Source organism: Ascidiella aspersa, chromosome 2 (assembly GCF_963924565.1).
Source record: "Ascidiella aspersa chromosome 2, kaAscAspe10.2, whole genome shotgun sequence".
Classification (NCBI taxonomy): domain Eukaryota; kingdom Metazoa; phylum Chordata; class Ascidiacea; order Phlebobranchia; family Ascidiidae; genus Ascidiella; species Ascidiella aspersa.
The window spans coordinates 31,138,093-31,210,181 of record NC_139448.1 but is presented as its reverse complement, the minus strand read 5'-3'; the positions used below and the strand labels follow the sequence as shown (position 1 = coordinate 31,210,181).

General features: G+C 36.5%; 4 protein-coding genes across 11 annotated transcripts in view; all 4 read right to left on the bottom strand.

The window, feature by feature from the left end:
* Positions 1-10,217, bottom strand: part of LOC146164890 (caspase-2-like) — a 16,551-nt gene extending 6,334 nt beyond the window's left edge. Inside the window, exons 1-7 of one of the 8 annotated variants that reach the window (XM_083382243.1) lie at positions 8,761-10,217; positions 3,396-3,556; positions 2,258-2,428; positions 2,072-2,168; positions 1,836-1,973; positions 1,439-1,772; positions 743-777 (exon numbers count right to left, since the gene is read on the bottom strand). In XM_083382243.1, coding sequence (XP_083238369.1) covers positions 2,160-2,168; positions 2,258-2,428; positions 3,396-3,556; positions 8,761-8,812 — 393 coding nt within the window. In that variant the 5' untranslated portion in view covers positions 8,813-10,217 and the 3' untranslated portion in view covers positions 743-777; positions 1,439-1,772; positions 1,836-1,973; positions 2,072-2,159. Of the gene's footprint in view, positions 1-690; positions 801-1,438; positions 1,974-2,071; positions 2,169-2,257; positions 2,429-3,395; positions 3,557-8,760 lie in introns of those variants that run through there. The other 7 variants (XM_083382242.1, XM_083382244.1, XM_083382245.1 and 4 more) reach the window with 7 other exon arrangements.
* A 6,665-nt stretch (positions 10,218-16,882) lies between these two features.
* LOC146164889 (caspase-2-like) lies at positions 16,883-23,497 on the bottom strand. Its single transcript, XM_083380871.1, has 7 exons — positions 23,443-23,497; positions 22,098-22,258; positions 20,885-21,013; positions 20,656-20,752; positions 19,646-19,783; positions 19,253-19,363; positions 16,883-16,941 (listed from the first exon to the last, which is right to left on the bottom strand). Exons 1-7 carry the CDS (start codon positions 23,495-23,497, stop codon positions 16,883-16,885), a joined length of 750 nt encoding a protein of 249 aa, XP_083236997.1.
* Positions 23,498-43,398: 19,901 nt separating this feature from the next.
* On the bottom strand, positions 43,399-55,914 carry LOC146164888 (caspase-3-like). The gene is made up of 8 exons (XM_083380869.1): positions 55,618-55,914; positions 49,772-49,948; positions 49,604-49,700; positions 49,233-49,376; positions 49,003-49,047; positions 46,991-47,080; positions 46,698-46,804; positions 43,399-43,798 (listed from the first exon to the last, which is right to left on the bottom strand). Exons 1-8 carry the CDS (start codon positions 55,912-55,914, stop codon positions 43,658-43,660), a joined length of 1,098 nt encoding a protein of 365 aa, XP_083236995.1. The 3' UTR covers positions 43,399-43,657.
* A 3,982-nt stretch (positions 55,915-59,896) lies between these two features.
* On the bottom strand, positions 59,897-69,208 carry LOC146164887 (atlastin-2-like). Its single transcript, XM_083380868.1, has 9 exons — positions 69,122-69,208; positions 64,008-64,416; positions 63,282-63,292; positions 62,947-63,143; positions 62,608-62,739; positions 62,090-62,245; positions 61,941-61,982; positions 60,216-60,441; positions 59,897-60,126 (listed from the first exon to the last, which is right to left on the bottom strand). The coding sequence occupies exons 1-9, from the start codon at positions 69,132-69,134 to the stop codon at positions 59,897-59,899; spliced, it is 1,416 nt and encodes a 471-aa protein (XP_083236994.1). The 5' UTR covers positions 69,135-69,208.
* Between the last annotated feature and the right edge of the window lie 2,881 nt (positions 69,209-72,089).

The following is a 72,089-nucleotide window of genomic DNA, read 5'->3' as shown; positions in this document are numbered from 1 at the left end:
TTCCTTATGTTGTTTTTTCTTTTGTATTTTTATTTGTCAAGTTCCATTTGTTACAACAGTGTTCTTTCTAACACACTTTATTATTTGCTTCTTAGAAATTGTGGTGAACGCAAAATTATTTGGGTGAATTCTTTTTCTACCCAACAATGTTGAATTTCTCGACAAATGTATCATGAATATTATATATGGCACGAACTAAAATTACCCAATATAGCATTTGGGTAAAATAATGTGATACCCAAAATATTTATTGGGAATCCCCACGAGCGTATCCAGAAAAGTAAAGTGGTTACAACCTAATATTACCTAAGAATACCATTTGGGTGGAACAATTCGATACCCAAAAATATTTATTAGGAATCCCCACGAGCGTACCCAGGAAATTAAATTAGGTACAGGCTTATGTTACCCAATATATAATTAGGTAAAATAATGTGATACCCAATAATTTAGAATAGGTAGATATCAGTGGTACCCAAGGTATTTTGGGTATTAATTACCCAAAAATATTTATTGGGAATCCCCACGAGCGTACCCTGTTTGACAAAAAAGTACCCAATGGTTTTGGGTATTGAATACCCAATTTTGCTAAACAGTGTAGTATAATAGTTGGCAAGCCAGCGTGTTTGATTTGAGTTGGATAACTCCATTGAGTATAACGTTAATCCTCGGAATTATTAAACAAATTACCTCAATCATCATGTCTCCAACGTGAGTGTTGTAAGCGTTTTCGGAAAAAACCTCGACAAGTGCCTCAATTAGCCATGAACCACATTTCTTATCAACAAAGGAGGCATTACCTTTAACAGTAATATTCAGAATCACATTGCAACAGAAAAATATTTGTTAGAGTTGTTAGTTTAATGCTCAAGTCAGATCATATGATTTATTTTAATGTTGTATACCCATATAAAAATAGGCAAATGATTGGTAGAAGGGCTGGGCGTGGCGAGCCCACCCCTGGCTTAAATCATTTTGATATATGACCATATATTAGGCAATGTGTTAAGATTTTTTATTTGTCCAATGCGTCACATCTTGTTTTAAATTTAAAGTTTTGCCGAATTAAACCAAACAAAGACATTTTTGCGCTTTGCTGCCATCTTCTCAAATGTTTAGGGCGAATATAATCAGTTAAACATTTTCGAAACAGTTCGAGCTGGACAGAAGGTTTCTTAAGTTTACCTGTTTTATGACATCAGGTTTTTACGTAACTATAAAATCGACCTAGATACAGCCTTTGTGTATGTAATAAAGTAATGAAGTGGTATTCATTTCTGCCCAAGTGCCGTATGAAATGTGGCTCTATACGGTTTAACAATGTAAAAAAATCGGCTGTCGGTATCTGTCTTCGTTTCGTTTTCATTATCAATTGTTTCAGTTATGCAATGCATTTCCAATTGGAAACACAACCAAGTCCGACTAATAGAGAGTTTACCTGAATGACACGAATATAGGACCATGGTGTCGCACTTTGCTGGCACTTTTGTTTCGTCCCGCCAAACAGCAACATCTTCATCGCCAGTTTTTGCGAGTGTCGATGCTGATTCTGATTGTCGATTCAATATGAACAACAACAAAAAGCACACGTGATTTTTATTTATTTCGTAAAATAATTCTAAACATATAATCAGCAAATATTTCATAACGGTTCATGCAGGAATTTGGGGATCTTATAACGGCCAACTACTACTTTACTGATGATTGATTTAAGTTGTCTATCGTATAGAGTTGCTTACCACTATAAGGTCCAACTGCCTCAAGCCTTTCGTCTGAAATGCACCATTTTCCAAATAAACATCAAATGACCTCAGCATAACAACTTTTATACTAACCTCCTCTGCAGCATTGGAAAATTATTAGCTTTGGTTTTCCCAAAAGATGTGGATTGTTGTCGCCGTCAAACTGTCGAATGATCCGATTCAAGAAAATTTCGGTTCCATCAACACCGCAGACTTTTTCTTGTCCCTCATCTATAATTATAAAAAATAAATGTTCCACCATGGTTCTCCATCGCTGCTTCTTATATTTAAAATATCAACTAAGAACTTTTGTCGGCTCACTGCCTTACCTGATATTCTACCGTGACTAAGAACGATCAAAACACAATAGCTTGATGATTCGTGTTTCACATCCTCAGAAAAATCGTGAACAGCTTTTCACATATCCTATCACGAAGCACATGTGATTAGACTTAATACCTAATAATAATGATTGTGGTTTTAAATACAATGCAATATTTTAAATATAGGCTTACCATTGCTGTTAGGTTAGCAGAACTTGGCTCAATTTCGCAACCCATTTCTTTCCACAGTATTTCAAGATTTTTCCTATCAATTTTGTAGCCCGAAAGAGCGACCTTTGTGTTGTCGAAGTTGTTTTCGATGATAAGAACGCGACCTATTTTTTCTTTGCTTGCTGTGTAAACCTAAAAAGAAAAATGAAAAATTATTTATATTTGGACACATCCGCTTTAACCACATTCCGTTTAAAAACTAATAATTTTTTATATAGCGGTCATAGCAGCAGCATCAGGGTCGGATTCACAATGTTATTTAATGACGCCATAAAATTGTGTGACGTTATAAAGCAATCTAACTTATAAAACTTTCTGTTTTCGGTGGACCTCATGAATCGAGTCTAACACATTCAAAGAGGCGAGGTGTTCGGGCAAAAAAAGTTTGCGTTTTAAGGTTTTAAATTGTTAAACATTTTGATGGAAATCCTCGCAAAAACATGCCGCTAGATTAAAAATCGGGTCGTTTATCAACAAAAGCTTTTCACCTAATAGGTCCTTTAAATTTTCATACATGGCTTTTACAGTGTACAAAACTACCTCAAATAGACAGTTTACCACATTCAAACATTAACAAAATTTTAAGTTGTAAAGTTGTTTGCCTAAAGTTAACAGACAGCAAAAAACTTAATATATTTAAATTCTTCCCAGGGACGGATCCACGGGTTTTCTTTTAGGGGCACAACAAATTTAGATATGACGCCACAAGTAACGTCATAACTTGTCGTTATTGTTGAACGGACTGCATTCGCGTGAAGCGTGAACAAAATGTATCTATCTGGTTTCAATTGGCAAAACATTTAGGTTTTGAGACTTGGCGCATTATAGGCACAGTAAAAGAGGATTACTGTTGACTCTACAGCTGACTGGCTGAGACGAGCTAACGTAAAAGTTCGCGCAAAACGCAAAAAGGCATATACCTAGATACGTCGAAAATATTAAAATGTTACACGGCGCTTTTAGGCTGGCAAAAATCCGGCAAAAATCCTTTCAAATCTAAGAAAATTCGGCATGTGCCTCAACATCGAAACAAAAACAATAAGTAAGAGTTTACAGCAAAAACACAGTGGAACAAACAAGATTTAGGTGGTCTACCAACCTTTTTGTCATGCACATGATTGTTGTAAAACTCGGTTGTGCTTTTTTTAATGGAATTTTTTGGGGATGAAGTATCGTCATGCATCAGATCATCAGGATCGTCCTCGACAACATCGATAGGGGAAGAAACGTTAATAACACGTTGCTTTGGACATTTTAAACCTTTTAAACAAAAATGTTTGTTTTGCAGCAGAAATACAGTGACTTTTATTGAGGGTGAAATTGGAATAATTTTCTTTCAGAAACCTATAAAAGAGATGTCGTTACAAAGTTACGCAATAACTCGACGTAGTAAAACAGGTAACTTTGTGTATTTGGTTGTCGTTCAATTCCTTCGCAAATGTTCAACTGAAATCTTATCTAAATACAGTCATGGAAATCGACATAAAGCGTTTGCGCGACAAGAAAGGGCGTTTGTTGGGTTTAAATTTGCAAAACAAATTTAGAAGGGGCGTAACGCATTGGGCCCAACCAAGATTCAACACTGGAAGCTAAACAATAAGGCCAGTGAAGTAACAAAGTGTTTTTCATATATATTTTTTTATTTACACTCTCCCTAAGGGTGGGAAATTATCTGTCTTATAAACTCCAAATCTTTTTGATGCCTTATAACGACACCTGCGGTCAGTAGTGTAGGCCTACGTGGTGTTTACCGAGTTTTCGAGTTTCAAAATACTTAGCAATGCGTAAGAGAATGTGTTATTTGGTCTGAAGATACGAAAAACAGTGCAAAATTATTATTACACTGTAGCGGCCCTGTAATTTCCCGTATACGTGTACACGAAGTGAACCTTTTTCTTATTTTCTCTTCTCTCGTTTTTCATGCGCGCTGTCACCGCTCGTTTGCTCTTTTCGTTTTGATCGCTGAATAAACTGGTTGTCGCCTTATTGGTGACCCCGCAAGTTGCTTTGCTAACTGAAGCATGAGCATAGAATCGCAACACGCAGTCGCTCTTAAGTTGCCGACATTCTGGACTGCTCAGCCGAAAGTATGGTTCCAGCAAACCGAGGCGCCGTTCGCCTTACGAAAGATTACAACGGACATCACGAAGTACTATCACGTGGTCTCCGCTTTGGACCAAGATACTGCTGGCCGATTATTAGACATTTTCGACAATCCGCCGGACGACAATAAATACACAAGTCTGAAGGAGCGTTTACTCCAAATGTTCACTCAAACAAAGTCGCAGAGAGCGCAGCGTCTCCTTCAGATGCCCCCTTTAGGCGACAAAATGCCATCAGCACTAATGGACGAAATGCTGATTTTGTTGGGCGAGGAAGAAGCAGGTTTCTTATTCGAAGAACTTTTTCTACAACTCATGCCAACGTATGTACGCACAGGGCTTGCTGCACAGACTTTTACCGATTACGTTCAAAAAGTCAAGTGATAGTGGCTTGTGTTTTTATCACGAACGATTTGGAAATAAAGCTAAGTGTTGTCGACCTCCCTGTTCTTGGGAAGCGGGAAACGAGGAAGCCGATCGGCGCTAGCTGCTGCGACGGTCGGTACAACAGGTAGCCTTTTCCACGTGTTTGACCGTACTTCAGGTTACAGTTTTCTGGTCGATACTGGCGCCGAGGTCAGCGTTTTTCCTTCCACTGGACGCGAACGCCGATTAAACCCTCCAGGCAAAACCCTGATTGCTGCAAACGGAAGCGAAATACGTACATGTGGAACGCGCCAGATTGCCTTGGATTTACGTTTGGGCAAGTTTCAATGGTTGTTGATTCTTGCCGATGTCTCGAAACCTCTGTTGGGCGCTGATTTCCTGCGGGCACACGCGCTTTTGGTTGACATCAAACGCCGACGCCTAATCAACGCCCATACGTTCTCTAGTAATTCTATTGGCAAGATTGGGCAATCAGCACCACAGTTAAATGCCCTCGCGAGCAGTGCGCCAAAGTATACGCGTCTACTCGGCAAATTTCCGAGGATTGCCACTCCCCATTTTTCAGAATCATTTCCTACACACGGTGTAGAGCATTACATTCCCACAAGCGGCCCACCGGTGCACTCCAAGTTTCGGAGACTGCTCCCTGAGAAACTGATGATTGCTAAGGAGTTCAACCAAATGTTGAAACTTGGTATTATCCGAAGATCATCTAGCCCATGGGTATCTCCATTGCACATGGTCCCAAAAACGTCCGGAGATTGGAGACCTTGTGGGGATTATCGACGATTGAACGCTGCGACACAGCCCGATAGATACGCAATACTCCACATCCAGGACTTTTCTGCTCGTTTAGCGGGAAGCAACGTTTTCTCCAAAATTGACCTTGTGCGTGGGTATCATCAAGTACCTATGGCACCGGTCGACATTCCAAAGACGGCCGTCGTAACGCCTTTTGGATTGTTCGAGTTTATCCGGATGCCCTGGTCTTAAAAAACGCCGCCCAAAGCTTTCCAGCGACTGATGGACACTGTCTGTCAACCTTTGGATTTCGTGTTCGTCTACTTGGACGACATCCTGGTGGCCAGCAACTCGGTTGAAGAGCACCTAATGCATTTAAGGAAACTTTTCATACAGCTTACCAGCCATGGTTTGGTCCTCAACGTGGGCAAATGTCAATTCGGCGTTTTCGAAATTGATTTTCTGGGGCACAAAATAACGAAAGATGGCGCACGGCCGCTCCCCGACAAAGTTGAGGCTGTACAGAAGTTTCCACGACCAACGACCATCAAGGGCCTCCAGCAGTTCGCAGGTATGATAAACTTTTATCATCGGTTTATTCCCAACTCTGCCAAAATTATGTCCCCGATATATTCCGCTTTTTCGGGAAAACCTAAAAACCTTGTTTGGAACAAATCTCTAGATTTAGCTTTTCGACATGCAAAACAGGCTCTAGCCAATGCAACTCGTCTGCACCACCCGTTACCTCAGACCCCGACTGCATCGGAATATGCCGCTGGCGCCGTTTTACAGCAATTTATAGACGGCGGGTGGCGCCCACTGGCTTTTTTCAGTAAAAGGTTTCGGCTACCGGAAACCAAATATAGCGCATTTGACCGAGAATTACTTGCATTGCATCTTTCTGTGCGGCATTTCAGGTATTTTCTTGAAGGTCGTCCTTTTGTTGCTTATACCGACCACAAGCCATTGACTTTTGCGTTTACTAAAGTTTCATCACCATGGTCTGCCCGTCACCAACGACACCTAAGCGCCGTTTCGGAATTCACCACTGATGTACGTCACGTAGCCGGTAAGAAAAATTGTGTGGCTGATACCTTATCTCGTGGAGCGCTTAACGTTGTTCATTTTCCGCTCGACATGGATTACGTCGCGTTCGCTAAAGCCCAGCTAGACCCGGAGGTGCAAGCTTATCGTACAGCAGTAACCAACCTTCAGCTTGAAGACATTGAGGTGAGACGCTCAGGTACAAAACTTCTCTGCGATACGTCTCAAGGCCCGCCACGCCCGATAGTACCAAAATCGTGGCAGCGTAAAGTGTTTGACATGATACATGGTCTTTCCCACCCATCCATACGAACAACGAGGAAGCTAATGTCTACGAAGTTCGTATGGCACGGGCTTCTGAAGCAAGTTGGTTCATGGGCTAAAAAGAATGTGTTCATTGTCAACGTTCGAAGATCCAGAGACATGTTCGCGCACCCTTGTCAAATTATCCGATGTGTAGCGGTCGGACCACTTCCGCCCTCACAAGGTAATATGTATCTTCTTACAATGGTTGACCGTTTTACACGTTGGCCAGAGGCAATACCAATGCCTGAAGCAACGACAATCACGTGTACGCGCGCTTTTGTTTCTAATTGGATTTCACGTTTTGGAGTTCCGCAGGATATTTCGTCCGACAGAGGCGTTCAATTCACCTCAGCCATGTGGACATCGTTTAATGATCTACTGGGCATTAAGGTGCATCGGACAACAAGTTTCCATCCACAAGCGAATGGCCTCGTGGAGCGTTTTCACCGGCATCTCAAAACGTCGCTGATGGCTCGTTTACAAGGTTCTAACTGGATGGACGAGTTACCGTGGGTAATGCTAGGAATTCGCACTAGTCCTAAGGAAGATTTACTAACATCTTCAGCGGAACTAGTTTATGGTTCCACCTTTTCTGTTCCAGGTGATTTTTTCTCATCCTGGCCTGACAGCCCACAGCAGCGTTTACCAGCTTTGCGAGATTCCTTTCGACACCTGGCGCCAACCCCGATGTCGCGTCACGGTAGAGCAAAGACGGACGTTCCTAGATCACTTGGCACGAGTAATTACGTTTTCGTACGAGTTGACAAGCATCGCCCGCCCCTTACGCCGCCGTACAACGGGCCATTTCGAGTAATTCGGCGCAGTGACAAGACGTTCACAGTGGATATAGGTGGGCGAAATCAAACGATTTCCATTGATCGCTTGAAGCCAGCATACATCGACGAGACACAACCGATCGAGGTACCTCAAGCACCCCGCCGAGGAAGACCTCCTTCGCGCAACATCTCGACACCAGCTTTGCCCAACGAATTGGAGCAAACATTCGTACAAACGCGCGCTGGTCGTGTGATTAACCCCCCTGATCGTTTTTGATAGGTTCACTTCTGGGAGGGGGTCATGTAGCGGCCCTGTAATTTCCCGTATACGTGTACACGAAGTGAACCTTTTTCTTATTTTCTCTTCTCTCGTTTTTTATGCGCGCTGTCACCGCTCGTTTGCTCTTTTCGTTTTGATCGCTGAATAAACTGGTTGTCGCCTTAACACAGAATTATTTTCTGTTTTCATAGCGCGATCCACGGCCATAACGACCGTTTCCCTGTAATCGGACCTACACAAAACCTCTTAATAAATTCATGTAAGCTTCACGATACTAAATTCATATAAGCTGTAAATTATAAAAAAGTGTGATTACTTTTAACATGAGTTTACATTTGGCGCTTAAAGATATTGAAATAAACTGGTTTTGTTAATACAGATTTGATTTTTTAGTGTTTTGTTATTCATAAAGAATGGCGCCGCCTCTGTCTATATATAGGCAAAGTATTTCCTAAATGAAACCAGTTGCTAACACCTAAGAAAAAAGTAATGCCTGAAAGGAAATTCAGATAAGAAACGTTATTGCGAGCGAATGGATAACGTTGCAACTGCAAAAACACTGATTTATTCTACGAAAAATACACGGATAAGCAGGGCCGCACCCTATCCATAAGACTACAGAATAAAAGTTTTAAGGTACCGTAATGTTTGGAAGTTCTCGCATGTGCATCTAGCCACCTATACTGCTAGATTCCTGGCAAAATTAAAGAAATATTTTGTAAAATTATTTCTCTAATCTGATTTTTTTTTAACATTTTCAACAAAACTCTGAAGTATTATTGATATAAACAAAATTCGCTAATACCTTCACGTTATTATTATACGTACCGCTGTCTGGATGTGTGTATTGGTAGTTGATGGTAATGTTAACTCCACTCATCGTGTGTCGTTCAGCTCGTTTTAAACAAATTAAATTAGTAAGATTAAATCGTAGGTAAGTACTAAGAAAATAGAAATATAAAGCCTTGGGTATATCAAGTTGACTTGCGACCTAAACTTTGTTTTTTAACTATTGGAAATTTACTTGAAATAAAGTTATCGTATTTATTCTTACAGCAATAATAGTGAAACATCACAGCACTGGAAGATAATTACAATCATGAAGAGATTAAAATAATGTGTCAAACCGCACTTATTTAAGATGTATCAATATCATCATAGAATCAACGAAACTAAAGTTTCGCCCTTGTTCTACCTTTGCTAGAAAACACATCACCAGTTTTAATTGTAAGACTGTTCTTCCGACAATCTTTTTTTTTTATTAAATATATTGATAAGCTGTATGCAGGGAATCTTCATCAGGGCAATGATTGATTCTTCGTATTTAATAACTAATATATATATTTAACGCTATATTTAATTAAAAAAGTTGTCCGAAGAACAGTTTTACAATTGATACAATGCCTACTATGATGATATTGATAAGAGTGGCATCTTCAGTTTTTCTGTACAAAGAAATAGTAAAATGTAAACTAAACCAATAAATTACATACCGAACTAGCACTGACCTAATCATTCTGCATGTAGCACCAGCCACCGAAGTAAGAACAATGTCGCAAAGACAGTTTAGGAAGCATAACGCCCATAAGGGAATGGATAACAGACCAGCAAAAACAACGAGACATGAAAAGTTTTTTCGCAAAGAAAACTGCCAAGGTTAATCTCACTTTCAGTTAAGCATTCTTTTCTAGGTTTCTTTTTCATTATTCACCGCACCTTTCCAGCATTTCAAGCAAAGCGTCCTAACAACAAACTTGAACTAATCATCTCGAATAACGTAGCCTACAACTAAAATTATTTTAGTTTTTTCAATTGTATTAGAGTTAGAACTTTTTAGTTTTTCCAGATAGAATTAAGATGGACTAAAATGATTAAAGTATAAGCATCATTGTGTCAGAAAAAACGTCTAGCACGTACACAGCTGAGATATAAGACCCATTTTTTTACAGAATTGTACTGTAGGCCCAAGTCTAAAAAAATACTTTTTCCCAGTATCGAATACCAATGAAGTTGATTTGCTTTATTCATATAATGGTGTCACCTGCTGAAAAAGGTAAGGTTTTTCTTCTTAGAAACGAATCCCAGGGTCAAATCAATAATGATTGGAATGCAAAAGAAGTGACAAAATTCATGAAACTTTAGTTTAAATGTTCACTCGACTAAAATTCCCTTAATAATAAACTATTAATAACCGTATTTTAGCCTCATTGTGGCAATAGCTTGATATTTGAAATAACCAATTGAGGCAACCCATTGTCATACTAAACATAGCCTTTTAACTAAACCTGTATCCCTGCGCAACCCGTAAAGAGGATATACATATATTATTTCTAGCAAAGGTTAAAGCCACGGATGATAACCCAGGGGCGCAAGTTTAGTTTTGGGATTTGTTGTCTTCACGGCATTCGGCGGACCCTTAACAATTCAATCCAAGCGTCGCGATAACAAACAAGAACGAGCAAGTTCCATAACTTCTAAAGACCATTCAAATTTATCTGCTTTCACGAAATACATTTACATTTGAACAACAATTAGATTATAAGGTTAAAAATATTGTTTTCAAATGTTCATTATTTTTAATACAAACGGCTAAACAGCTATTATTTGAAACATAACCTACGCGCCTGTTATATATTTATTTTTCACTGTAACAATAGAAAATGCCTGAAATCGCCGGACGTGCTCCAGCTTATATAATATAATATTTTAAATGGGTGGGTAGCACTGGGCTAACAGACTTTCCGAAACCAAGAAACAGGGCAAAAACTCTAGCGGCAAGACAAAATGTACCAACAATGCAGCGCGCAGTGACAAATAATTAAGAAATTTGTTCAGAGGACATGGGATCAACAGATTATAAACAACACAACACGGCGGTTGTTAGCAAAGGCGGAAGCTACTTCATTACTTCTTGCCAGGGGCGGGACGAAGGGTTACCCAAGGCTATAAAAAGTATATTTTTAACCGACTTTCTATTATTAGTTTGTTTTTCTCCATTTTCGCGTAAAATTTATTATAGCCCAAAGAAAAATAACTGGGGGTTACAATCATGGATGAAACACAAGGGCGAAACGTTAGTTCCGGGTTTAATTGTCTTCACGCCATTCACCGCGTAATCGACAATTCAAGCCAAGCGTCACGATTATTAAAAAGAAGGAATCATTTAAGTTACAGACTACAACTAAAATTTGACGAGCTTTACCATAACATGTAGCTTTTTAGCTTTCAAGAATTATATTTGATTAAAAAAAGTTATAATTGAGGAAAAATGACATTGATCTTAAATTACAGGCCGGTCATCAAAGAATGTCGCCGGAAATCCAACGCAAGCCGCAAATACTGAGAGAACAAATCAGTTAATGTCGTACAAATACGATAACACCTACCCCGGCACATTGTTATATATCGTTTTACTGCTGCACGACTGATCAGCAACAATTTAGGTAGCCTATAGTTGAAAATATACTACAAGCAAACGGGCACGTGTATTACGTCACTCCCGATGCCTGCAACTACAATAAGCAGTGGCATTTTACATGCAGTGTAGTTATAGAACTTCAAATGACTCTAACCCAGTGGTTCTCAAAGGGAGCCACTTGGCTCACTTTTGGGGGAATTTAAAATTTTAGGCAGGAAATTTGTTCAAGGGAGGAATTGGGGAGGAAAAGTGGATGAAAATAGATCACTATTTATTATTTGGTATTTAACACATTTAACTAAGTGCACAAAGTTTAAATGGGAACGTCTACTTACTATATAACTTGAAGTAGCCTAATGTGAAGACAATATGCTGCTTTAATTATGTTAACCAACGTCATAATAGACTCTGTTTGGTTTACAATATTGAATGTTTCGTCACAGTCAGTAAGTCTAGCACCAGGTGTCTGTTTTATACTGTTTCTTTGTTTTAGCATGGTTATAAGTACGTAAAAGTAATAAAGAAAGGGTAAAACATAAGATTTTAAATTCTGCAAAATGCCGAAGCCAATGCTCGAGAACAACTTTAACCAATTCATTCATTTAAAAAACAGCTAATGTGGTTGGATCCACAAGTTTGTGCTAAGTATGCCAAATTAACGGTTGCAGAGCAAACACTTCTTCCATTTCCGACTTCATATTTAGTTGAATGTGGTTTTAGTGACATTACAGATATTTTGACCAAAAAGAGGAACACTTAAGAATTGCAAACGCGGAGATCGGGCAAAACTGACATGCTTTTTTTTAAACACGAAGCTCATGGTCACATTAACAATGAAAACACTTTGTAAATACGACTTTGTTCGGTAAAATTGCTCTTAGCATTTTTCTATTGCTTTATAATCGTACCCTATACTTTTGTAATGTTCACTGTTATCTCTGAGATCATAAAAAGGCATCTTATACATCATATGCCTATCTATATATTGTGAAATTTTGGCAATATTCCTTTTTGGGATTTTTTAAGGAGGAATTAACAGTCTTTGAGTCTTTAAGGGAGGAATATGAAAAAAACGAATTTTAAAAATTACATTTTTTCTTGCCAAAAAACACACCTTGATGTTTAAAAACGAGATTTTTTTTAAATTAAGAGGCTATAATAAGTGAAAATAGCACCGCTACGAAAAAAATTAGTCAGCTGTTGTTAAAAACGTCCTAACGACAAACTTGAATGAATCCCTTCCATTCCATCACCCCGACTAACGTAAAACTAACCTTGTTGAAGCTTTTATAAATTGTATTAGAAGTGGACCTTTCTAGGCTTTCCAAATAGAATTAAGATACAATACATATTTTTATGAGCAGCATTTTTTAATATAAACGTCTAATACACACACAAATAAATAACATATAAGGACCCGGTTTAATCAAATACCAGTGTTGTTAGTGCACCTAACTCACTGTTTTTAAAAGACCTGACTTGACTTAAGGCTTTTAAAAATGACTTGGGTTGAAACTAAAGGTTTTGATTAAACATCTGTTTTATAAGTATTGAGCTATTGATTTTATTTTTTGCACAAAAACATTCCCAACAAACAGACCACAATCAACACAATACGACGGTTGCTGGCAAAGGCAACTGCCACGATCCATGAACAAAAGGAGAAACTTTAGTTTCGTCGTTCCTCTGTCCTTGCGGCTTTGACAGCGCCCCTTACAACCTTTCAAGCCAAGCGTCCTGATAACAAACGAGAAGGAACCAGTTCCGTTACAGACAGTGGCGGGATTCAGCCGGTTCGCACCGGTTCTATAGAACCGTCTCACGAAATCAGCGAACCGGTTAGCATTACTGGTTACTGTCAATATGGATTTTTGCGATTTTTGTAATCCAAGTAGCTCACGTGTTTTTTCTTCAAAATATGCAATTGTCAAGTTCCCCAAGAGGTCCGTGAGAAAGCATTTGGGGGTCCGTGATTACCTTGATGAATTTTGTGGAACAAAAACGAAAAGCCATATTTTTACTTGCATTTCTCTATTTAAATAGACATGTGTCATGTTCAGGTCCGCGAGAATAAACTGTTTCGGTATACATTAAAATAAATCCATGCTGCTGCGCACAGTGTACATTGACCTTACACTACTTCGTAAAAGCCTGCTAAAACTAGTCAAATTGTATACATAGGTCTCATTTTTTGTTCTAAAACATTCGTTTTAAGATCTACCTTGGCTGAGATTTAAAATCATAAATCGTTACGGAAGGTCTCCACTCTCCGGGCCGCAGTGTTTCTAAACCAATGGCCAACGCCAACCTGTTGGATTTGGTTGGTTCGCGTTAGATTTTTTAAGGAAATTGCAAGCAATACAAAGGGAATAATTGTTCATACCTAAATTTGATTTGTTAGGTAAAGTATTGGTCGCTTAAACAGTTCAGTCAAGTGGATAAAGTTAGCAAATAACTGGTTTATTAATTTTGGCAGGCAGCCCAAAAGGCTAAGAAACACCGCGCATTAAAGTAAGCGTATCAACCAACTATTTTTCAATAGAAAGCTTGACAATAAATATCACGTTTTCAGTCTAAAGATCGTAGGATAACTGAGCTTTCCAAAAATAAAAAAATCATTTTGGTTGGTATGTTGTGACACCCCATCCGTCAGAAATCAGTGCAGTTCTAAGCAAAAAGGTCTACGACAATCAGTGCATTCAAAGGATCAAAAAGTCCGACTTTTAGACTTTGAGGTCTTGGACAATGCACTAATTTGCATTAACAAATGTGCATAAGAAGATTAAGTTTAACAATACTTGACCCAACCAAACCCGAACGCTAACCAGCGCCCTAACCCAAATAATGTGCGATAATTTAATAATTATAACGCTTGAGGCCCCAATACCTCAATTTGTGACGTAATAATCTTAAATACAATGGACGAGAAACCATCTTATGCCCATCCGAGTTTGAGCTTTTTTTCCCCAGCATTTAAAGAATTATTAAAATAACGCACATTATTTGGGTTATATTCGGGTTAGCGTTAGGGTTTAGGTGGGTCAAGTGTTATTAATCCTATCTCATATTTTTTGTTATCTTTTCTGAACTTTTAATGAATATTTTTAATTTATCTACGCCGGGAGTTTACCTAAAGGTCCAAATCAGTGCATTGCCAGGACCTCAAGGTCTAAAAGTCTAGACTTTTCTGCCATTGGATGCCCTGATTGTCGTAGACCTTTTTGCTTAGAAATGCACTGATTTCTAACGGATCGGGTGGTTGTGAACATGTTATGGTTGTCATGTTGCAATACCACACAAGTTTGAACCTAAACGGTTATTTGTTATCATACAAATCAACTTATAGTATTATTATAGTCTTTTATGTGTTTTGAATTTATATAATTAATGTTTGGCTTTTTTGGCTTTTTTTCATTTACGGTTTGGCTTTTTTTGTAATTTTAATCTGGCAACCCTGCCACTGCTTGTAGTTGGAGACTATACGCTGTTCTGGTAGGCCAGTAGATATGTACTGGTAAGCATATAGGTGAGTGGTATGCATAGTCATAGTCAATATTAGAATGAAAGCACCAGAATGTAGTTAAATAGATATGAGGAATAATAAGGCAGAGGAATAATGTTTAGTAATGATTAGGTGTGACCTTTTATCACCATTTTTTTTAATTTATATCCTCGAGGAAAACCGCTTGGCGAAGGGCGACTAAGTCCTAACAGTGCGAGGCGCAATTCCCGCTAAAAACCTCTGGCCCTTTTCCCCCGCGGTGCAGATGTAGCATGTTGGTCGTCAGCCTATCTTGTCTTTATTTATATATTTTTCCCCACTTTTTTCTAGTTTCTTTAGTTTAGTATTATCTCAATTGTTTATTCCAGTTTTATGCCAATGGTGTATTGTATTTGACTTTAGTTCTTTCTTTTGTTCGTTCTTTCTTCAACAACAACAACACGTTACAACGCAACGAAAACAACACGCGATTACGAATGATTGGGCCTCTAATTGTAACGTGCTTGCGTTCCATTCTTTTTTCCTTTTTTTCCTTTGTTTATCGTGCACTGTACTAGTCGCATTCAGTGTTATTTACCCTGATGAAGACGACCTGTATAGGACGTCGAAACGTCGGAATAAAAATTACATTTGCCAGAAGAGCTCTACAAACCTGATATTATGCCTGGCAGCAATAGCTTACATAAAATTAATAACAAATCTCGATTCTCATTTTTTCTTAGGTCAATGGCGATAACGTTCAGGGTGTTCAGGCTCTAGCCAACAAAATGGTTTCCCAAATTTATTCTTGTTTTCCCTTTTTTATTTTTTAGCGAATAGTGTTAATTTAGCAATATTTTTTAGAAAAAGCAACTTTTATGCACAATTCATTAATGAAATGCGTGACCCCGAACAACAGCAATCGTCTGCACGTCAGCGGTGGACCGGCAATTCTTGGACAGTTATTTATGTTTGGGAGCGAAGTCGAACAAAAAATGGATGGTTGTCTTTGACTAAAAGGTTTCGTTTCACCCTAACGAAGAACATATATTCCCATTTTCATAAAAACAATGATTTAGTTAAAGCTCACTGCGAAGACAACTTGATAGGCTACATCAATTTAGCATTTGTGTAAGGTCACAGAAGATTTTCCTAATGCTTGGGTATTATATATGTTGTGCAAACTAAGCAATGCAAAATAAATATTAATCGTTTCGTCCATACTACAATTAAAGTTCCATATTTTACATTACATCATACGTTAATGGAATCACACATGACTTACTAAAGTTAATTGTGTATTAATTTTGACTAAAAAATATGTCCTTGACCGGTTGAAATTAACCTATTGCCAAAAACGTTGTTGTACCTTATATTAGCTTTAAACTTTTGCTTCTTAAGCGCTACTTCGTAAAACGCCTAAAGTCCTACTCTTGTCTTCCGATTTGAATTGACAACCCACTAGACCAGAGGTGGGCAAACTACGGCCCGCGACAATTTTCTGTGCGACCCGCGAAAGCCTGAAGCAATAATATAAAAAATAATTGAAAAATTGCTTAAATAGTATAATTAAACACATTACAGCCCGCCCTGCTTCGCGGTCAAGTACTACAATTGTCAATTTCTGGCCCGCAATGTCGTAGCTGCCGCACGATACATGTGCGCACTAGGCTTTAGGTTGCTAAACAGTCTATTATATCACAACGGAAATTTCTGACTTCGGCCTGTCACATCACAAGGGTTATCTTAAAGCAATTTGTTAATTTATGAGTGATGTACAGTTCTTAGTTTAAAATTATTTTGTGCGTGTGCTCAGTGGCGTAGCCAGCCGAAAGTATATTAGCGGCCAAAAAGTTTAAACTGTTTTGTTTAGCTTTTACCATTGTATCAACTGCCGTAACGAATACAAATAACAATGTTACTGAGTGTTAACGCAATACTCAAAAAAACATTCAAAGACCAAAAAACTACTAAAAGTAGTAAAATCACATTACTAAGTACAGCAAACGTAATATTAACTAGATTGTTTGTGACGTAACACTGCATAACAATTAAAGAAGTGGCATGCCTGTGATCGACTGTTGTGGACTTGTGGTATTGCTCATAAACGCTGCAAAACAAAATATTAGATAAAATATTTATAAATTTTGGGGTGGCCATGGCCCCTGTGCCCTGTGTCCCCCCTGGCTACGCCCATACGTGTGCTGTGTGGATTCGTTCACTTTACGTTTGGTTAAGTAAAACTCACCCATATAATAAACTGTTCAAAACAATATAAAAAGCTAAAATGTTGCTTGTATTCAAATAAATAAATGAGACAAACTTTGTATATCTTTTATGTAATATATAAAATCTCCGTTTTTTTTCGTCACTTTAAAATAATAAAAAGCTCGTGTTTTTCCTATGTTAGATTTCATGTTTTGGCTTATGATCTCAAGTATACCGGTACCATGGTGAGGCCCTCAAACAATTTCTGATTCTGAATGCGGCTCTCGAGCCAAAAAGTTTGCCCACCACTGCACTAGACTATATAAATGTTACACTAATACAACTGTAGCATACACAGAAACAAAGGAATACATGGGCAGCGCATATAAAGCATGCATATAATAACAGTTGCCATTATTGAACAGCAAAAATGCGACTTTTATTATTGCATATGTTGTTAGACATAACTAGTTATACATATTATATAAGTTTAACTTTATTTTTTTTCGCTTTCTGGTGGGCAAATGTAAATGCATACATTTACATGGGTTCTAATACAAGCTGTCACTGGATTGTGTAGAATTTATTATTAATACATCACTTCGCACCCACTAGTTGATGGAAGGTTTAGCTCAGTGCAACCTAAATATAAATATGATTTTAGCTGTAAACAATAGTTTTCAAATATACTTCGCTAAACCATCCTGAAGTAAGCACATTTGACAATAGAAAGAACAATCGTTATTCACATGTAAAACCATTGTTTAAACTGTAAAACAAATGTTTCCACGTGCAACTTTTAAGCTTTGCTACATATTTATATTACTTCAACGCTTATAATTTTTAACAGCAGACACTTGATCCCAAAAGTTTTAGAATATGTGTTTGTATAGGAGGGTCGATTAAGTGTGGTGAATTCACGACAAAATCCAAACAAACACAGTATGAAAGTTTGTACCCCTGTTTTGAACACATTGTAAAAGTTTGTACCCTGTTCTGGGTAAAGTGTTTTTCATCCATTTTACGCGGTGATCCGAATACCAAGCGTATAACAAGCTTTGGTGACCCAATTCTATTCACTTAACTTTTAGGATGGAACAAAATATAAGACAAATAGCAAAAATACGTTAATAAATATGAGCCCTGTCTTCATTTGTCTCCCACAGTTTTTTTTAATTTTATAGAAATCATGCTAGTCCAATCCCCATGTATCTAACCAGGTATGAACTACTGCAGTCGGCGACCCAACAAAATTACACAGCAATCCAATTTATGGTCGCGACACATAAGTTTAGAAAGATTGACATAAGTGAATAAGTCGTTTCATCGGACTTGTTTTGAACGGATTTAAGTGCAATTGATAAGTATATACTCTCAATAGAAACTTGTACCGATCCGGCCCGCCGCCTCTTTGATAAATTAGAAACGAGTCTATTTCACATACTTTTTGACTATTTTAACTACGTAAGAGGGAAAAATTTTCGAGCTTTGCGCGAATGACCATTCTACGTCCGGTTTGTTTACGTTTTGATACTGTATTTTGAACTAGATTAGCTCTTTATTACCGTTGCGCCGTGGAAGGTTGCCAAGTGCGTCGCGGAAAAACGGAAAACATACTTATTCTAAAATATTGGACATATATTTTTTTAAATTTTATTTATTTTTCATTTTCGGCAATGTATGAAAACTTGCAAGAAATTTAAAAGAAATGCCCGTATACAACCAAAAAATCGCGCTCGCTAAGCTCGCCAGATCTACTTTGACCCAAAAGGTTAACAAACACTGAGCTATAGATGAAGTGTTATCGCGTTCCATCAAAGTAGTTTTATTACACTTTTCATTCGTTACACGGATGACGACGTGTGAACTCTAATTTTAAACCAAACAAACGCTTTTTTCGCGCTTTGCGTCATCACTTTACTGCCTCCTTAAATGTAATAAAACACGTTTTTAAGTGCAAAAACGATCCGAGGCCTGCCTGATCCCCATTTCTAACATGTTAATAACACAATTCTTAGTTAACATTTTGTGCGGCCCGCAGAGACCTTTCTGAGTTTGGTTTTGGCCCGCGACTAGAAAAAGGTTGCCGACCCCTGATGTAAACTATCGGCTGTCGGTATCTGTCTTCGTTTTGTTTTTATTATCAATTGTTTCAGTTATACAATGCATTTCCAATTGGAAACACAACCAAGTCCGACTAATAGAGAGTTTACCTGAATGACACGAATATAGGACCATGGTGTCGCACTTTGCTGGCACTTTTGTTTCGTCGTACCAAGACACAACATCTTCATCGCCAGTTTTTGCGAGTGTCGATGCTGATTCTGATTGTCGATTCAATATGAACAACAACAAAAATCACACGTGCATTTTATTTCGTAAAATAATTCTAAACATATAATCAGCAAATATTTCATAACGGTTCATGCAGGAATTTGAGGATCTTATAACGGCCAACTACTACTTTACTGATGATTGATTTAAGTTGTCTATCGTATATGGTTGCTTACCACTAGAAGGTTTAACTGCCTCAAGCCTTTCGTCTGAAATGCAAGATTTTCCAAATAAACATCAAATGACCTCAGCATAACAACTTTTATACTAACCTCCTCTGCAGCATTGGAAAATTATTAGCTTTGGTTTTCCCAAAAGGTGTTGATTGTTGTCGCCGTCAAACAGCCGAATAATATCACTCAGGATAACTCCGGTTCCATCAACACCGTAGACTTTTTCTTGTCCCTTATCTATAATTGTAAAAAATAAATGTTCCACTCTGGTTCTCCATCGCTGCTTCTTATATTGAAAATATCAACTAAGAACTTTTGTCGGTGTTACGCCGCGCCGCGACCTGCGCACTGGGGCCTGGCCCCTGACCCCATACAGTTGCCCGGCGGGTCGCAACCGCGCGAATTCTTGTTGTTTGGCGAAGGTTTCTGGTCAGATTTGCTACCTGTCATAACCACAACTAAAAATTCCAATCAAAAGTATATTGTTACAACGAATTAAAACGTTATCAAATAGCATTAGTGAACGTTATTTTTAAGTTAATGTGAGACAGACAGTCACCGCCTATTGCAGCGACTGTCGGCTAAGACTTCGCAAAAGACTTCTCGAGAGAAAAGTTCAAAGCAGCTAAGAAACGACATGTATATAGCCAATACGCAGGAAGAAAAAGAACACGAAAGTTACGTCATATTTGGCCAATAAGACTGGCCGGCACTCCGAAATCATGGCTAGGCATTACAGCGGCCATTCTAAGGCCAATTTGCAGCGGGAGTCAGACGCCAGCAAAACAAGTGGCTTGTTTTGCAGAACGTGAGAACACCGCCTGCAAGACTGACAGTTATAGATTACGAGAATAAAGGTTACATGTCAAGTTTGAAACAAGGCGAACTAAAGCAGAAAAACTTATGAATTTTACACACAACAATACGGAAAACTTTAACTGAAGAACATATTTGGCAAGCGAAAGCTGAAACGCGTAATCTAAAACCCTATTTAAAAATTCGTAAGATAACTTAATATTAATATGAACTCTAAGATTTGGCTTATGGCAATTAACTAATTTGGGTGTTTAAGTGTTAATAAACACGTAATAGTCGGCTCATTGCCTTACCTGATATTTCACCGTGACTAAGAACGATCAACACACAATAGCTTGATGATTTGTGTTTCTCATCACCAGAAAAATTTGTAATTGCTTCCCACATATCCTATCACGAAGCACATGTGTTATTATTAGACTTATACCTAATAATAATGATTGAGGTTAAATACAATGCCATATTTAAAATATAGGGTTACCACTGCGTTTAGGTTAGCAGAACTTGGCTCAATTTCGCAACCCATTCCGTTTCACAGTATTTTAAGATTTTCCTATCAATTTTGTAGCCCGGAAGAGCGTTCTTTGTGTTGTCGAAGTTGTTTTCGATGATAAGAACGCGATCTATTTTTTCTTTGCTTGCTGTGTAAACCTAAAAAGAAAAAGAAAAATTATTTATATTTGGACACATCCGCTTTAACCACATTTCGTTGAAAAACTGATAATTTTTTCTATAGCGGTCTTAGCAGCAGCATTAGGGTCGGGCCCACAATGTTATTTAATGACGACACAAAGTTGAGTGAAGTTATAAAGCAATCTAACTTATAAAACTTTCTGTTTTCGGTGAACCTTATGAATCGAGTCTAGCACATTCAAAGAGGCGAGGTGTTGGGACGAAAAAAGTTTGCGTTTTAAGATTTAAATTTTCAAACATTTTGATGGAAATCCTCACAAAAACATGCCGCTAGATTAAAAATCGGGTCGTTTATCAACAAAAGCTTTTCACCTAATAGGTCCTTTAAATTTTCATAGATGGCTTTTACAGTATCCAAAACTACCTCAAATAGACAGTTTACCACATTCAAACATTAACAAAATTTTAAGTTGTAAAGTTGTTTGCCTAAAGTTAACAGACAACAAAAAACTTAATATATTCAAATTCTTCCCAGGGACGGATCCACGGGTTTTCTTTTAGGGGCACAAAAAATTTAGATATGACGCCACAAGTTACGTCATAACTTGTCGTTATTATTGAACAGACTGCATTCGCGTGAAGCGTGAACAAAATGTATCTATCTGGTTTCAATTGGCAAAACATTTAGGTTTTGAGACTTTGGCGCATTAGGCACAGTAAAAGATGATTACTGTTGACTCTACAGCTGACTGGCTGAGCCGAGCTAACGTAAAAGTTCGCGCAAAACGCAAAAAGGCATATACCGGTATTTGTTTTGTCTGTTTTTCAAAGTTGGAAGGGTGAAATTTATCATACAGCTAAATAATTTCATGGCAATTGCGTTTTTTAGAGAGTCCAAGTCCATAAGGACACAGTGCTAAGGTGTAGACACGTCGAAAATATTAAAATGTTACACGGTGCTTTTAGGCTGGCAAAAATCCGGCAAAAATCCTTTCAAATCTAAGAAAATTCGGCATGTGCCTCAACATCGAAACAAAAACAATAAGTAAGAGTTTACAGCAAAAACACAGTGGAACAAACAAGATTTAGGTGGTCTACCAACCTTTTTGTCATGCACATGTTTGTTGTAAAACTCGGTTGTGCTTTTTTTAATGGAATTTTTGGGGGATGAAGTATCGTCATGCATCAGATCATCAGTATCGTCCTCGACAACATCGATAGGGGAAGAAACGTTAATAACACGTTGCTTTGGACATTTTAAACCTTTTAAACAAAAATGTTTGTTTTGCAGCAGAAATACAGTGACTTTTATTGAGGGTGAAATTTGAATAATTTTCTTTCAGAAACCCATAAAAAAGATGTCGTTACAAAGTTACGCAGTAACTCGATGTAGTAAAACAGGTTACTTTGTGTATTTGGTTGTCGTTCAATTCCTTCGCAAATGTTCAACTGAAATCTTATCTAAATACAGTCATGGAAATCGACATTAAACGTTTGCGCGACAAGAAAGGGCGTTTGTTGGGTTTAAATTTGCAAAACAAATTTAGAAGGAGCGTAACGCATTGGGCCCAACCAAGATTCAACACTGGGAGCTAAACAATAAGGCCAGTGGAGTAACAAAGTGTTTTTCATATATATTTTTTTATTTACACTCTCCCTAAGGGTGGGAAATTATCTGTCTTATAAACTCCAAATCTTTTTGATGCCTTACCGACGCCTGCGGTCAGTAGTGTATAGGCTTACGTGGTGTTTACCGAGTTTTCGAGTTTCAAAATACTTAGCAATGCGTAAGAGAATGTGTTATTTGGTCTGAAGATACGAAAAACAGTGCAAAATTATGTTTACACAGAATTGTTTTCTGTTTTCATTGCACGATCCACGGCCATAACGTCCGTTTCCTTGTGTTCGGACCTATACACGAAATCTTAATAAATTCATGTAAGCTTCACGATAATAAATTAATATAAGCTGTAAATTATAAAAAAGTGTGATTGCATTTCACATGAGTTTACATTTGGCGCTTAAAGATATTGAAATAAACTGGTTTTATTAATACAGTTTTGATTTTTTAGTGTTTTGTTAGAAAAAAGTAATGCCTGAAAGGAAATTCAGATAAGAAACGTTATTGCGAGCGAATGGATAACGTTGCAACTGCAAAAACACTGATTTATTCTACTAAAAATACACGGATAAGCAGGGCCGCACTATTCATAAGACTACACAATAAAAGTTTTAAGGTACCGTAATGTTTGGAAGTTCGCGCATGTGGATCTAGCCACCTATACTGCTAGATTCCTGGCAAAATTAAAGAAATATCTTGTAAAATTATTTCTATAATCTGATTTTTAATTTTCAATCCTTTTCCTCATAACATTTTCAACAAAACTCTGAAGTATTATTGATATGAACAAAATTCGCTAATACCGTCACGTTATTATTATACGCACCGCTGTCTGAAGGATGTGTGCATTGGTAGTTGATGGTAATGTGAACTCCACTCATCGTGTGTCGTTCAGCTCGTTTTAAACAAATTAAATTAGTAAGATTAAATCGTAGGTAAGTACTAAGAAAATAGAAATATAAAGCCTTGGGTATATCAAGTTGACTTGGAAACAAAACTTTGTTTTTTAACTATTGGAAATTTACTTGAAATAAAGTTATCGTATTTATTCTTACAGCAATAATAGCCAAACATCACAGCACTGGAAGATAATTACAATCATGAAGAGATTAAAATAATGTGTCAAACCGCACTTATTTAAGATGTATCAATATCATCATAGAATCAACGAAACTAAAGTTTCGCCCTTGTTCTACCTTTGCTAGAAAACACATCACCAGTTTTAATTGTAAGACTGTTCTTCCGACAATCTTTTTTTTTATTAAATATACCGACGTTTCTATAAGCTGTATGTAGGGAATCTTCATCGGGGCAATGATTGATTCTTCGTATTTAATAACAAATATATATATTTAACGCTATATTTAATTAAAAAAGTTGTCCGAAGAACAGTTTTACAATTGATACAATGCCTACTTTGATGATATTGATAAGAGTGGCATCTTCAGTTTTTCTGTACAAAGAAATAGTAAAATGTAAATTAAACCAATAAATTACATACAAAACTAGCACTGTCCTAATCATTCTGCACGTAGCACCAGCCACCGAAGTAAGAACAATGTCGCAAAAACAGTTAAGGAAGCATAACGCCCATAAGGGAATGGATAACAGACCAGCAAAAACAACTAGACATAAAAAGTTTTTTCGCAAAGAAAACTGCCAAGGTTAATCTCACTTTCAGTTAAGCGTTCTTTTCTAGGTTTCTTTTTTATTATTTACCGCACCTTTTCAGCATTTCAAGCAAAGCGTCCTAACAACAAACTTGAACTAATCATCTCGAATAACGTAGCCTACAACTAAAATTATTTTACTTTTTTGAATTGTATTAGAGTTAGAACTTTTTAGTATTTCCAGATAAAATTAAGATACACTAAAATGATTATAGTATAAGCATCATTGTGCTATAAAAAACGTCTAGCACGTACACAGCTACGATATAAGATCCACTTTTTACAGAATTGTACTGTAGGCCTAAGTCTAAAAAAATACTTTTTCCCAGTATCGAATACCAATGAAGTTAATTTGCTTTATTCGTATAATAATGTCACCTGCTGAAACAAGGTAAGGTTTTTCTTCTTAGAAACGAATCCCAAGGTCAAATACACAAAGATTGGAATGCAAAAGAAGTGACAAAATTCATGAAAATTTAGTTTAAATTGTCACTCGACTAAACTTTCCTTAATAATAAACTAATAATAACCGTAATTTAGCCTCATTGTGGCAATATCTTGATATTTGAAATAACCAATTGAGGCAACCCATTGTCATGCATCCCTGCGCAACTTTTAAAGAGGATATACATATAACTTCTAGCAAAGGTTAAAGCCACGGATAATAACCCAGGGGCGAAACTTTAGTTTTGGGATTTGTTGTCTTCACGGCATTAGGCGGACCCTTAACAATTCAATCCAAGCGTCGCGATAACAAACGAGAACGAGCAAGTAAAATATTGCAAGTCCTTAGGATAAAACAAGGTAAGTTGAAATGTGAATTTTTGTAAAATTATTGTGGTAACTTTCCATTTATGGACCACTGAGTAAAGGTGTAGTATTCAACGCTTACCGTGTACAAAAATTGGTCCTCAATTTTGAATGGTATTCCGCTTGATTCTAGATTTGTAAATATGCCAGTGAAAACCTGCTACTACTCTTGGCGTAGGTAAATCAATAGAAGATGATAAAGCTGAATTTAATACGATTGCAACAGTTGCGATTTCACACTGTCTTGGAAGTGTTTAAAGGTGAGATTTTTTTGTTCTTGACGTAAGGTTGCCCATATTTTAGGTCCTATATATTTAAGCTATTTTTGGCCTGAGATCCTACGTATTTTTTCAACATAGTAATTTTTTGCGTCTCCTAGTTTAGACACCTGTTCGCTGGTGTTATATTTGATTAAAAAAAGTTATAATTGAGGAAAAATGCCAGTGATTATTTGTAAACGCTTAAGCATCTAACATTTTAAAATATTTTTTGAAAATTTAGTTTAAATGTACACCCGACTAAAATTCCCGTTGATAAACTAACAATAACCCTAGTTTAGCTTCATCAGGGCGATACCTTATAGTTTGGATTAACCAATTGAGGCAACCCATTGTCACACTAAACATAGCCTTTTAACTAAACCTGCATCCCTGCGCAACTTTTAAAGGGGATATACATATATTTCCAGCAAAGGTTAAAGCCACGGATGATAACCCAGGGGCGAAAGTTTAGTTTTGGGATTTGTTGTCTTCACGGCATTCGACGGACCCTTAACAATTCAATCCAAGCGTCGCGATAACAAACAAGAACGAGCAAGTTCCATAACTTCTAAAGACCATTGAAATTTATCAGCTTTTACGAAATACATTTACATTTGAACAACAATTAGATTATAAGGTTAAAAATATTGTTTTCAAATGTGCATTATTTTTAATACAAACGGCTAAACAGCTATGATTTGATACATAACCTACACGCCTCTTATATATTTTTTGCATTGTAACAATAGAAAATGCCTGAAATCGCCGGACGTGCTCCTGCCTATATAATATAATATTTTAAATGGGTAGAACTGGGCTAACAGACTTTCCGAAACCAAAAAACAGGGTAGAAACTCTAGCGGCAAGACAAAATGTACCAACAATGCAGCGCGCAGTGACAAATCATTAAGACATTTGTTCAGAGGACATGGGATTCATGTTTAGTTTAGATGTAATTAAACATTGGAAACACACTTGACTGGAAACAAAATAGTATTTATTGGTTTGGCAGTAGTTTACCCCTCTGTAATAGCTTACTTTAATAGTTAAAATTAGACGTATTTTTTTTATTAATATCGAGTTCTAAACCGCATGAATTCTTTCCTTAGCCTGTAGTCTAAAAACTTCTATACCAAAATATTCTATAAATGTTTATATTTGTAATAATATTCAACGTTTCTAAGCTCAACGAGGTCAACAGATTATAAACAACACAATACGGCGGTGGTTAGCAAAGGCGGAAGCTGCTTCATTACTTCTTGCCAGGGGCGGAACGAAGGGTTAACCAAGGCTATAAAAAGTATATTTTTAACCGACTTTCTATTATTAGTTTGTTTTTCTCCATTTTCGCGTACAATTTATTATAGCCCAAAGAAAAATAACTGGGGGTTACAATCATGGATGAAACACAAGGGCGAAACGTTAGTTCCGGGTTTAATTGTCTTCACGCCATTCACCGCGTAATCGACAATTCAAGCCAAGCGTCACGATTATTAAAAAGAAGGAATCATTTAAGTTACAGACTACAACTAAAATTTGACGAGATTTACCATAACATGTAGCTTTTTAGCTTTCAAGAATTATATTTGATTAAAAAAAGTTATAATTGAGGAAAAATGACATTGATCTTAAATTACAGGCCGGTCATCAAAGAATGTCGCCGGAAATCCAACGCAAGCCGCAAATACTGAGAGAACAAATCAGTTAATGTCGTACAAATACGATAACACCTACCCCGGCACATTGTTATATATCGTTTTACTGCTGCGTGACTGTTCAGCAACAATTTAGGTAGCCTATAGTTGAAAATATACTACAAGCAAACGGGCATGTGTATTACGTCACTGCCGATGCCTGCAACTACAATAAGCAGTGGCATTTTACATGCAGTGTAGTTATACTTCAAATGACTCTAACCCATTTCACAACACCGAAAAACAGCCTTTTTTAAAAATTACATTTTCCCTTGGGCAAAAACACACTTTGATATTTAAAAACGAAATTGTTCTATGTTTAAAAGTAACGAAAAGTTTATTACCGCCTTAAGATTTTTTTTTTTTTTTTTTTTTTACCTTAGGATTATAAAGGTGATTAGGTGGGCGGCCTAACAAAAATAAGGAAACACCGTTATAGATGCTGTGATTTAACCGACAATGCCTACAGTATCTCAACACCTACAGAGAACTAACTAGCAAGAGTACTTCATTTGAAACACCGCTTCTTGAAGCAGAAAAAGACTAGACACCCTGAGTAGGCAAACTACCAACTTAAATAACTTGACTCTAAAACTGTTAACTCACAGCGATAAATCGACTTTATATAAAACATAAACAAATAATTATTTACAACGAATCAGTAATGACACTACGATTAAAAGTCCATTAGACGCTTCCCGCCAGCGAGGCTCGTTATAACTTGCTTTGGCCATGGTATTAACAGCCGTATCGAACACAAACAAAAATGCTAGCAAACCGTTTCGCGCATCAACTGACTGAGTTTAAACGCAATACTTAAAAGCCATTTAAAGGAAATAACAAAATGACTATTAGTAAAAGTACATTAATATATACAACAAACATAATAACTAAATCGTTTGTGACGTAACAGTGCTTGACAAATGGAGATGTTACATGTTTGTAATTAACAGTCGTGTACTGTTCATACAAAACAAATAATTAAGATTAAAATATTCATAATTTCTTTGAGATAAATAGCCCTTGTGTTCCCCTGGCTACGCCTATGACCGTGCCCCCCCAATTACCGCTCCGTGGCCCACCAGGGGGGCCGAGGGCCACGGTTGAGAAACCGTGGTCTACGTCATGCATCAGACAATAAGGCATTTCGCAATAAGGCTTTGTGATATAACAACCTCCTGTCTTCTTCAAAGCAATGTTACTATTTTGTCAGCAGATTGGTTTCACCAGAAAATTCAAGTTGAAAAAGGTCAACAAAAGCTCCAAGGGTTAGTTTCAAGAGTTAGACTGACAGAAAGGAGGGTTACAGTTCCATGAGTTAGAGTAAAGAGAGTTAAAGTCCAAAAGTTTGAGTAAAGAGAGTTAAAGTTCCAAAAGTTTGAGTAAAGACAGTTAAAGTTCCAAGAGTTAGAGTTAGCGTTAAGAGAGAAAAAGTTCTAAGAGTTAGAGTTAAAAGAAGAGTTAAAATAAATCGTTTCTGTACTGTTGGTTTGTCAAATGATTAAAATGTGTTTAAATCACAGGTAAGGGAAAAATAAACCCCAAGTATGTCCCAACAAAATTCGGACATTTGATTCCTTTACTGATCATTTCTATGCGTTTCTGGTTTATTTAAAATAATTATAATCATAACATTTTTAGGCAGAAAATTGGCCTTTTAGTAATGTAATTTCAACACAGACGTCAGACGTACATGTCTTAAGTTATAGACAATTAAAGAAAAACCGTTCAGTTCATCCCCAGTCTCCCTTACCTAAAGAGGTCTAAAATGCCCCACATTACTGACAGAAAGGAGGGTTACAGTTCCAAGAGTTAGAGTAAAGAGAGTTAAAGTTCCAAAAGTTTGAGTAAAGAGAGTTAAAGTTCCAAGAGTTAGAGTTAGAGTTAAGAGAGTAAAAGTTCTAAGAGTTGGACTTAAAAAAAAGAGGTAAAATAAACGTTTCTGTCCTGTTGGTTTGTTAAATGATTAAAATAAGTTTTACGTCACAGGCAAGGGCTTCAAAATAACCCCAAGCATGTCCGAACAAAATTCGGATATTTGATTCCTTTATACTGATAATTTCTATGCGTTTCTGGTTTATTTAAAATAATCTTGATCATAATATTTTAGACAAAAAAATTGGCCTTTTAGTAATTCAAATTTAACACAGACGTCAGACATACATGTCTTAAGTTGCAAACACTGAGAGAAACAAATCGGTTAATGTCGTACAAATACGATAACACCTACCCCGGCACATTATCATATATCGTTTTACTGCTGCGCGACTGTTCAGCAACAATTTAGGTAGCCTAGCAAACGGGCATATGTATTACGTCACTCCCGATGCCTGCAACTACAATAAGCAGTGGCATTTTACATGCAGTGTAGTTATAGAACTTCAAATGACTCTAACCTATTTCACAACACCGAAAAACAGCCTGTTTTAGAAATTACATTTTTCCTTGGGCAAAAACACACTTTGATGTTTAAAACGAAATTGTTCTATTTTTACAAGTTACGAAAAGTATATTACCGCCTTAAGATTCTTTCGGGGAAAGGTGATTAGGTGGGCGGCCTAACAAAAATAAGGAAACACCGTTATAGATGCTGGGATTTCACCGACAATGCATACATCATCAACATAATGAATATTTTCTGAGAATACAAAAATTTTTGTCAAATAGTATTTTAACACCTACAGACAACTATTCTGCCAACCCTGGATGACTAATAATTATGGACCGCAAAAGTCAATAAAGTGAAATTTTTTTAAGGACCTCGTCTGTCCACGAATCAAAGAATAAAGTTGTTTTCAGCCCTAAGGGACTGTTTCTAAGACGTTTATAGGTCAAAATAAAGTTAAAATTTACAATAAAGTTAAAATTTTTTAATAAAGTCAAAATGTGTCAAACTATGGCTTTTGACAAAGTTTTTGCGTTTCTTGAGAGTAATTTTTGTAAAAATTCTCGTGAAAGCATTGTAAATCAGGAACTGCGACACAATTAAACCATATTAACCCATAAAAGCAGGAAAAATGCTACAATGCCCACTTGGATCAGCAGTAACTTTTATCGCAAATTGTCCATTTTTTTATTTATTGTTACGTATTTAAATAATTCTTATAAAACACTGCATCTTCATAAAATTGGTCTTTTCGAAGATCAACAGTTTGGATTTAAAAAATAGCTTACTGACATTCTGTAATACAAAAATGCCTGAAATGCCAAGCAAGAATGCCCTCCAAGCTAAATCTATCGACAAAAAACCCGACGCACTTTTTATAACCCATAAAACTTGACTTTGCGACAAAATATTACGTTTGGGTCTGAAATCATCGACAAATATTATGTTAGGGTAACTGGCATCAATTCAAGGATGAACTGTGGCCCCTACAAACAAGCAATTACGTTAGGTTAAAATAAACTTAAAATTTGATAAAAATTAAGTTAAAAAAATTGGTTTTAGGTTGATGTGTGCCATGTGCCTATGTTGATGTGTGCCATGTGCCTATTAATGTGTGCCATGTGCCTATTCCACTAACAGACCAACTTGTTCAGAACCGATCTTAACAAATTTATCCGTGTGAACTATATTTAAGTCCGTGACCAAAGAGAAACACTGACTTTAGGTGTGTCATTGGCGAAGTCATATTCAAAATATATCATTGGTCCCCAGAGCACACATTTATGAAAAGCGCCATTTAGGTTACTAGAGGCAAACATGTCGACACAAGGCTGCCCACTTCAGTTAGGCACTAGATTTAAAAACGTAATATGGGCTTAGGTAAATACATTTAGGACAGTTAACATGTTTGTCAAGGCAGGTGATTCGTTTGGGCGCACAGCTTAGATTCGAATACGGAACTAAAACGTAGTAAATATGTCCCCTTTTTTTTTCTTTTCGATTGGCAACGTAAGGCTTAAAAAGTCACAGAAGCGCGGATTTGAAACCTGGCACTTTTGATCACGGCATTTTGTACTTTTGGCTGGCTTGTGCTTGACACAGGGATATAAAATGCAACTATGTTTTTCAAGGCAAATCAAACTCTGGTGGGGAAATAGTGTTTAGTTTAGTTTTTTTTTTTCGAGCAGTAAACGCGCATGAAGCGAATTGCAATGGAGATAAAGTGACGTCACACGAAAACGCGCAAGTTAAAATAAGGACAGAAGCTTTGGACAGATTGCAGACACAAACGATGATTATATTAACACCGAACGGAAACAAATCAATAAATTCCAAAAGAAATGACGAAAATAAACGGTCAATATAGCGGAAGCTAGAGTAACGCATTTTGGAACGGAAAATAAATGACTGAAGAAGTTTATGGAAATGCATTCGAAGCAGGGAAAAGGTAATGTTGCTTTGTTTAAGTTTAAAGGTAGCCAGCAACTATTTACGAGGTTGGGAAAATCAACACATGGGACAATTGCCTCTTAAGCATTGGGTGGTTGCTGCAGAAAGGTTGACCTTTTAAAATCAAAGCAACTTGGAATTTTAGACCTTTAGACCAGGGGTTCTTAAACTTTATTTACCGCGGACCCCTAAAAAACTTTTTTGCTTCGCACCGACCAGCAAAGGCAAGAAACTTTCAGTGATGACGTCATAATACAAACAGACTCACACATTTGCTGTTTTTGGTCCAAAAAATGTTGAAATAAAATAAAGTCCAAGTATATATTCAATGCAAAAACGTTTTATTTTTAACTATAGCATACTCTTTTCTTTGAAAAATAGATTGCTTGAATATACACTAATAGTTCAATTAGGACTTCATGGACCCCCTAAAACTGGTTCACGTACCCCTAAGGTGTCCATGGACCCAGTTTAAGAACCCCTGAATTAGACAAAACTGGTTCGGAAAAGTTTAACCGAAAAAAATTTCGCTTTGGATACTTAATGTGTAGACACAGCAAAAAATAGTAGTATGGATTATAAGATAAAACTAAGAATATTGAACAAAATTACGCGTTTTTTTTGTAGATTAAAAAGCTCTTTAAATAGGTTACTGTTTAGTTTGCTGTTTAGTATGATGGGCAAACTTGTGTGCTCGATACTTAGACAAAAGCTAATACTTTGTATGACTGTTGTCGAAAGTTAACCGATGAGCAGCGAAAGAAATAGCAGACAAGTTGACACATTTAGCAATAAATTAGAAGCAAAACATCTGATTCAATGAGAATCGCGAAAAAGCACTCCCCAGCAAATATAACTATAGTCAATCGAAATAGTCTTAATCGTTCTTCCATCGAAAAGGACGGACAAAAATAGTGATACTATACATGCGAGGGCACGAAATATAAGAGAAAGTTGTTTTCTTTAATGTAAGTTATCACTAAAAGTTGTGACAGTTGAACCGCGGATTAATTTTTGTGTGTAAACTATGGACTGTGTTGCACGTTGTTTGATTTCCACCATGGCGGCTGTTTTTCTGTCTGTTGCCAAAACAGTAAAAAAAAACGGAATTTGTGAAAGTGATCTCGTTTTTCAAAGACTTTACATTGCGGCGTGAACTGTAGCAATAAGGAACTTATTAGTTTGCATTTTAAGAAAAAGCGACATTAAACCACGTAATCAGCGTACAGCAGATTGATCTTTAATTTGTCTAAATACTAAGGCGCGGCAAAATCTGCTGCCGCAATAAATAAATGGACGAAGCGCCGTAATAAACACACAATCACCAGCCAAGATTGCGCGGCAGAAACTGTAAGGTAAGATTAGTAACGCAGCAGAAAATATAACAACTAGCCGACAAAAAAGAGGAATTAGCGTTTGGGTTGTCCGATAATATCGTATCGAAATCCACTCAATAACGAGTTGCATTTTATTCGTACTCGCATTACATACTAAGGGGGTTTCGGTGCCCATTAAATACAATTTAATTTAAGCATTTTAGCCTTGGTTTGGTTTGCGATCCAAAAATATAAATGACAATATTAACTAAACTAATAACTGCTCAAAGATATCTTAGTTTCAGCATTTTCTACTGAATAAAAGCAGTTGATTTGGACGGTTCGGTTATATTAATTGGGCTGATTTCATCAAAGTTTTAAGGCCATTTGGGTATCGCATCAGGCGGCGGTACGTTTAGCCCAAAAGATTGGGTATAAGTAGCGATATAGCACCCCTCTTTAGCGCAGAGTGGGAGATAAATAGCCAGCTATATCGCATATCTGCGACATATATAGAATCAAATATCGAACTAAATCAAAAAACTAATAGCATTTTTGTTTCGAGAGCGCCAGTATGCGTTTAGCGCTTGTTGGCTAACAGGAAAAATCGCAACAAAGCGCGAAGAACGAGAAACGACGACGACATCAATAAATCTCCATCTAGCGGCAAGATAAAATTCGCGAGTAAGGCCGCACGGTGACGTTGCTACTTGGGCGAGTCGGTGATGCTCAGCTGGGCGAAACCGAGCAGCGTCTTTTCGTCGGCGATCTGATTGGACGCCAGGATGCCCGGGTGCAGGGGAAACGTCAGGGAGATGGGGTGCGGACCATCCGTGACCAATTTCGAGAGGTTGGCGGCAACTGGGGATGACAAGAAGTGTTGTAAAGCGGTTTTGGTTTGTTGACGTGTATGCTGTCTGGTTCTGACATTCGCCGACTGGGGACGACACATTGGAAATGTTAAAATAAAAAATCGGCTGACTAAGAGCGCAAATCGGTTAGATCGGGAACACACAATAGAGTCCACAAATCACATTATCCCAAAATAAGTTTTTTTTTTTGTCAGATAAAAAGATCGACCGGAATAAGGCCAAAATAGGACTAATACCTAAAAGTCGTAATAACGTATAAATTGGAATAAGTCCTAAACCTGTCGGAATAAGACCTAAATGGCCAGACTCAGGCGTATACAACATTTTAACTAACCTCGAACCCCACCCCTAAGTACATCACTAACTCCCTCATAATTTGCAGAAGACAAACGGTGCTCTAAAGCCGAAACCGCTTTTTCTTACACAAAATTTCCTAAAATGAATCACCCGGGGTAATAGATTGCTTCGAAAAGGCGCGTTTTGTTAGTTCACAACGCTCACCTATGACCTTGTCCATACCGTTGACCAGTCCGGCGCTGACCATCTCCTGCGAAATACCGTCGGGTGTGTCCTGGCCCGGCTTAAAGTCGAACTTGATGTCGTGCAGCTCTTGCTGGGCGTTCCTGCAATTTTTCATTCAAAGGAAATTTTAATAGCAGTAAAAAAAATTTTGATGATTCTTTCGGCATTTGGCCAGCTATGGATTGTTGACTTGGTTTGCTTGATTGACATAATTAGGCAGAAAGTTAGAAAGATAGTAGAACTTTAAGTTATTAACAGCTCTTTCATAGGGTTTCATATATAACAATATTAGCGTTAGCGAAGAAGAATACAATATAAATTCTTATTGGGTCCATTTGAACTGTGTCTGTTTTCGTAACCTTTCGTAGGTCAACAGAAACTGAAATAAACACTCACAACAGATTGTGGAAATTCGTTCGTTGTATCTAAATCAGGGTTTATTAAACCGTAGTCCATGGACGCCTTGAGAAAAGTGGCCAAGTATTAGGGGGTCCATCAATGCCTAAATGAAATCTTGGTGTGGAAGTTAAAAAATGGCATGATTTTTTCAAAAAAAAAAGAAAAAAAAGCATTTGGCGCCTTCTTCTTAAATGTTTTTACACTTTATTTTAGTTTTACATTTGTAGAACTGAAAGCAGCAGATTTCATGACATCATTTCTAAAAGTTTGATAAAAAATTGTTTCAAGAAAAAAAAGTTTGGGAACCTCTGATCTAAATTCTATAAATAAAAACCAGGTCCTTTGATTTCAAAATAATCAATAGAAATTGTTAAACAGTACTTGCTATTTAGAATATTGCGTTACGACACTCTCTGCATACAGTAAGTGTTTGAGCTGACTTAGCCGATGTCAATAAGGGTGTTGCGCCTCTGCTAAGCGTTTTTATCGAATTGGTAGCGATCGATTACATCAGACGATAGGCAAAGCTTTCGTTTTAAGCCAAGATCAATAGGCATTAAATAGCAATATATTTGATAAGGGCAACAGTTTAGCCGTTCCAGCATACAATTACAAAAACCGAAGCCAATTTTGTGAAATTATGTGAAACAAAACGCGCGCTCCCTAAACAATTTTTTAGCTTGCGTGAACTAGGGTCGTAATGAGATTACTATAGATGACGTCATAAAACACATTTAAGCAAAATGCAAAAGCATTTTTTCAATTAAACAACTTTGTTTGAAAAAAAAAAACTATTTCTCAAATTATTCACAATTAAATTAAACTAGGCCTTCATGAACCCTTAAACTAGCCCACGTACCCCCAAGGGGCCACGAACCCACGTTTACGAACACCTGATCTAAAAACTTTTGGTAAATAAGGAACTAACGCATGTTTCTAGAAGGCGCTAGCTGTTCGATGAAAGCGTGGCCTTATTCTTGCGAGGCTCGCTGTCGTTACGACATAAAATTTTAATAAAAACGCATTTTTTACTGTAAAAAACTAATAAAGAAAAACTGACAAAAAGCACAGCAGTATAGTTATACCGCTGAGTAGGAGTAAAGATTTCTATTTCTGAAAGCTACGCTCAAAGCAGCACAATTTATTTTTTGTCAATTAGAATTCTGCGCGTCGCTTACACGCAATCGAAAAAAGAAGCAAAAGAATGATTATTAAACAAAGACCTATAAAAAATGCCTTTTAGGGAATGACGTAGGGCACAGTTACATGCAATCGAGATTGAACATCAAGGGGAACGATTGTACGCAGAACCTTGGGCCACAGAACAGAGTTTTAAACAGATTTAACAATACAAATACATTTAACAATACAGTCTTATTTTGGAATTGTAAGTGATATTATGCCATTACGGTCTTTGCTGTGAAAAAAATTAACTACAAATAATTGTTGTTGTTTAGTGAGAAACCACACTGTCTTAAAACAATGCGATTTTTAACTGCAGATAATTTACGTGTAGCCGTGAGTATAATCGAACCATCGTTTAGCAAATTTTATCAATGAAGCAACAACAAATATCTCACTAAGAAGTGACAAACAAAATAACTGATATTTAATTACTTTCAGATTTTTGCATTTTTAGTGAAATACAGGTTTACCTTCTAATTGAGCTATAAAAGCAACGTAATTTATCAATATATATCTGAAAACTTCAACAGAATTTTTTTGAGGGTACGAATAACGCTCTGACCTGACAAAAGGGGTACGAGCAGCAAAAAAGGTTTGACACCCCTGGTTTAGGGAATTACGTAAAGTATATAAATAATGTTTACCACAACCGAAGCGCTAGGTTGACTGGGGGAGGATTAGGGACGTTTGGGATACTTTGGAAGACCAGGGGCCGTGGTCGGTTGTTGGGGGGCCTGGGTGTTCGCTTTGGTCGAGCTTCATCGTTCCACCGGTCTGGGGTCGCCTGCAAGGGACTGGTGTGCTTGGGGCCGCCGCAGTCACCCCCTGACGCATCCTGAGGGGGCGTGTAGAAGCTGGGGTGGTTGGGTGACTTGGGGCTCACAGGGACCGCTTCCTCGCTGAAGCCGGGCGGCTGGCCGTTGCTTGGGTTCTCTTGGGTCGGGGTCGTAGAGGACGACTGTAGAGGATTAAGCAATTAAGGATTAGGTCAGATACGCTAACGTAGCATATCACATTATCTCAGAGCCAAGAAGCCATTATTTTTTTTTGTTTAACGGCCCCTGACTATAGTTTTGTGTACATTGGCAATCGAAATATTTTGTCGACCAGCTAAGCAAAACAGCTTGTATTGCATTTTGAATCCCAAATCAACGCCGCTGTACCACGTCGTTCGTTATAGAACCAGTCGAATAGGGATGCCCCTTACCGCGAGCATTCCCAGTTGTTCTTCGGTCATTTTACAAAGACAGAAAGATCATTGTCATTGACTACGTTGACTACCAATTTGTTGTTGAAAATGCTTTAAAACCGGTGTTCAGCACTAAGAAGAAAATGCGAAGAAGCCGTAAAGGTGTTGCACACACAGGAAGCAAATTCAAACGACCTGCTCTACTATTCTGTAGGTGTGAAAAACAACGGAGGTATATATCACAAGGTATCTGGACCATCTGCCAAGTATTTTTGCCAACGCCTGTCTACGCTTACCCCTTATTCAAAACGCATAAAATGACCGAAGAACAACTGGGAATGCTCGCGGTAAGGGACATCCCTATTCGACTGATTCAAGCTGCAGGAAACATTACCACTTCTCGTATTACTGCTCTGCTTGAACATCTCCTACACCCGATTGCAGTAAAATATTGTCAAACGGGTGTAGACGAGTATTGCACTGACAGTAGACACTACGTTGCGGAGGTGAAAAAATGGAGAAGCGAATGCATTTTGAATAAACGTAAATTGGGACAGAGAATTTATATCACAGCAGCAGATGTGGTAGCACTCTACCCTAGTTTACGAAGAACAACGGTCAAGAAAGCAGTTGCTATGGCTTTACTACAGCAATCCCATTTTTCTAAAGAAGCGCAAGCTCAGCTTGTAGACCTCACTCTTTTAACACTACAGAACGTAGTGACGAAATACGGAAAAATCTTTTATCAACAAAAAGATGGAATAGTTACCGGCGACAATCATTCGGTCTCAATTGCGAATATTGCTATGCATTATATCATACAGCCATCAATTAATGCGATAAAAAAGCACAAGTTTTTAAAAGATTTATCAACAATATCATATGGAGTGTTCCTGGCGCGGCCGCAAATAGGCACATTCAAACGTCTTTGAAAAAATCTTTAAAAAAAATTATAAACTATCAATTACAAAAATTCTTTAAAAAACATAAAACTATAACTAATTATCAACATGGATTTAGGAAGGGCCATTCTACTTCACTGGCGACAACAGGATTATATGAAGATTTACTACAGAGTAAGGATAGACACAAACACAGCTGTATTGTTTTCCTGGACCTGGCTAAGGCCTTTGACACCATAGACACTTCCATTCTTTTACAAAAACTATATCATTATGGTGGCCCTCCTTTAAAACTTATAGAAACATTTCTAGTAAGTAGAAATCATTTCATAAAAATTGGAAACACAATCTCTGGCCCAGCGATGCCTGTATGCGGTATCCCACAGGGATGTATACTAGCACCACTTCTCTTTCAAATTTATATAAACGACCTTCCGTCCAATATTGATGTAAATTGTAAACTATATGCAGATGACACCGTACTTTATGCCTCACATAGTCTTACAAGATATAATCCAAGCTAACCTAGAACATATAGATGAATGGTTTAGAGCAAATAAGTTATCCATAAATTATGCCAAAGCGAATTTTATGATAATTAAGGCTAAACGTTTCCCAGAATATAAGGTAAGCCTAATGATACAACAAAACCACCTTAAACAAGTAGGTAAAACTTAATATTTAGGTCTTTATTTTGATGAAAATTTAATGGCTACCTCATATTAAAATGATTGAACAAAAAGTTTCAAAAGCAATTGGTTTAATATCGAAAATGAAATATTACCTAGACAAACATGCATTGCATCTGCTTTATTATAGCCTTGTTAACACGCATTTACAATACTGTATTTTAAGCTGGGGTAGGGCATACCCATCAGCACTTAAGACACTTAGAAGTGCTTCAAAATAGGGCAATAAAGATAATCAGTAACTACCCCTTTATGAACACCATACAATTCTAAAACTCAAAGATATTTACAAACTAGAAATTTTAAAAACAGTATAGGTTCAAAAATAACAAATTACCTGAAATATTTGAAAACTACATGGCTCCACTAGAAAATATCAATTTATATGAAACAAGACTAAGAGAGAATCAAAATTTTTACAGATTTTGCGCTCATACAAATTCTGGACAAAAAACCTTAGCATATTTGGGATCAAAATACTGGGAAGATCTCAAATTAGAAACAAAAAACTACCATTTAAGTTGTTCGTGAAAAGGTCAAAGAAATATGTTTTCTAACATACCACGTGGGTTAAATTACAATTGTAAACAAATGGAATCAAAACAAACCCTGAGCAAATCAGCTGTACAGTGAAAAAAAAGGTCACGGCTGGTTAAACAAATGGAAACAATTACTAAATTTTAAACGAGAGTCGGAATATACATAAATTTAACACCATGTGAGGTGCTTAATACTAATACGTGCTAAGAAGTTATATAGTTTTTCGACTCATTCTATTTCGTCTTGTTTCATATATTTATACAGTGTAGTAAATATTTCGTCTTGCTTCATTTATATATAGAATATACTTTGGCTAGTCATATCAAAGAGTTTTTATTAAACTCTTTGGTCATATTATTTTTGTGATGCTTTCTACGTTAAATATTTTTAAACTTTTGGTATGGGTGAATGCATTGTTGTTGTCTTTGTTTTTTTTTTGTTTTTTTCACTGCGTTTCCGTCGTCTGCGGTGACAAAAAAATTGATGTTATTGGTGAGGCTTACCCATTTAATATCGTCGAGCTTTTTGTAGTGTAAGAATCATTATTTGATATGTAAGAATATCATTCTTATGTTTAAGTGTTCATATATCTCTGCATTTTCGTCATTGTATTAAAAATGTCATTCGGTTGTTATTGTGAAAGATTTTGCGTCAATTTTCTTGAATTTTTTCTTGAGTAATGTTATTATTGTTTTGCACTGCGTTTCGTCGCTTTTTTACTGTTATTGTCAAAGTGTTTCCTGTCAATCTCTTCGAGCTTTTCTTATGTGTAAGAATATTATTCTTCTGTTAAACATTCCTATATCTTCGTGTTTTTTCCGTCATTTGTGTTTCCGCTATAAAATTGAGTTTTTGGCTGCTATTGTGAATGACTTTTTGTCTTAATCTCCTTGAATTTGTGGTATGAGTAATTGTATTTTTGTGTTTTACTGCGTTTTCGTCGTTTTTTGTTGTTATTGTTGATGTTTTTCTTTCATTCTCTTTTGTTATGTGTAAGAATATAAATCTTATGTTTAAATGCTCATATATCGTGTGTTTCCCTTATTTGTATTTCTGGGGAAAAACGCCGTGTTTGCTGTTATTCTAAATGAATTTCGTCAATCTCAGTATTTGTAGTATTTTTTATTTAGGCTGTAAATATATCACTGTGTTAATGTCGTTTCTGGCAGTAAACTTGCGTCGTCGTTAATGACTTTTCGTTGTTATCTTATATTTCTTGTGTTTCCAACGTATCACTAACTTGTGTGTTGGGTAAATGTTTTTTGTTTTTTCGAATGAACCTTTTGTACAAACAGGGTGCAGTTGACTCGATGTACCTTACGGTCTTTCGCTGCATCCTGGAACAAACAACTGTAATTTTTTTTGGTAAATTTGTATTGCGTTCTAGTTGTTTCGGTTCCAAAAAAATAAAATCTATCTATCCATCTATCTATTGCGATGCATAATATCATACAGCCATCAATTAATTCGATAAAAGAAGCACAAGTTTTTAAAAGATTTATCGACGATATCATATGGATTGTTCCTGGCGCGGCCGCAAATAGGCACATTCAAACGTCTTTGGAAAAAGCGTTCACATCACACGGGCTTCGTCTATTATGTCGATCTTTCTGTACCAAGGATTCATGCGGGCAGGTCGAATTTCTTGATGTGGTGCACGTATTGTGTACGGAATCACCCTTCGGTTTTAAACTTAAAGATTTTAAAAAAGAAACAGCCAAACATCGACAGTTCTTGCATGGCTCAACTTACCACCCTATCACCGTTTTTAAATCTATTGTTTCAGGTGAAGCGACGCGACTTAGGTGTCTTAACGAGACAACGGAGGACTACAAAGCAAGCCTCCAAGACCTTAGCATAAAACGCGATCGATCACATTTTCCTCGGAGGATGGTCCAGGAAACAATTAAAGATTGAGTTCAGTTCAAAGACGGGCCACGTCAACCACCGACCAAGAAGAAACAAACGAACCTCGTAGTTTGGCCGACATCTTTCCCGAAGTTGCATAAAACCTCTAAAAACGAAAGGAGACTGCAGTCCCATGCAATGATAACATATAAACGGCCACCAACATTGGGAAGCATGTTAATCAATTACAAATCTATTGGAAAAATTTTAGACGATTACAGCCCAGCTACTGGAAAATCATCACCATGTGGTAACTGCTGTCTGTGTGGCCACTTTAAAGATAGCAAAGGTATGGTGCCAACAACGTTCGCAGTTACAACCAAGAGTGGAACCGTCCAGTTAAAACAGGTGCTTTGTTGCACCAACCATGGTATTTACATGGCGTCGTGTAAACTTTGTGGGGCAAGGTACGTAGGACAAACAAAGAACTCGTTTTCAACCAGAAGGAGGGGCCATCGAGCGGATGGAAAACGTTTAATTACAAGGAAAAGAACGACAAAGCTGCTCTTTTACGGCACGATGCTGTTCAACACATATGTAAACTTAAATTTAAACCCGCTATTTCGAAATGTTTTGAAATTTTATTTTTGGAAGAGCCGCCTTTGAGTCAATAGAATTTTAGCAAAGCCAAATGGTTAAAAATAACAAATGCCACTATAAATATACAAAAAAAGATTTTACCTCGCATAAGATAACCTTTTTACGCAATATATGCCGTAAGCACTTCTCTTTTTTCTCCTTTTTGTCTTTCCATCGCGACTTGTCCTTATCGAGTGTCACGTCATGTTTTGTCTGTGCGGTGCTGCTTTGCATTAGACAGTTTTCTTCTGCCTGATGTTTTGTTTTTAAACTTTTCACTTAATCTATACTGATTCCGCATGTTTTTGACCTTTTTATTATTTTGCTTTGTATATTATGTATTTTACTTTACTTATAGGAACTGACGATGCCAGTATAGGCGAAATATATATTCCTTTTAAAAAAATGTCTGATCCTGAATTTACTCTGGTTTTTAAACTTTGAGTTTTATTGTCCATTATTCTAGAATACCGTGGGATTCTACTTTTAACATTCCTTGTTAAAGAAGGTGGTTAGTTCGCTAACTACTGTTCAGGATCCCGCTGCAGACAGTTTTCAATCATCGTGCGAAATTGCTTGCTGTACGTTTTCGTCATACTCTTGTCGCTCACTCCGGTGTCGAGATTCGGGGGATCGTTTTGAAGGGTCAGAATTAGGACCTGCAAAAATCGTTAACATTATTTGAAAACACTTCTTGCTGAATTTGAGCCAACACAACATTTAAACGTAATCCAAATTATCAATGTCTTTTGAAAAGTCACCTCTATAACAAACTACTGCTATTTTACTGATAACGCTTTATAATTTTTCACTGTTTTGAAAACACTGAGTAAGTTCGCAAATTATTTAACTTTGATTGTTTTTGCGTTTGCGTGTAGCCTATTGTAAAAAAACCAACAGCGCTGGTCGTCCCCTGACTGTTTGCCGCTAATGGTGTCTGAAATTGCTTAACTTAATGCTTTCCCACATTAACAATATCATCTTTGAAGGGTAAAGCCTGTGTGGAAGCGGCGTTCAATCGACCGACGTGGTATAACATATCATCGCAATAACTTCGCAACTGTAAAAATCAAATTCAATTCTTCGCCTTGCAAGCTTAAATTACTCGTTGTTGACGGTTTGTTGTATATAGCAAAAATAGTTTCTAAACCAAAAAGCAAAAGTTCTTTAGACGATGCGAAGCATTACAACTGCAATAAGCGCAATAGTTTGCAAAATCTATCTAAATTTTGCATGATTAAGCAAAATAAAACAGTTGATTATGATGTGGGCTGTTTAGCATTTTACGTTGTAACGTGTCTCTGTAATTTTGCTAGCCTCATGAAATTTTGTTTCCCCCGAGGATAGACCGCATGACTACGAAAAATGAATGTTGCAATTCGCAAATTTTTTTTGGTGGGTTTAAGATTTATTACGATTTAGACGTTATTACAACTACTAGGTGTGATTCATATTTTGGTCTTATACCAAACTGTGTTTTTTTTCTGGTGTTGATCTTGTTTCTATGTTCCGGCGTTAAAGTTGCTCTGGAGTCCGGTTTAACTTAATTCTTCCCCACTATAAGAGTAACACTTATAAGAACGCGAGCTGTGTGCAAGAGTCATCTGATCGACTGGCATGGTGTAAACGTTTGCTGAAGCCTCATTATGCAGCCAATGGTTTTAAATAGTTTGTGGCAATTTAACATGCGACGCTTGATACGCGCGCTCGTTGCTCTTTCTCTCATCGAAAGAGACTAATTTTTTGTGCTTGCATGGGAGCTTGTTTCTTTTTTAGCCTATCGAGCTGCGTCTCGCTTAGCAAGTTGCAATGTGCGCGACGTGAACGGGATGCTGCTGTGCTTCTCTCATGTTATGTAAGAACGTATACTGGCGACCGACCGGCAGACAAAACAAACCAAACATTATAAAATACAGGAATCGCATTGTGCGTGAAGCTGTAATGAATTAAATATACTGTCAACTGCATTTTCTACAATACAAGAAAGCCACATGAACACACAGTACACACCAATGGAAAATATTTACATGTTTAACAAGGCAATTTAGCTATATCGGGACTTTCACGAGGTGTTTACATTTTCTTTTTTAAGTTTAAATTTCTTCAAGTAATGAAAGTTTTTTTATATGTTACAAAAGTTATAGCGTACAGATTTCCATGCGCAAACATTTTATGAACGCTCAACAGGCTGTATTCCAGGAAACAGATATAACTTTTTGGTGCAAGAATCTTCCACGTAGGGCATCTGCATTGAACCATGAAAGTCTTTCTGTGGATTAACCGCTATCTGGTTCTTTAGTTTACTCTTGACCTGCAAAAATAAATACCAGAAAAATATGCGTGGAGACAAGGTCAAGATACAAAGAACGTTTCCTAGCATGCACCCGTTAGTTTAGTGCAGCGGTTCTCAACCAGTGGGACATGGCTCACTGGTGGGCCACAGATTTAAAAAAGCTAGATTAAATGAAGAATTTAGTTTCATTTGTAACACTATACCTAATTTTACAGGAATAATTGCTTGGGATCAAATTGAGAAGAAATGTAAAGGAAACGTAAATTTATTGTTCAGAAGCAAGTACCTCAGTAATACACGATTGAATAAATAATTTGTTTTGATAAATGCTCTGCTATTTTTTGTTATAAACTTTTTTTATAGTTTGTTCTTTCATAAAAATTTGTTGGGCCACAGAATTTGTGTACAACGAAAATGGGTCACGAAAGAAAAAAAGGTTGAGAACCACTGGTTTAGTGGTTAGTTCGAAATATATTTAAAATCGCAGTTTTTTTTTTTCTATTAGTAATTGCAATTCGGGGCCAAACTTTAAAACCCAAGTTTGGGGTATGTGACGGAAGAATACCTTGAACCATTTTTTTTTCGGTTTCGAATAAAAGCAAATGAGCATTCAGTTTATTTCGATAAATCATAATTTTTTACTAAAAAAAAAGTTTCTGAGTTTCAAAACAAACAGCCGCATAGCTGAGAAAGCCTTTTCTGGCTCCACTTAAGTTGGTTTAATTGTTGGTCCGTCTATGCCGGAATACAAATAAACTGCTTGAAGTTTTGGCACTTATATGGCTGCTTCCCCGTACTCTTATCTTGGGCCGACGTCACTCTCCGGTAAAAATTGTCAAGGTGCTGCGCGCGCCTGTGTGTTATCATTAGGGGGATTATTTTTTGACTTGTCAAAAAAAGTCAAAATTTTGTCAACATTTACACGTTAGGTCAAAATTTGTCAAATTTAACGACGCCTATACGTTATTGAAATTAATGTATTTCTAACAGGTCAAAATTTTGTCAAAATAAATTATTTTCAGGTCAAAATTTGTCGAAACTTTAATTTTTCAGGTAAAAATTTCTTAATTTTTAAGTCAAAAAATATTCGCCCTAGTTATCATACACCCTCTCTGCATCTAAGCTTGTATACGCGAAGTGCCAGCAAGAGTATGTGACGTTGTGCAGAGTGATCGTACGGGGGATCAGGCACATAAGCGCCAAAGTTTTGTTTTGATACAAACGCATAGCGCTGAATATATTATGGCGATGTGGTAAGCCAATAAGGAGCAGCATATAGCATTCAACCGAGAAAAATCTCGCATAAAGATTTTATAGACGTTTGCTAAAAAAACAAGTTTCCTTGTTTTTATAGCCCGGGTTTCGCTTTGTAAAAATAGCAAAATACGGATTTCGCGTTCGGGTAAAAGCGGGTAGCAAACATTTTTTAATCCACCAATGGTGAACGGAACTGAGGGAAAGTAAGTGTAAAAGTTAATGTAATGGTTGTGGCTCGATACTTCCCATTGGCCAAGAAGAGGGCGGGGAATTTCTGAGCCCAGTCCTCTATGGCAACCTGTCACCACTATAGGAAGAACCAAATTTTCCAGGGGGGTGCAATCAAAACAGTGACAGCATGACGTCATAGAATGGTGGTTGCAAAACGTTATAAGAAAACTAATCAGAAACAGCCAAATACGTCCAGCAAAAGCGACCACGTGCGTCGTCGACAATCCTGTCAGGCGCCAGCTGCGATATCACGGTGTGCAATCGTTTACATTAAGCAAAAATCAAACCAAGGCCGTGAAATATATGTGATTAATTGTGGTAGAATCAAACATATTTCGACTAACAGCAGCGCAATTTTTAAGTTCCATGAACGGAACGAGCGCTAACTTGCAAGCACGTCTTTCACCACCTGCAATACTAAAACAAAGATTGTTTTTACCGGGTGTTATCATGCCACGATTAGCGCAAAATCTGCGCCAAGCTATGTGCAAAGTCAGCTAAATTACAAGCTGCGGTTGAGAGGAAATAAGCTGTGTCCATTGCACACTTAGCACGTGGTCTTAGAGTACAGTATGCTAAACGAGCATAATTTTGCGTTAAACATCATTACTTAAAAATGGAGACTTTGAAACGCGCACGACAGTCACCATTATACCTCCTTTTAAGAATCTGCTTCAGTTAAATGTCAATGTTACACCCTCATCGAATATTAGCGCAGAGACCGAACAGCAAAGAACTTACAGCGTATAAAGTTTGACTTAGCGTTGTCAATTGTCGAATACACACTTGCTAATCAGTCAACCTAAACAAATAACGAAAGAGAAAAACTTACAGCGTTTACGGTCGACCAAACAAAAGACCAAAAACGGCGTTTTGCCCTCGATTTTGGTTTCGCGCTTCAAACAGTTTATTAAACCATGACAAAAACGAACAAAAAACGATAATATCACTTACAAAAAGGGGGTAAGAACTCCCGCCCACCAGAATACGCCAATGGGGGCAACGTATATTGGATAATATTTGTAACCTTCATAAGTAATACATATTACACTTATAAATAATACTAATAATCGCATTTTAAAATTCCAGGGGGGGGGCAAGTGCCCCCCCCCCCCTGCGGGCGCCCATGGCTAGTAGTATACTGGATTAACACATTTAAGAAACACTGGTATAAATACAACTAAAACAACATATACATATACACAATGTGTATTCTGTGATCAAGCCTTTCTGGAGTCATATTGACCAACGATAACGAAACCTATATAGTACACAAGATGCCTTTGGGGAGGCTAACCGAAATCAATCAGCCTGATCAGCATTGTAGTACAAGCAAGGACAGTATAGAAAAACAACTAGCCTGGGTGAGATTCCAACCACTGCCCCAAACATAGCATTTTTTTTTCATTAAGATACTCTATCAACCTACCTCAATCATCATGTCCCCAACATGAGTGTCATGCGCGTTATCCTTAAAAACTTCGACCAGTGCCTTCACGAGCCATGAGCCCGATTCATTCACAAATGCGAGATTATCTTTAAAAAAGAAACGCAAATTGTAAAGCTTCAAATTATTTTCAATCTAGTAAGTTATATTTACAAATTTTTCACTTGAGTCATAGTTTTTTGCATCAGTGAAATTGTCAATTTTTTAGAACTTTACTTAGTATTAACACCATGTGTATACATAAGAATATAGAAAATTGTACAATAGGAAAATACCTTTGTGGGTGGCATAAACGATCATCGTGTCACACTTTGTTGGGATAACGCTCGGGTCATGCCTTCCATAGAGTCTTGCTGCGGCAATATCTGCAACACATTGTGTTTGCCAAGCAAATAGGTATATTCCAGACATATAATATAATCAATATATCTTATGCTATGTTAACAATTTATTAATGAAAAAAGTAAAAATATATTTTCTGTTTGAACTATTTCGGAATGTTGTGCGGTATTCCTTTTATCTAGCTTTTTAAAATGCTTATTAAGTGTAGTTTGTAAACAATTACTGAATATAACTGTTGTAATGGCTTGTTAATTCATTGTTTCAAATAACTTGATTCTACTTAAGTCATTTGGAAAAATCCCTTGACTTAGATCTAAGTCATTGAGTCAAATGACTTGGATTGAAATTAAGTGCCTTTTATAAACATTTTTTTCAATTGAATTGTTTATCTATATTTTTGTACGTAAATCAATTTGTGGATTCCTGTCTACGCCATGCATCAAGGCATTTCGCAATAAGGCTTTGTGATATAACAAGCCCCTGTCTTCTTCAAAGCTATGTTACTCTTTTGTCAGCAGATTGGTTTCACCAGAAAATTTAAGTTGTAAAAGGTCAACAAAAGTTCCAAGGGTTAGATTAGAGTAAAGAATGTTAAAGTTTCAAGAGTTAGACTGACAGTAAGGGAGGGTTACAGTTCCAAGAGTTAGAGTAAAGAGATTTAAAGTTCCAAGAGTTAGAGTTAAGAGAGTAAAAGTTCTAAGAGTTAAAGTTAAAAGAAAGAGTTAAAATAAATCGTTTCTGTACTGTTGGTTTGTTAAATGATTAAAATGTGTTTTACGTCACAGGCAAGGGCTTCAAAATAACCCCAAGCATGTCCGAACAAAATTCGGATATTTGATTCCTTTATACTGGATCATTTCTATGCGTTTCTGGTTTATTTAAAATAATTATAATCATAACATTTTTAGGCAGAAAATTGGCCTTTTAGTAATGTAATTTTAACACAGACGTCAGACGTACATGTTTTAAGTTATAGACCAGGGTTTCTCAACCGTGGCCCTCGGCCCCCCTGGGGGGACACGGAGCGGTCATTGGGGGGCCACGAGCACAGGTCTGTACCAATATTGTGGTATGGCAAAACCCGTGTCACTAATATTAATTTTTTTAGTTAAACTCAAACTTGTAGTGTTAAACCTTCTTTGACCTGTAACACATTTTTTTTTATACCTCAAGCTTGCAATTCTTGATCTGCTCGCCTAATTGTCAATCATTGTTACGTCACATACAACCAACATTTGTTTTTTTCTAGTTTCCTCAGTTCTTTTTTGGAAGTTTAGCCAGCATTTTATTAATTTGTAAACGGCAAGTTGAAATGACAGCAAAACTAATACAAGGATGTTAACGTTTTTTTCACAAAATGATTGTTGTTGTTCCATTGATTAAATTTTGCGTTAATTGCGTTAAGTAGTCAAAGCAAGCTCAACAGAGCTAAGAGTTGAATTGCACATACTTTCAGAAAAGTTTACTATTAAAAATACGTTTTAACACGAAGAATAAGCAAGGTTTTGTTTTATCAAATGTCGAAAAACTAGCGATGTCAAATGCATGATTACTACCGTCAAAACTTAGAAATCATTGCGATAAAAAGCATCCCCAAAGAAGGAATGGTGATGTCAATGTTATTTTTGCCATAAGAATACGATTCGACCAGGAAGCGACGTTACCTGATTTTGGACTTTAAATGTATTTATTCATCGGCTTTCGTTCAATCGAAGTGTTTTTATTAACGTGGTGAAATAAAATAAGTGAAAACACGTTAAACACAATTCTAGATATATTTTTTAATCTAGGGGGGCCACTAGGATTAAAAACCTTTCAAAGGGGGCCACGAGGCATGATAGGTTGAGAACCACTGTTATAGACAATTAAAGAAAAAACGTTCAGTTCATCCCCAGTCTCCCTTACCTAAAGAGGTCTAAAATGCCCCACATTATAAGATGCTTACCAACATTGCTTTCCACTTGGATAGGAACTGGAAGGTTGAATTGGTCTATTAAAAAATCATAAAGTGATAAAGAGTATACATTTTGCATCCATTTGAACAAATGCAATACAAGAAAAAAACATATTGTGATGAATGTACACATCACGAATGTAAAACATTCGTGTTTTACTACAAAATATTCGCGCATTACTACAAAATGTCACAATTATAAGCTTTGATACATAACCTACTTCCTCTGCAGCATTGAAAGATGATTAGCTTGGGTTTTACCACAAGATGTTGATTTTTGTCGCCGTCAAATTTACCAATGATCTTCTTCAGTAAAATGCCTTCATTTGGCCATCCAACCCCCAAGACAAATTCCTGTCCATTTCCTAAAGTTTGTTTTGAATAATAACGATTAAGTGTTTATTTATTTTGTATTTGCAATAATCGTGCTGCTGTAAGGGAAACAAAGACAAATTAAGTTGTCATTCTAGTAGAGACACATTAAGTATTTACTTTGGCGAGCAAGGTCGCAAATTGTTTGAGTGGTGTTTAAGCCACATTTTTGTTGCGATGAAAATTCTGCGCGCCATAGAGGACTGATAAATTCCTTTACCTGATGTTGTGCCATGGCTGAGTATAATCAGAACGCAGTAATCCGATGTAGCGTGCTGTTCGTCGGTAGAAAATTTTTCTACTTCATCCAACATAGCCTTGAACGAGAAAGTATAGGGTCTCGCAGACTGCTGCGGTAAGTTACTCGAAAAATAAAACAAATACTCACCGGTCTGCTGAGATTTTGTTTTATCTTCACCTCACATCCCATCTCTTTCCATAATGTTTTAAGTCGTTTAGCGCCTTCTTTGTAGCCCAGAAGATGGCAACGTTCATCGCTTTCGGTTTCAAAATTGTTTTCAATAATCAGAACCCGACCTTTGGTTTGGTGGGAGATGCGGTAAACCTGAACAATGAAATTTCACATAACTGTGCATCTAGGGAGAAAAAAAATTTCGTTTGATAATACTAGTGTTAGTGCTAAAGCTGATAAAAAAGAATTATGCAAAGCATTAAAATAACACGCTTTATAAAAAATTGCATTAAACTTTAAAACATATAACTCAGAGGTTCCCAACGTGAGCGGTACCGCCCCCTTGTGGGCGTTCGATATGAAATAATATTGAGCCCAAGGGGGCACTAGTGTAAAAAAGGTTGAGAAACACTGATATAACTGAACAGCTAGTTTTAACAGAACGACGTAAAATATGCACTAGCTAATATTGTTTTTTATGTTTTAAAGATCAGACAGAAAAGTGTAGCTTTGTCCGCAGCATTATGAATGCATAAAAAGGCGTACAATATTTGCGGTAAACTCTCTAAATTATAATACCCTGGTGTGACTATAAAAAGTGGAAAAGAGTTAAACGACGACAGTGGTTGCATGTCGCTGTAGTCAAAACTGGTAGAGGTTAAATAGGCATAATTTGTTCTTTATTTAGCCTAAATAGGCAACGTTGGAACAATTAAGAGTAGCTTAAGAGTACCTATATCCGATAATATCGGATCGGAGCCGATACCCGATGACAAGTAGGCCTAATAGTATTGGCACTCGTCTGTTACTCGGCTTATGGGTACCGAAAGTTTGTGCAGTTCAGACGTGTTTTTTGATCTAACATAAAATATCTTCTTAAATAGGTAAATTACTCACAGAAATAATTGCGATAAAAATCAAAGAAAAATAAGCTTTATAACGCAAGGACAAATTTCGGTAAAATACGCTAAAAATCATTACCATTGTACTCATCAATTTGATCGGTTTTGATTAGTTCAACCAAACTATGACGTCACGTGGTATCGGCTTGGTTCGGGATAGATTTTGTCCAAAGCATCGGGTATCGGCATCGAAATAAAATAGTAAGTAACATACATCCATGGGCGCCCACACGGGGGGCAAGGGGGGGGGGGCACTTGCCCCCCTGCAAATGCGATTATTAGTATTATTTATAAGTGTAATATGTATTACTTATGAAGGTTAAAAATATTATACATTATCCATTGCCCCCCAGTGGCGTATCCAGGGGGGCGGGAATTCCTACCCCCTTTTTGTAAGTGATATTATCGTTTTTTGTTCGTTTTTGTCATGGTTTAACAAACTGTTCAAAGCGGCGTGCTTTTAAAGTAATTGGGTCACGCGTCTTAATCTAATGCGAAACCAAAATCGAGTGCAAAACGCCGTTTTTCGTCTTTAGTTTTGTCGACCGCAAACGCTGGGATAGTTTTTCTCTTTCGGTATTCGTGTAGGTTGACTGATTAGCAAGTGTGTATTCGACAATTGACAACGCTAAGTCAAACCTTCTTCCTTTTTTGTCGCTAAAAACGTCGAGTTTGACGCAGTATGTTCCTCGCTATTCGGTCTCTGCGCTAATATCCGATGTGAGTGTAACATCGACATTTGTTTAACTGAAGCAGATTCTTAAAAGGAGGTATAATGGTGACTGCCGTGCGCGTTATAAAGTCTCCATTTTTAAGTTATGATGGTTAACGCAAAATTATGCTCTTTTAGCATACCGTACTCTAAGACCACGTACTCAGTGTGCAATGGACACAACTTATCTCCCCTCAACCACAGCTTGTAATTTAGCTGACTTTGCACACAGCTCGGCGCAGATGTTGCGCTAATCGTGGCATAATAACACCCGGAAAAAAATGATTTTCGTTAAAGTATTGCAGGTGGTGAAAGACGTGCTTGTAATTTAGCGCTCGTTCTGAACTTGAAAAACTGCGCTGCTGATAGTCGAAATATGTGTGATTCTATCAAAACTAATTACACATATTTCACGGTCTTGGTTCACCGTGATTTCGCAGCTGGCGCCTGACAGGATTGTCGGCGACACACGTGGTCGCTTTTGCTGGACGTATTTGGCTGTTTTTGATTAGTTTTTTTATCACTTCTTGCAATCACCATTCTATGATGTCATGCTGTCACTATTTTATGACGTCATTATTCATCAACTTAAGACGAAAAATAGGGGAATTTCCTAAGTTGAAAATTCTGGACCCCCTCCTTTTTGATTTTTCGGTTATGCCCCTGATTGCCCCACCTGGAAAATTTTCTGCGGGCGCCGCTGTATACCGTGATTTTGTTGTGGTTGTTAAAGAAAAACGTGACTCGAAAAAATGTGTGCCTCACCATCTAGGAACCTCACCGCGCGTCACTGGTAACAATATGGAGCAAAATGCTACAAACTCTTGAGGCTACATTCATAAAAGACTGAATGAATTCTTGCGAAGCGTATTAAAAATGCAAATCAGATTTACTCACTTGATTTACGGCACAGGAGCTATGCCCCGCACCCAAGATTTATAAATATTTTACTCTTATCAATTTGTTTTGTAGCATTTATGAGCAGTACCGTAACACTCGATCACAGGCACTCCACACCTTTAATTGGCACGCACTGTTACCTCACAAACGATGTAGTTAATATTACGTTCGCTATACATTAATGTAGTTACTTTCAGTCAGTCTTTGACTGTTTTTTGAGTATTGCGTTAACCTTCAGTCAGTTGCTGCTCAAAACGGTTTGCTAGCATTGTTATTTGAGTTCGTTACGGCAGTTAATAAAATGGTATAAACAAAAAAGTTTTTGCACAGGATATTTGATTTAAAGTTAAAATATTACACGGCGACTTGATGGCAAAACGCTATCATGTTATAATGTAAAACATATTATTAAACGAAAACAATACGGTACGCGCGAAGCGCGACAATTTTGCGTTTACATATGGTTAAAGTTAACAAAAACATAGTTCGACAGGCTCTCAGGACCACATTTGTCACGTGGGGCCTTTCCAAGTTAAGCCAATATAAAAACTCTATGCCACGCCAACTTTTAAAATAAAGTGCAATGAATATACGATTATCACGCGGCCCACAGCTACATGATAACACTAAACTATTCTAAAGTAACTCGCGGCCCACTAAAAATGGCTGTGGGCCCACATTTGGGCCGCGGCCCACAGTTTGCCGACCATTGGCTTACTTGGTCAAGTTCCATTGTTGTTATTCCCAGGTTATGCATTTAGAGTTAACTGTGAGACGCAACAGATTTCCTCAAAACGCAAACATAACAGATATAGGTTATAAATCAGATTCGCGCGAGGCGCAAAACATTTAAGCTTTTAGGTAATTAAAATAGCCATAAAATATAGAAAAAGGCCCAGTTCTTAGTTGGTAAAAGAGGTGTCTGGCTGGATCCGGCGCTCAGGCAATAGGTTGCCGACCCCTTTTACAGAATATGGTTTGGGCAGTTACGTTATTCTATACTCGCGGTAATTATAGGATAATTGGGAGATACAATTTTGCTTAATCGTATACGTGAACAGAAGTGCGAATTTCTAAAAATCGACGCCAGTAAAAAATAATTTTAGGCAAGTGAATCATACGGTTTTTTATTTTATACATTGCGTTTAGGACGCACGTCTTCAACATGAAATTTTTAAGCAGCTATATTTCATCATGGAAACCAAGGTGGGTTTTTCGCGCAGTGATATAATTTTAAATACGTCGCAACATATTAAGACTAGGGTTGGGGTTTGCGTTTAGGTTCGGGTGGTGTCAGGGTTAGTATTACTAAATTCAACTACCCTAGTTTTGCATTTTATTTATGGTGTATACGAATGTACGATTATCACGCGGCCCACAGCTACATGATAACACTAAGCTATTCAAAAGTAACTCGCGGCCCACTAAAAATGGCTGTGCTGCCCACATTTGGGCCGCGGCCCAAAGTTTGCCGACCACTGGTGTATACACTTATAAATAAATAATTCGCGAAAGCATTCTATGAGCTTAGGATAAAACCGAAAAAGTTAAAGATTTTAATCCGATTTTAAGCCATTGAAATTAGTCGGATCGGCTGTTTTGCGAAACTGAAAGTTGAACTCAACACCGATCTCATCATCGGATCATCGTCTTACAATCGTTATACTTCTATAGTTGTTATCCTGTTTAGCACGTTTTTCATCATTTATTTTTAATCAACCACACTAGAAACTTAATTATGTAAATTGAGTTAACCTTTTCGCAATTTTAATCCTCAGTGCTTTCTGGCAACACTATTTGAGTCTATTCCCGGCCTCTTTTTTACTTCCTGGACAAAGCTTGTGACTTACGGGGCACATTTTGCGGTATGAAGGTATTGTTAAGTTTTTTTTTACATAGGCCCCGTTATATTTAAAGCATTGCTTGCTTAATACAATATGCAAGCAGATAAACATGAAGAAATAAAAATAAAGTTTAAGATTGTACTGTACATGCAATTTTTGTTTAATAATGGTTTTCCATTCTACGCACCTGGCAACCTTTCATGTGGCACCTTAATATTCATGTTTACCCCCTTGCAGTGGGCCTGGGTGTACCACCCTTCAACATGGCCATGGTAGCTTGTAGAGAAATAGTGGGCCAACAGATATAGTTAACAACTAAATGGAAACCTAAACCATGTTTTTATATTTTTGTTAAAATTGCTGCGATATTTTGTACAATTTTATTATAAAAATCGTTCTCTAATTTTCTGGTTGTCGCAATAAACTATAGTTGTTTTTACAGTGGTAACAAAATTGGCTTGAATTTTACACTAACTTTAATACAAGCAAGAATTAAGGCTGCAATAATATTTTCCGCGTTGGTACAAAATACTTGGAAGCAGGATGTGCATGACTGGAACGAGTTAATCGGACAGGCGATGGTTAATTTGTGTCGAAATTGCCACTGTTATAAGTTTTCTCTGGATCAGTTTTACAAAAAGATTTTAACCAGTTTTAAAAAATCACGAAACTTCGCCGAGATTATTGCACCAAAATCTTTTACGTAGAGGCGAAAGATTGATCAGATTGGCTGCCTTCGTGTTCGTTTATGACTGTTTTGTTTTATTACCGGTACAGGCGGCGGCTTATCTAGCATTGGCTCGCTTTAACACAATGCACATCAGTTATCAGTCACCTGGTTTCACGACAGTTTGATTCACTGCGCTGAAGAAAAATGAATTTTCGATTCAGTCTGTATTTTTAGGCACTTATAAACACCATTTGAAACGTTTGGGGTAAACCATTTTATTCTAAGAAATCAATTATATAAACAACGCATTATAATAGGGCCCAATTAGTTTTACAAATTCTAGTTATTCTACGACTACGCGATTTATGATGCCACACAACACATACTACTACAGCACACAAAGTCACACAACAACTTTAAAGCGATCTGTACAAGAAAAGGCTTGTAAAAAGGTGATGGAACTCTTGTTGCTCAGTTAGAGAGACTTTTAGCAGTATTAGTTTAGCGCAATGGAAATTTAAAATGTTTTAACACTAACACACATTTATTGATGCTTTTTCACGCTATTTTTCTTGCGTTTTAAAAGTCAAAATCCGACGAATTCCGAAAATTTGTAAAAGTTACTTGATTTGGTCGCCTATAACGGTTTTCCAAAACAAATTATTGCGTGCGCCACCCAAGCCAACCACTATAGGAAATCACACTTTTACAATGAAACGATTCGTGACAATTTACATATTACATTTTCTCGAATCAAGTCATTCTGACAATACTATATCTTGTCCGACGCAAACCTCTGACACCTTAAATACTTTTGCCAGGTATTTGGGAACTCCACGGACATGTCGACAGACTTTATTCGCCTGGCTAAGCAGAAGGTTTACAGCGATTTGTTTAAAATGCTCAGTGACCACACTGCAGAATATGTCTTTGCTGACCCTGCAACGTGGCTCAACGTATTCCAAGTATTCAGTAGTAACAACTTTTGGCAGGCGCAACATTATTTCGTCAAAGTCGTCGTCGCCAAAATCCGCCTTTTTCTGTTGAACAAACTTCATCAGACGCTCTTGAAAGTCAATATGGTACTTCATCGGTTCCAGCACGCATGTATCAGAGAGTAACTAAAACCAGGATTAAAGGTCAATCTCCTATCTCCATTTTAATTTATGGAGTTTAAAAAACATGACTTTTCGTAACCAAATGCTTTCTTATAAATCAATCAAAATAATGTTTTGAAAACAAATGTCATAATATCTTACTAATTCTATATTGACAAAGTTCATTGTTTTATTGACTTACGACATCCATAGCTGCTTTGTAGCGGTATTTGCATTCTTCCAACAGTCTTTCCTTTTCGTTGTCCAACTATAACATTTTAAACAATTTGAGTTTTATTTTGACATGGGCCTAATATCTCACTTTAGAGGCGGAAAGGGCCTTTAAAGGGTTTTACTATATTTATTATTCTGATACACGTTTTAGCATTTCAAACAAAAAACATTTCACCATTATTATTATTTTTCAAAATTTTCGTAGAAAAAGTCCAGGGGTAAATTGGAATAAAAAAGTCGTACATAAACAATGCGTTTTAGGTTGCGTACAACAGCGTTTGGTAATTTTCGATGGAAACAGCTAAATCACATTTTTTCCCCATTTTAATTATACGTAAATTCAAAACCAATATAACAGTGGTGTTTTCGCTTTGTAAATATATAATATCCTTCGTAATACAGCTTTTGGATTAAAAGTAACACTTGTCTAAAGTGAAACTTCACATAATATAAACGAACTGTGTGGCGTTTTTAAGGCTACGTCTTTAAGATGTAGCTTAAGTTCTTAAGAAGAGATAAGTTTAGATGTAACTTTGCGACGGCGCGTTTTTATCGCAACTATGTGACGTCGCGTTATGACATAACGTTATGACGTCATATTTGACAGAATTTGTAATATCCTCCCCTCCTAAAAAAAGTCTAGATCCGCGCCCTGCACCTGAGATTCGTGCGCTAGGCCTGTTTAACCTATGTGGTCGCCTTTTAGGGCCCATTTTGACGATCACATGAAGCGGGTTTTTTGAAACAAAACGGAAATTTACATTCTTTTTGTTACGTCTAGCCCATCAAAAAACGGTGGATTAAATAAAATAAATCTAAATATTGATCAAAACTTTTTATTCTGCAAAAAATAGATATTTAAAGATTAACATTTTAAATGGGTTGCAATATTTTTTTAAGGTAAACTACCAAACCTAATAACATTTAGATTCGCCAACCTACCTTCTTTTCATCAGTAAACCAAATAACCTCGAGGTCCACTTCTCTCTTCAAACATACGTAACGGGTTTTGATCAGAACTTCATCGTTAGTATACGTTCTTGCACTTTGTTTAAACATCGAAAGAGTTTTTTCGGCAACACGTTTAAGATGTTTTTCTATGATCTTCTCGTCATAATCCATTTTTGACACTTCCGTCTAAATTTAAGTCAAAAAATTATTTCACTATATACGTTAAATTTCCTTGTGGAAAAGGTGAAGCGTCATCTCGACTTTTCAATATTATAACATTTATTTGTTTAAATTAATTCACGATTCGTTTAAGTTCCTTGTGAAAAAGCGTCATACAGACTTCTACATGTTATAGCATCTCATTTATGCTAGACCATACATCGATAAAATTCCTTGCTGTGACAAAGCCTATATTTCAATTTTAAATTTTCTTTGCTTCTCGTCGACTTAATACTAGGAAAGGGAAAATCGCGTAGATTACTTCTCTCATAATGACTTGACTGGGACTTGACTTGTTATTTTTGCAAATGACTTGCCTTGGACTTAAGTTAATTTTCAAATGAATTGACTGGGTCTTAAGTTATTTCAAAATGACTTGTTTACAACACTTTTTACTGGTATAAACGGTTTGAGCTATAAACGTATACAAAATAGGACTAATACCCTAATACAGTGGTTCTCAAACTGTGCGTCGCGGCGCCCTGGTGCGTCGTTTCAATTTCCCAAGGGCGTCGCAGAATAGTTCCGTTTCGTGGCTGAACTCAGTTTATTAACTTTTTCGAAAATCAGTTGGACTAAAATTGTTTTTTAAGTGCTGTTTAATAGATAAACTTGTTCTTTAAGTGCTGTTTAATAAATAAAATTGTTCTCTAAGTGCTGTTTAATAGATAATTCCTTGCATGTTTATTAATGCATTGTTACGCGACAATAGCCTTTTATACAGCAGTAACATTGTGTAATTTCAAGTTAGCTTATAACAAAGCAAACCTGTCTGGATACTCTCAATACTCTAATTTTCAATTTGCTTGAAAAGAAAAGTAGGACGCTGCCTTTAAATTTGCAAAGCATATTTGGGCAACATTTGTCCAAGCTCGAGTCGAAATTTTCAAAATACTTCCCCGAAATTTTTTCGAACTACGAATGGATTCGTGACCCTTTTGTCCAACCTACTACCTTCTTTTACTGCACAAGAAAAAGAAGCCTACATTGACGTTTAATTCAGGAAATCGGTCAACTTTTGGATTTCAATGAATGCCGATTATCCAGCTTTGGTGCACTATGAATTATTATCCCATTCGCCACGTTGTATTTATGTGAAGCAGGATTTTCTGCTTTGGCGGTGATAAAAAGCAAATATCGATCACGAATTAACACAAAAAGAGAAATGCGTGTGGCAATTTCAAAAATTCTCCCAAGATTCAATGAACTTTGTAAAAACAAACAAGCCCACACGTCACATTAAATAATATGCATTGCCTTTTGTTGTTGTATCAATAAAACAACTTAAATAATATGTTTTCTCATTAACTTTTATTTTCGGGTGCGTGGCAAGTCCAGAAAACTTTTCCAGAGGCGTCGCAACATAAAAAGTTTGAGAACCACTTTGAGAACAAACGTATAAAAATAGGACTAATACCCTAATAGACCAAAATAGAACTAATACCTATTACCTAACAGCCGTAGTACAGTCTAAATAGGAATAGGCCTAAGTACTAAACCCACCGGAATAAGACCTAAATGGCCAGAATCAGACCAACACTCTTAATAATGGTAACCACTTACCCATTTTTAACCCCACGCATTACCCACCAATCACCCCAAACAGGGTAAAAATATCCGGTGCCAAACCAGCGGTGCCCGACGGCGCCGGTCAAACTAGGGCGTCGAAACGTCGACACCAAAACGGTAGATGCAAGACCCATGGCCCCCGATCGTCCAATACCCTCTGCCTACCATTTCAGGTGTTATTTCCGTCATTGAGGCCAGGTTCAGATAAATTTAGGACGTATTTTGACAGATTTAGGTCTTATTCAGAAGACTAAGTTTTTATTGTAGCGTGTATATTACTGCGTATTTGACTTTATTATGTCGTTGGTCCTAATACTATGGTTTTATAGATCTTTCTGATTTAGGAATTCCCGCTTTTTTGTCTTATTGTGTGTTTCCCTTTCTGGTATATAATGCTGTATTGAATTTGTGCCTATAAGGATCAAAGTACTAGGAGTTAATGGTTAGGATCGATGAGACATATAAAGCGAACCAGTGGTGAATATCAGCCATCAGCCAACTCACCGGACAACGTTTCCTTGCGTTTGAAATGTTGTGCATGTTAAAATCCCGAATGCGAATTTGCACCTCTTCAACGAAGTTTTTATGAAACCCAGGACAGGATTAACCATTTAGGCAATAAACACACGTTTATAAAATACATTTTATAGTTGAATTTTGTTTGTCAATGAATTACTTATATATACAGGGGCAGAAAAATCTTGTAAAGGCTTTAGCAGTGCAGGAAGCCATCAGTACGGCATAGAACCAAAACATTTTAGAAGCTCCATATTGGCAACAAATCATACCAGAGGGCCAGTATTTAATTAAAACAGAGTCTAACTTGTCTATACGCACACCATACAGCAGCAGTATATTACAATTGTCAAAAATATGGCTAAATCTCATAGTATTGAACATTAACCTACCTGAAGATCTGACCGCACTTTGTTCCTCAAGCTTAAGTGTAAAAGTAATAACTGAAGATCCAATTTTGTCTGCAAAATTATAATTTGTGTATAGTTCAAAATTTACGTTTTTTGTAAAAAGTTTTATACATTTTTATACAAACCCTTTCGAGACTGCGTCGTATGTCTGTATTTTCGTTTTCCGTAAGATGCCTTTGAAATCCCCAAAACGTCTCTTTAATTACTTTTAACGAAGATGTTTTCGAATCCGGACCTATCGTCTTTATTAGAGAATGCAGTTCTTCTCCCAGTTTCTGGGTGTATTTCAAAAAATCTTCACCACAGTCTGTTTACCAAAATATATGCGATTACCGACCAAGCTTTTATAAACAAATACATTTATGCTTTTATAAACATTACACGTTTATTACGTACCTTTTAAGTTTATTGTAGCATCGTTCGTAGAATGCCGAACATTGTTTGATGGTTCGGGCATTAACAAGCAGGGCTTTCTCATGGAATCAAATATATCGGTAAGGCCTTCAGCAAGTTGTGGATAATGTGTCCGAGCTTTTTCTATCTCATTCTTCAAATACACTTTTCCGTGTTCGAAGCCGTATTCGTTCTTATTTGCCCAATCACGAAACAAGAATATTCGCGGCTACACAAAACAAGTTATGTTATATTCGCTTAGGTGTATCCGGTGTACTGGACTTGGTTGGTGAAGTTATAGCTATTAGCAACTTTACAAATTTGCAAGGTTTTTCGAAATTCAGGTACTTTGCTACTCATTGAGTCATATTTTAAACAGGTGCGCAACTGGAGATAGGTATGACAGTGCATGAAATTCGGGAAGCGAATGTTTTAAATGTTATCTTGCGGTCATAAATATGAGAATAAGATTATACGTATTTAGAAATGGCGAAATATTAAAGAAGAACATTTATTTTATTAATGTCTTACAACTTTAAAATGCGAATTGAAAACACGGTAACAAAATATACAACAGCAATTTAAAAAAAAACGCTCGTGCTAAGTTTGAGGGTAAAATATAAACGCTTGGAAAGATACAGATGTTCTTGAACACCCCGTAATTAATTTCTCGGTTGGGAAACATTTGATTTTTAATAATGCACTATAACAAAATTTGAAAATTTTGTTTATTTTTCTTGCAAAATTTTAAATAGTTTTTTTTGCTTACATGATTCATCGACAAATTCGATGAGTCTGCGATGGCATTCGGTGTACTAATTATACGTAAGTCATAATCGTTACCCGAAAAGCAGCTTCAGAAGGGCTGTATCACAGTTATTGAACAAATATGAGTGTAGTATCTTTCATTAGAGTAGTTTTTCTATCATCAATCGTTAACTGGCAATAAGTGTTTGCGTAAACGGGTTATGTGCTAGATGGCTCTGTGGCCCATTAATAATGTCTTGGTGGCCTAGTACTGGGCCATGGCCTACAGTTTGGAAACCACCGGCTTAGACGAACCGGTAACAAATGTACTTATCGTTCAGCAAATTAAAGTTTAATTTACACAATCCGATGAGAGAATAAGAAAGTGTAAAATTTGTTTTGTTTTTTTGTAATCTTATCACTCTCTTTGAAGCTTTTTACCCTATATGTTTCCGAGTCTCTTGAATCGCAGGATCGTTTACTTTAGAAAAAATAAATAAATACCCTATTTATAAAGAATTAGTGAAAACAAAGCATGACACTTGACATGTAATAAAAACCTCATTTTATATACTTTATTTTGATCTACTTTCTTTATCTAAATCTATTTTTTAAATATCGTAGGAAACTTTGAAGAAACCAAAATATTCCGCTAATGGAACTGTTTCTGGTTTAGAGAACAGATTGGTGTTTACATGTTTTTTTACAAAAAAGGCAAAAAAAAGTTTAATTTTGTTATCGATGTGTTCAATTAAAGCTAACAGGAAATTACAAAACGAGTTGAAATAAGCAGTCTGAGATTATACATAGGTAAAACACTCATGTTAAATCATAAAAAACTGAAAGTGTGATTATCTCAATAAGCGTTTATCATACGCAAAAACAAACATAATATTCCCCCGAAATGACTAAAGGACATAAAAAATAAGACTTTAATAGTGTTACGTAATTTCAAATACTGTTACGTAGTGTTATTCTTACCTTTCTGTCAAGAGAAAACTTTCGAGAATACTCAACAAATTTCTGAAACAAATTAAATCGATGAAGGTTTTCGTTTTTCTACATTGACTGCATAAATAACTATATCAATTTTGATTTTAATTCTGGCAATTTAAAATTATGCTTGGCACCTGAAATGCTTGAAAAAGGGATAATTCCACCAATCCTTTAACGTTAAAAGTTTCACAACTGCTAAGAAGTCCATTTAGCGCAAAGAGCTGATTCATTGTCGATTCTTCATCTTGGACATGAAACACCCCCTGCGTGTCCATCAGAAACAGAGCAACCTAACCAAAGTAAAACTCAAAGTTAATAAGAAAATTCTAAAAATTTAAAAACAAATCGAAGTAGAAGGATAAAAGCCAGAAAGAATAAAAAAATAGAAAAATAAATTTGCTTAGGGCATTGATTGCGTAAATGGCGGTTGTCTAATATTCTATTATGAGGTAAAATCTAGTCAAATGAAGCTGTAACTCCTTGCAAAGAAAATTCCTACGAAAACTAGACTTGCCCCAAATAAATAGCCCCATGTTACTTTAAACGTTTGTATACATGTTTATCAGATTAATTAAACGACGAGTAAATAAATGTTTAATCGTCGCTTAGCCGAGTTATTAGTGATAAGTTGTGTTGCAAATTCCATACTGACCATTCTGTTGTTTGGTCCTGGTATCCACAATGGTTTGTTTGTAATACGAATTCCTGTGGTTATCGGTTCAGAACCACCCCCAAACTTGAACACGGATTTGATGGCATGAGCGCCGTCGCACCACTCTTCAACCTAATATTAATAAAGTACCAAAGGTAGAACTAAAATTTATCATTGTTCGTCTAGCCATCAGCATATTATTCATTTTAAATATCAAAAAGTAGAATTTAAAAACCGTTTTGATGTGGATAGTGTAAAAAATTATTTTATCTTGATGTGATTTTTTCATCGCATGTGCTCCCTATGCTGCCATACCTTATGGTCAAATAAAAACCTTACCTTTCCAACTGAAAGGAATAGAAAATAGCGAGTAAGCAGATTCAGTAAAAACGATTTTCCTGTTCGCTGAGCACCGGCAAGAGATAAAATAACCACTGGAAATTTCTGAACAGCATCGGGAGAAAATATCTGGTCTAACACACGTTCGTCAAGACATAGCTTTCCGTTTTCCACATCCATCACTTTCAAACCTTCCACTAAAACCAACAAGATACAGTTATTCTATATATTTGTTTTGGGATATGTCGGCAGTCCAAATTGTAAGACATTTGCAGTTACTGTTTAACGAATGCCGCCTTAAGGGTTAAAAAAACAAATATTGCTCTGGGTTTTACTTGCTCGTGTCCTACACAAAAACACCCTTTCATAGAGGGATCAAAATTGTAAAAACACAATCCTATTTTTTTGCACGTTGCAAGTTCCATAGAATGCACCTATAATATGAGTGGTTCATTTTACTAATACAGCCCTGTTAGGACCCGAATTAAAATCAAGAACAACGAACAGTTTTGCACTATTCCCAAAATAATTTATCCTCTTATTGTGTTTTTGCAAGAGTGGCTTAAAAAGAGTGGCTTTTAATCCTATTGTGTATTTTCAATTTCGGCATAGACATTTCGCCGTCATGGTGAGTTTGTTAGATTTATGTCAACATCCTGGTCTCCGCCGGCAAGATGTTTTTTGTGTTACCTAATTGTATATATACCAGGAATACAAAATATATTAAATCAGGAAGAGCTAAAAGTTAATATTGCCAATGTTAAACAAAAAAATATATTTCACGTTACACCTGAAAGCCAATTAAATTGCTAACTTATGACTTGAAAAACTTATTCCGTAAATAATTTCATAAGGACTTGTTTATACTACTGGATATTTTCTGTGCAAAAGTATTGGCGATAACATGCATTTAGGGCAACTGAAAACCTAAACTAAAGTAACATAAATATAGTAAAATGACAACTCACGGTTTGCTAACCAAGTCTCCACTACTGGGCTACAAAATAAAACATAAGCAGTTTTAATGCGTATTAAATTTTAGTGAAATACATTTACTTTACCTGCTAACAGAAGCAATCGTCGCACGTTCCCCATTAGGGAATATATCCTTGATTTCTTCGAACATTAAGTCAATAACAGTTTGAATGTTGAATGTCATCCTTCCAGACCGCACAGCTTCGATCTCCGATGGCACTTCAGATTTCGGAACGTCAATATGAAAAGCAACGCTACCATACTCAAAAGCATCGGGCACATAACCAAGTACATACATGGCACAGTAAGAAATTGCTGCAAGACCTCCTTTCCGTATCAACTCTTTAGCCTTATTTTCGAGGTTTCGCCAACTCACCATATTCTGAAGATATCTCTTAATACCTTCTACGTCTACATTTTGGATGTCTAACTGCAAACGTTTCTTGCCACTTTGCGATGTTTCAAACACAAGTGATATCCGAAGGTCTTCATTTTCTTTAAAAAATATAACTTAAAATAATTAATTAATTAAAGTGTGCAGTATTTTAGCAAATGAATAACCCTACTACCGGTACCTAAAATCAAGCTAACCGTAAAAAGTGGAGATCCCGGTAATGTTATTAGTAACCATGTCACGGTATAGTTTAGCAGAATTAACAGAATTAAGATGTTTTTCGTCATGCAACGAATGATTCATTAGAAGCAGCATTTTTTTGTCTTTGGCAGTGGTGAAGGTTCAAAACTTTGTTTACGTGCTGTTCCTTGGTGTATTCGCCTTGTAACATATGTCCCGATAGTGTTTAATTGTGTATATTGTTCGCCTTTCGCTTATACCAGTGATTCTCAAACTGTGTGCTGCTGCACACTATAGTGTACGTCAAAAGATTGGAAAATGCTCCGCAAAATTTTGTTATTTTTTTAAAATAAAATAGACACGCGGGCAAGCGTGAGACTTAAAAGCACAATGTCCATCCGATCCTCAAGTCCCGATTCCGACTCCATCCTAATTAACCGACTCGACAAGTAGCGTGTGTGGCTCCTTCACCACAGCCCTGTATTTCACCCATCCCCGTAACCAAAAGAGGGTGGAATAGCAAACCAAGTATAAGGGTATCATGCAACCCAGCCGCACCAACACATCGTGGTTGAAAAATATTATACCTTTTACTATTTCACCTTAACAGCTTGCGGCCATATCGGTTTAGAATTTGGTATAGGCATGCGTACATAGAACCCGGGTATCCTTACGTATAGTCTTATACGAGTCCCGACTCCGACTAAGGCAAAATTAACCCATTCCGTAGCAACCCGATTACGGTCCCGACTCAGGAGGCCTATACATCAGTTATATGATAATATAAAGCCATTTTCCTATTGTCTTGCGATGTATTAGTGGTGGTTTTCCAGCTATAAAATTGTTGTTTTCTAGAAATTGTGCCGCAAAGATTTAGTTTTACTTTGCAGCAAGCTAAGAAAGTTTAAAAAACACTGACATTTTTTTGTCCTGTCCAATTCAAGTTTCATCTAAATACATTTTTGTTTAAAAAACATTGTTCGATTTAACACGTGAATCAGTGGTTCCCAAGAGACTGTGGTGTCGTGTACCATTTTATAAACGAAAAATTAGAAATAAAAATCAGCAATAAGTTTAGCAGTCGAAGGAACAACCTGGTAACCGACAGACTAACAATTGTTTTTATGGCATTTGCTTCAGTAAACCATGCGGTCTTCGACCTAACATCAAAATCGGTGGGTCGCGTTGGTTGTCGAACACTGAAAAAGGGGTTGCAAAAACCAAAAGGTTGGGATGAACCACTGCTCTATAGTTCAGCCCTTTTGTATTTGGGGCACCAGACTACGGAAATGTCTAAAATGGGCGCTGGGAAAAGGGTAATAACCACTGATTTAGATAGACGAGCTTGGTATAATCTTCAACCAGCTTTTTAATATTTTAAGAAATTAGGGTAAAATTGTTCGTTGTTTTCCGATTTTTTTACTTAAGAAATGGTTACGCGATTTTTACAAGAAGTGTCCTTAGCTTCTTCAGTTCTCGAGATTTAAGTTACTTAAAAGTGTGAACCACTTAAGGTTTCTTAAAAGTGTTGAATGTGTCAATTCATTACAGCTATTGGAATTTTGTGTTCGTCTTTTTTTTTAGTTAGTGAACGGTTGGAACGTGACGTAACTTCTTCACCAAACGTACAAAACAGGATGATTCAATTATAAAAAAACTGTCCTAACTTTATATAGTACTACTTTAAAATAGAATATTCTTCCAATGCTTTAAACAGGCAATGAGAGATTTAACTCCTACGACTACTTTAATGTTTATAGCACCTAATATTATATATTAAAATTATTCTGTTTTGTCAACAAACAAAATGTGTAAAAACTTTTTTTACACACACGAAAAAAACTTAAAATGGCTTTTTCTTAAAACCGTTAACTTGGACTTAAGCCAGTTTTTGTTATTACCAACGAAATCCACTGAATTATACTAAAGAACTGCCATCATGATATATTCTATTGAGGACTTTCTGCTACCGCTAGATAGGAGTATAGAGCTATAAGAACTTGTATTATGACGTCATACATATTTTAGGATTTTCGAAGACATACCCCAAAACATTTACATACCACCCTACTTCATATCCGAGATTATGAATCTTCTCGGAATTTTACTTTTTCTATAAAACTCTAAACAAAATTCGACCTGAAACATACCGAAGAAAGCAAAATCCAAAGAAAACTTCAGCAAAAACAACCTTCGACCTATATAATATTCGGCTGCTCAACGTTTTTATCCTATATTTGACTATTAAATCAGAATGTATTATATATAATATCCGCAATTAAAACACAAGTCGAATACTAAATAATGATGTTGTTCCATCCATTTGCGAAGTTGCTAAAATGATATAAAATGTTCTGAGCTAACAACCGTGAGTGTAAGCATTTTAAAAGAAATACAGTCTCATTAAAAGAAAGTTAATATACTCTATTTAGTCATTTAAAAGGGGGATTTTGGCTTTATGAAAGGGAATATGCAACCAGAGATTGGCAAACTTTATGCCTCAAAAAAAAAGTACTAAAATCACTCTTGTAATTTTGCATCAAAGCCTTGGGGGTATAGGCAAGTATACAAAACAGTCTTTTTAATTACTGAAAGGCAAAGTTTTCTTTACAATCGAAAAAATATCATTAATACCTTTCAGTTTTTTTAAGTAATGTTGCAGTTCGTTCAATATCATTTTTATTTTCCGGTTTAATAAATACCCATTGAGATTTTACGCTGCATATGGATATGGATTGAAACACACAATAAGACCTACAAAGCAACAATATATAGAGCAGGCTAACGTTTAAAACCATAGTATTGAGCAACCCTATAAAAAGGAAAATACGGAGTAATATTTACGTTTGAATAACATCTAAAATCGTCTGAATAAGACCTTAACGTGTCTGACTAAGCCTTAAAGCAGGGGTCGGCAACCTTTTTTGCACTGCGGACCGGTTTAAAACTAAAATTTTGTCGCGGACTGGCCTTGAAAAAACACCAAAAGTTCAGGAAAGGAAATTTATTGCCGCAAAGAGATGCTCACATCTAAGAATTTATGAACTTACTGAAACCCGCGAGCGGCATCCGGCCATCCAAACAATTTAGCTTAACGCAGCCCGCGGCTCATTTCAATAAAACTTTTAGGATTTTACGTTTTTTCTTAAATTACACTGGTATCACATCATTACCAATTCCTGTATTCTTACCAGCTTCTCAAAATAAGGATATTTAAGTTCGTTTTTCAACAAAATTTTTATCTTACAACCCTGCTACGGACCGGTAACCAACTCCTCGCGGACCGGCACCGGTTCGCGGACCGGCGTTTGCCGACCACGGCCTTAAAGCATTGGAATAAGGCCTAAATGGACAAACTTTTTCGGTCTGACATCGACCGTTTTGGTGTCGTCGTTTGGGTGCCCTAGGTTTAACGTGGTTGTAACACCGCTGTTTTGGCCGCGATTTGTTTGCCCCAGTTTGTTTTGGCCCCGTTCGCTGTTTTGGCCGCAGTTTGTAGGCTAATGAGCATAGGGTTGGAAGGTATGGTTTAGAAATGGTGTATAGGCCTTATTCTGGCAATTTAGGTCATATTCCGACAGTTTTGGATCGTCTTCCGCATTATACGTGTTAGTCCTCTTTTGGGTATTCCAAACTGTGTTTTATTCCGACGTTTATGTTGTTCTACTTTCGGTTTTATGGCTGGAAACCAATTGGATATTCTTCACTTTTTGTGCTAGACTTAAAACTAAGAAGAGTATTAATGCTTAAATAAGCGGCTTCAATTCATTGAAACTAAGGTGTAGCACTGTTTATAAGTTGTATTATCACCAAAACTATTATAATCCCTGGAGCGATTGTTTTGACCCAAAAAAATAAGAAATGTTGACCTACAAAATTAAATGCTGACCAAATTTTGATTCATTAGAAATAAAATGGTTTAAACAGCATATTGTTGTTTGAAGTAATGCACCAGTTAGATGTTTTACTGATTACCGGTTGAGCACAAATCATTTATTTTTTCCGGTTTAATCAAAACTCCTGAAAATGCTTAGTTAATTTTTTTGTTATTTTAAAAAGAGAAAACTATAAGATGCCAAAAGAAAACAAGTTGGTTATTTTAGTAAAATGTTGTGAAGACAGTTGAAATACAATGTAAAAATAATTGCAGAAAATTAAGAAAGTCCTAGTATTCGAAATAGGAAATGGGATAATTGCAAATTACAAGCGAAAAAAGACAGCAAATACTGTTCAATACATTTGTCCTAATCAGAAATAAACAACTATAATGCAAAAACGAAGCGCGATCTGTCTCTAATGCAATAAATTATAAGGCCTGGGTATAGTTAATTTCGCAAGCTTATGTATACCGTATATTGCTCTAATAAAGACATAATACAGTTAAAATGTCTTTGAACACATATCAAAACTAAATTTTTTAACTAAATTTTAACTGAATGGCAATTTTAAAAAGCTGACTTTTTTATAATTTTGTAAACGATTTGTATGCATTTTTAATCGATCATAACTTGAAATAATTTTGCTAAATTTTAAAAACTTTACGGAACGGCGTTAAAGAACTGTAATTTTATATATAGCTTACTGCTAAAAGTTTTTCTACATTAGAAAACGTAAACGTGCATTTACCTTCAGGGTCCATTTTTGACGATAGTCGACTTTTACGACGAATGGTAAAGTTACTGCTGTCTCTAAGAAGACCAATATTGTAATTTATTCCCTAGAAAATCATGAAAAAATATTTTAAGTTTCGAAACTAACTTGCTCGACTTTCACCAAATACGAAAAACGCCAAACAAAAAATTAAGTTAATATATTTAGCACCGAACACAGAAAGTATATTTTTATGTTTACAAGTTGCATGGATGTTTAAAGATTAGACTCGCCATTAAAAATAAAACAACTTCATTTTATTAACATTTTTTAATAATTTATTTAATCCTTTTAATATTACAGAAATAATTTAAAAATAACATATAAATGCAAAAAGTACAACTAAAGGACCATTAAAAATGTACGGCCTATAGCTTAGAACAGTGATTATCAACCTTTTTGGCCCATGGGCCATATAATTAACAAAAATTTCGATGAACCACTTGGCTTTGCTGAGACCTGGGAAAAGTCGAAACTGTATTACACATATGCAAACTCAAAGGCGTGTTCAATCTTAATCCTAAATAAAATAATACTTTATAAACAAACAAACTAACTGAGCAATCCTCTGTATTTACACACTCAACCCCAACTCATTCAATTTTAACAGTCATGAAATATTTTAACAGTCATGAAATACCTTCAACGATTACGCCATACCGATATCATTTGTTATATTCCGAAAAGTAGTACAAGCAAGACCAGGTTCAAAAAATCTATTCTGCGATGAGGTTCTGCCACCTAAGCTACTCAGGGTAAGAAAGTAAAAACACGACCAAAAACCCGTTACATTTTGGCGTCTGAAAATATTTAAGTAGGCCTAATAAAGATTCAGTAATCAACTAAATACTAACTATAACACAACATGATTATTTCTTGTCTAACTGTCAACAAACTGCCTTGAAACTAATCCAGGTAAATTTTCCGGAACACTTACAACCCACCTCCTTATATAAACGTATTGCAAAAAAGAAGATAAAAAAAGGAATAAAAAAGTAAAACTCACCACTTGAATATGATTGTTCTGTTAGGCTGACATAAAGGAATTAAAGATGAAAATAGCTTAATTGTAGTGAGCATAGTTATAGGAGTTAAATTTCTTAGTTTTACCAATTTAAATGAGTGGCGTGGGACATAAAATGCCATGTACACAAGACAGCCCGAGCGGGTGCCAAGTCTACTTGAAGGGACGCTATTTCACGAGAGAGATTATGATAGGCAAACAGGTGTACTCGATACTCAACTAAAACTTTGTATTACTGTTTGTTCACAACACTGCTAAATACAGTAGGCTACACAACAAAGTTTACATACAACAAAACAACACAAAACAGAGTTGTTAGCAAAGGCAACCTCCACGACCCTTGACCAAACGGCGAAACTTTATATTCTACAGCCATGGACGATAACCCAAACGGGACAGTTTATAGTTCCAGGTTTCATTGTCTCCACTCCATTTACCACCCCCTTAACAATTCAAGCCAAGCGTTCTAATACCAAAGTGAAGGAACCAGTTCCTTATTCAGAGATTTTCATCGGCTTTCCGATTTACATTTAAACTGTAGCTTTTTAGCTTTCAAGAATTATATTCGATTTATAAAAATGTTTTAAACATAAATTATACGTCTCTGAAATTAACGGCGATTCATAGGAAAATGTCGTGGAAGATCCAACGCAAGATGCAAAAACTGAGAGAACAAATCAGTTAATGTTGTACAAATACGATAACACCTACACCGGCACATTGTTATGTATCGTTTTACTGCTGCGCTACTGCTCAGCAACAATTTAGGTAGCCTAGTTGAAAAAATACTACATGCGAACAGGCATACGTATTGCGTCACTCCCTATGCCTGCTTCTACAATCAAGTGTGGCATTTTACGTGCAGTGTAGATATAAAACTTCAAATGACTCTAACCTATTTCACAACACCGAAAAACAGCCTTTTTAAAAATTACATTTTCCCTTGGGCAAAAACACACTTTGATATTTAAAAACGAAATTGTTCTAGTTTTAAAAGTAACGAAAAGTTTATTACCGCCTTAAGATTCTTTCAGATACCTTAGGATTATAAAGGCGATTAGGTGGGCGGCCTAACAAAAATAAGGAAACACCGTTATATGCTGGGATTTCACCGACAATGCCTACATCATCAACATAATGAATATTTTCTGAGAATACAAACATGTTTGTCAAATAGTATTTCAACACCTACAGAGAACTATTCTGACAACCCTGAGTGACTAATAATTAAGGACCGCAAAAGTCAATAAAATTAAAAAATTTCAAGGACCTCGTCTGTCCACGCATCAAAGAATAAAGTTGTTTTCAGCACCTAGGGGACTGTTTCTAAGAATTTTATAGGTCAAAATAAAGAATTTACAATAAAGTTAAAATTATTTTCAAAAGTCAAAATTTGTCAAATTACGGCTTTTGGCAACGTTTTTGTGTTTCTTGAGAGTAATTTTTGTCAAAATCCTCGTGGAAGCATTGTAAATCACAAACTGCAACACAATTAAACCATATCAACCCATAAAAGCAGGCAAAATGTCACAATGCCCACTTGGATCAGCGGTAACTTTTATCGCAAATTGTCCACTTTTTTTTATTTATTGTTACGTATTTAAATAATTCTTATAAAACACTTCATTTTCATAAACGTGGTCTTTTCGAAGATCAACAGTTTGGGTTTTAAAAATAACCTACTGATATTCTGTAATACAAAAATGCCTAAGTAAGCTAAATCTATCGCCAAAAAAACCGACGCACTTTTTATAATCCATAAAACACCTGGACTTTGCGACAAAATATTTCGTTTGGGTCTGAAGTCGACAAAATATTATGTTTGGGTAATTAGCATCAATTCAAGGAAGAACTGTGGCCTCTACAAAGCAAATTTCGTTAGGTTAAAATAAACTTAAAAATTGATAAAATAAAGTTAAA

What these genes read in the sequence shown, in the direction of transcription:
- LOC146164888 (XM_083380869.1), bottom strand. Translation starts at nt 55,914, where the DNA reads ATGAAGTACCATATTGACTTTCAAGAGCGTCTGATGAAGTTTGTTCAA. An exon ending in CCAAGTGGAAAGCAATGTTG is followed by an intron (nt 47,081 to 49,002) that starts GTAAGCATCTTA and finishes AATGTGTTGCAG; the next exon opens with ATATTGCCGCAGCAAGACTC. An exon ending in CGTTTATGCCACCCACAAAG is followed by an intron (nt 46,805 to 46,990) that starts GTATTTTCCTAT and finishes TCTTTTTTAAAG; the next exon opens with ATAATCTCGCATTTGTGAAT.
- LOC146164887 (XM_083380868.1), bottom strand. An exon ending in TATTCCTTTCAGTTGGAAAG is followed by an intron (nt 62,740 to 62,946) that starts GTAAGGTTTTTA and finishes TATTAATATTAG; the next exon opens with GTTGAAGAGTGGTGCGACGG. An exon ending in AGTTTTCTCTTGACAGAAAG is followed by an intron (nt 60,442 to 61,940) that starts GTAAGAATAACA and finishes TGTTTTGTGTAG; the next exon opens with CCGCGAATATTCTTGTTTCG.
- LOC146164889 (XM_083380871.1), bottom strand. Translation starts at nt 23,497, where the DNA reads ATGAGTGGAGTTCACATTACCATCAACTACCAATGCACACATCCTTCA. An exon ending in AATACTGTGAAACGGAATGG is followed by an intron (nt 20,753 to 20,884) that starts GTTGCGAAATTG and finishes GCTTCGTGATAG; the next exon opens with GATATGTGGGAAGCAATTAC. An exon ending in TTTCCAATGCTGCAGAGGAG is followed by an intron (nt 19,364 to 19,645) that starts GTTAGTATAAAA and finishes ATCGACAATCAG; the next exon opens with AATCAGCATCGACACTCGCA.